Genomic DNA, 72089 nt, shown 5'->3' on the forward strand with positions numbered 1-72089 from the left:
CAATCCTCAAGATTGGGGTCGGGGACCTTCAATTAGAAGCACGACTCCAGCGCTGGGGAAAAAAAAAAAACACAACACTAACAGTACCACATTATCATACTGCATTAACCCATGCACCAACTCAAATTTACAACATTATATGTCCTGCAAAGATTGAATCGAAATCTGTCATCAGGTTTATGCTTCCCAATCTGAGGGCAGCATAGAATGAGGGGCAGAGGTCCGAGTTCCAGCAATGTGTCACCTACTGGGCTTCTTGTTGTGTTATAATAAAATCACTTAATCTGCTGCAGCTCTGCTAGTTCTCTCAGGGAAGAGTTCTGTCTAACCACACTCACCAGTGATAGGCAGTTTTTTCTTCCTATGCACAGTGTAGGCAGAAAACAGTCACTCAGTGGTGGGATGCGAGGATAGCCAGAGAACATGAATTTCAAAGATTACATAGTGAAAGGACTAGCAGGGATACAGCACATCAACCGTATTTTATCAAAACTACAGCAAGAAGCTCAGTGTTACACTGCAGTCACAAACCCATGTCACGGTCTATGATTCAAGGACTGGCTGAGAATGACCCTAACCAAAAATCAACAGTCTCCGGCATACAAGAATCAAAAAGCACAAAATATGAACAGCACTAGGTGTTATCGCAGCAGGCGGTGTAGCCGCAGCCTGAGGATTCCACTGCAAGACTCCTATAGCGCGTATATAATCTGCAATGTTCGGGTGGTGCTCAGCATGAAAAGCAGTGAACAAATATCCAAGGAGAAGAAGGAAAATGCGGCACTCACCCAGGTAGATTGCGAATCAAAGTCCTTTATTCATCGTAACGCAACAATGGACATAGTAAGGAGAGGCGGCTGGGAGAGATCAGCAGTGCGGGGAGAAGGAACAGGACTACGGCCGTTTCGCGCTTGTGCGCTTCCACGGGTCCAGGTGCACAATTAAAATCGTCATATCCTTTATAGGGAACTAGACAGCTTGATGTGAACAGGTGTGAGATTAAAAAACCACATTGGTTTGTGTGCGAGAAACAAGATTAACAAGAACAAATACAAATCGGCATTATAAGTCACATAATACGAGGGAGCCCGCACAATTATTATTACAACAATATTACTACAAAAATATATAACAAAAATGTTACAAAAATATTGTCATGTCCAGTTTATCATTGAGACCAATGGGCCCTTGCGCATTGGTCTCCATGATCCAACGTGCCTCGCGTTGTAATAGAATTTTATATCAATGATAAACTGGACATGACAATATTTTTGTAATATTTTTGTAACATTTTTGTAGTAATATTGTTGTAATAATAATTGTGCGGGCTCCCTCGTAGTATGTGACTTATAATGCCGATTTGTATTTGTGCTTGTTAATCTTGTTTCTCGCACACAAACCAATGTGGTTTTTTAATCTCACACCTGTTCACATCAAGCTGTCTAGTTCCCTATAAAGGATATGACGATTTTAATTGTGCACCTGGACCCGTGGAAGCGCACAAGCGCGGAACGGCCGTGGTCCTGTTCCCTCTCCCCGCACCGCTGATCTCTCCCAGCCGCCTCTCCTTACTATGTCCATTGTTACCTTACGATGAATAAAGGACTTTGATTCGCAATCTACCTGGGTGAGTGCCGCATTTTCCTTCTTCTCCTTGGATATCCGGCATATAAGAGGCTGTCAAGATCGGGTCAGAAGGCCTGTGGCCAGTCAGTAAGTTGTGGCATAGCGGTACAGTGACACAGATGTGTGAATATGGCCTTAGAACAAGGGTCTTTGTCCCTAGGTAATGCTGCTCTTAGATAAGTTTTTACTGCCCAATGACAGCATTTCTGGTGTTAAAGAACATCTAAGTCTTTAGTGTGTAACAGAAAATCATAGGGGTGCACTATGCAGGACATTATGCAGAAAGGATTGTGGGGGGTTGTCATGTCTACAAAAAAAAATAATTATTTGGCTTCAGCATCTGCCTTTTGAAAAGGAAACACACAAAGAACACGAACATCTATAAATAAGACTAGCAGAGAAATGATATACATTAAAATATGGAAAAGAAAACAAAGTTTGGCACAAGTGTCCATTGTTTTAAGGCAGCTCGAAGTCGCACTGCACCACTGCTGACATCACTAAGTGCTGATGATTTCGTACAATTAGTATAAAATATACACGCAGGCTGCAGAAAAAGGAACATTAAATAAACCGAAATCCGGAAGTTAGTCTACAGCATGGGGACAATAGGACCTTGGTAACCTAATGTTATAGGTTCACTGCGAAGGAATTCTTATGTTCTAGCAAAGAAATGGCCAGCAGGATTAGAAATCCTAAAATGATTCCTGCGTTCTGTAACAGAAAATACCCCCAGCGACTGCAGCCGTGATCACTTGCATCATTGTGCAGCATCTCTGGTACCTGAAAAAAAAAATGGGAAACAGCCGATCAGTTTGTCTGGGTGACCGCACATGTGCGATTTGTATACTCGAGGTCACGTGAAAATAGTTTCACCTTTACTACTCAACAGGAGAGAAGCCGGATGAGACAATCCACAACGAGATCCTGTTTGTACATAGCGCACAAGTGATGTCACTGCTAAACTCAGTATACTTTATGCCATGGCAGGAATCATTCATTTTTAAAATAACGATCTCATTTAGAGCCCATGTAAGCATGGTGTTGTCAGATGACACCAGGCTCAGACTGGCCAACAGGGAAACAGGAGAATCCTCTGGTAGGCCGCTGTGAAAAGTGCCAATGAGTAATGTTATTACCCTTTTTCAGCAAACTGTGAATCAAGTGTGTCATTTAATCATTCATTGAACAAGCTAAAATAAACATTACATACAAGCATAAAAGTTAATTTGTGCACTAGGTTCAGGTTAATCAATGCTATTGGCGGGCCTTTTCCAAACATTAACGCAGACACAGATACAGTCTACTTCATTCTCCTTGCTACTTACCATGTCAACAAAAGCGACATACATGAATAAACCCGCTGTCAGAGCAAAGATCCACACGGAAACATTTCCGGCATAGTGGCATATAAGAACACCAGCGATCATGCCCAGGTACGCCATGATGGCAGACAGCACGTTGTACATCACTGCCTGCCTCACAGTCATACCAGCATTCAGCAGGATTGCAAAATCACCTAGGAGAAGGGGGAAAAAAAAAAAAAAAAAAAAGATATTTGAGCCAAAAAAAAGTCAACTCATAACATAAATCTTAAATCTGAATTCCAGACATTTTCCCAACACCAGAAAAACCAGTCGTGAAATTGAAACAATTATACATCACAGAGGTCAACAGTGGGAGTCTTAATGGGAAGGGTTGCATTGGCATTCCTGTCCTGCAAATCTACAGAAGATTAGCCAGGCTGGAGATCATGTAACAGTAACTATCTAACCCCATTGTAAGAAGAAAAATTCTGCTTAAAATACACTGCCCTTTAAAGAGAAGCTCTCTCACCGAAAAAGCAGTCTGATCTGGAGGAGGCAGACATGCTGTGGAGCAGGAGCTGCAGGGGGATCACAGATACTGGGGTGGGAAAAGATTCAGGAGAACTTGTATTTTCAGCACTTGAAGCAATGGCTTGTTTTGGGCTTAGGAGTCCAGAAGGAAGGACAGCCCTCCGCCATACAGAGAGAATGACCAATGACGGAGCTGGATCCCTAAACCCAGACAGTGCAAGGATTTAAGCAAAATAAAATCTAGGAATAGCTTTATCTGCTCAGAAAACATCTGCTCCCCCTCCTGCTGCTCTCTGACCAGACTACATGTTCAACGTGACAGGTTGTGTTTAACCAGGTTCAAGACTGAGCCATTTACCCACCGTTCCTGACCAGGCACTTGTGATATAAAGAATAGAAAGAAGAAAAAAAAAAACTTTTCTCATTCAGATACTCAAATCATTTTTTTGTTTTTGTGTATTTTTTCATAATACATATTCTCTCTGTTTTTTTGTTGACATCGGTGGGAAAATAATAGGAGACAAGTGTCTTGTTTTTCCCAACTTTTTAATTTTTATGACTGCAAAAGGACTACTAAAGTACAATTAAAAATAGGTTTCCCGTTCTGTAACAATTATTTTTATACTTTGTTTTTTCAAATTTTTTATTCATTTAAACAGCACAGGGCTAGTAACCGCAATTTGGATTGACAGTGCCATTTTTATTTACTAATTATTGTTTTTCATTTATTTTCAACATTGTGCCCCTTGAGGTCATAAAAAAAACCTCTGGGGAAGAGAGGGGGGATTTCAATATTTAAAGTACGTTTATCTGATTTTCCTTGTAACTGGGGCTGGTATACTAGCCACAGTTACAGAGGAAATGCAGCCTTCTGTCTAGGTGGTCTGTATCCCAGCAGCCCCTGCTCTCTCCCTATACACAGTGATCACATGACCACTGATGCGGAGGGAGGAGGGGCCGTCAGCACTTCCTGTTACTAAATAAACAGGGCTTGTTTAGCGCTATGTATACAGCCCTAGAGAAGGCAAAGACGGGAGACAGTCAATTTCACTGACCGCCGAACCCCCTCTTCTATACAGGTCCTTCTCAAAAAATTAGCATATAGTGTTAAATTTCATTATTTACCATAATGTAATGATTACAATTAAACTTTCATATATTATAGATTCATTATCCACCAACTGAAATTTGTCAGGTCTTTTATTGTTTCAATACTGATGATTTTGGCATACAACTCCTGATAACCCAAAAAACCTGTCTCAATAAATTAGCATATTTCACCCATCCAATCAAATAAAAGTGTTTTTTAACAACAAACAAAAAAACCAACAAATAATAATGTTCAGTTATGCACTCAATACTTGGTCGGGAATCCTTTGGCAGAAATGACTGCTTCAATGCGGCGTGGCATGGAGGCAATCAGCCTGTGACACTGCTGAGATGTTATGGAGGCCCAGGATGCTTCAATAGCGGCCTTAAGGTACCTTCACACATAACGATATTGTTAACGATATCGTTGCTATTTGTGACGTAGCAACGATATCGTTAATGAAATCGTTATGTGTGACAGTGACCAACGATCAGGCCCCTGCTGGGAGATCGTTGGTCGCTGAACAAAGTCCAGAACTTTATTTCGTCGCTGGACTCCTGCTGACATCGCTGGATCGGCGTGTGTGACACCGATCCAGCGATGTCTTCACTGGTAACCAGGGTAAACATCGGGTAACTAAGCGCAGGGCCGCGCTTAGTAACCCGATGTTTACCCTGGTTACCATGCTAAAAGTAAAAAAAAAAACAAACAGTACATACTTACCTACAGCTGTCTGTCCTCCAGCGCTGCGCTCTGCTCTCCTCCTGTACTGGCTGTGAGCCGGAAAGCAGAGCGGTGACGTCACCGCTCTGCTTTCCGGCTCCCAGACAGTACAGGAGGAGAGCAGAGAAGCAGAGCGCCGCGCTGGAGGACAGACGGCTGTAGGTAAGTATCTAGTGTTTGTTTTTTTTTACTTTTAGCATGGTAACCAGGGTAAACATCGGGTTACTAAGCGCGGCCCTGCGCTTAGTTACCCGATGTTTACCCTGGTTACCGGCATCGTTGGTCGCTGGAGAGCGGTCTGTGTGACAGCTCTCCAGCGACCAAACAGCGACGCTGCAGCGATCCGGATCGTTGTCGGTATCGCTGCAGCGTCGCTAAATGTGAAGGGGCCTTTAAGCTCATACAGAGTGTTGGGTCTTGCGTCTCTCAACTTTCTCTTCACAATATCCCACAGATTCTCTATGGAGTTCAGGTCAGGAGAGTTGGCAGGCCAATTGAGCACAGTAATACCATGGTCAGTAAACCATTTACCAGTGGTTTTGGCACTGTGAGCAGGTGCCAGGTCGTGCTGAAAAATGAAATCTTCATCTCCATAAAGCATTTCAGCCGATGGAAGCATGAAGTGCTCCAAAATCTCCTGATAGCTAGCTGCATTGACCCTGCCCTTGATGAAACACAGTGGACCAACACCAGCAGCTGACATGGCACCCCACACCATCACTGACTGTGGGTACTTGACACTGGACTTCAGGCATTTTGGCATTTCCTTCTCCCCAGTCTTCCTCCAGACTCTGGCACCTTGATTTCCGAATGACATGCAAAATTTGCTTTCATCAGAAAAAAGTACTTGGGACCACTTAGCAACAGTCCAGTGCTGCTTCTCTGTAGCTCAAAAGTGGCTTTACCTGGGGAATGCGGCACCTGTAGCCCATTTCCTGCACACGCCAGTGCACGGTGGCTCTGGATGTTTCCACACCAGACTCAGTCCACTGCTTCCTCAGGTTCCCCAAGGTCTGGAATCGGTCCTTCTCCACAATCTTCCTCAGGGTCCGGTCTCCTCTTCTCGTTGTACAGCGTTTTCTGCCACATTGTTTCCTTCCAACAGACTTACCATTGAGGTGCCTTGATACAGCACTCTGGGAACAGCCTATTTGTTGAGAAATTTCTTTCTGGGTCTTACCCTCTTGCTTGAGAGTGTCAATGATGGCCTTCTTGACATCTGTCAGGTCGCTAGTCTTACCCATGATGGGGGTTTTGAGTAATGAACCAGGCAGGGAGTTTATAAAAGCCTCAGGTATCTTTTGCATGTGTTTAGAGTTAATTAGTTGATTCAGAAGATTAGGGTAATAGGTCGTTTAGAGAACCTTTTCTTGATATGCTAATTTATTGAGACAGGTTTTTTGGGTTATCAGGAGTTGTATGCCAAAATCATCAGTATTAAAACAATAAAAGACCTGACAAATTTCAGTTGGTGGATAATGAATCTATAATATATGAAAGTTTAATTGTAATCATTACATTATGGTAAATAATGAAATTTAACACTATATGCTAATTTTTTGAGAAGGACCTGTAGATACACGATCTGAATGATGCTGGAGAGAAGATTAGGATTAGTGATGAGCGAACGTTCTCAGGTAAGGCGTTCTCAGAGCACGCTCGGGTGCTATCCGACTGTCGAGCACACAGGTGGTGAGGTGCGATTTGGAGAGGAGACAATTAAGCCCCCCTTCAGTGTTGTTGTATAGGGAGGTTATGGGGTTTGGGCATATATCAATTAATAATTAATCACTGAATACGTCCTTCATCAATTTTGAACGGATTCTTCTAAGAATATATACAACGTATAACCACAATAATTTGAAGGAAAAAAACAAAACTCTGCATCCTAGCTGAGGACGTACCGACACACGCGTTGTATTTGACTATGCATTAGTACAAATCTTAAAACAACAATGGACACTGGCGCTCACCCTACTACACAACTCCTACGCTGCAGGTATCAAGTCGGGTAGTGCCCACCAGCATATATATATATATAATTAAATCCAAATAAAATAGACACCGCGCTGTAGGAGACTAGAAAACAACGTAAAACACAGCGATACCGGGACAGTCCAACAATACAGTGCTTCAAGCAGAACAACAACGTATGGTAGTGTTTTACGTTACTTCAGTACTCTGTCCACACCCTACCCTGCAATAGTGTCACCAAAGGAATAGCTGAAATTAATCAGCTTACCTGTGTGAAAGATGCTGAAGTATGCTGGTAGTGGGCTGTAAGTATCGGAGATGCCGGCCGTGTCAGCGGTATGCGATGGAGTGATGCACAAACTGTGCCGGATGGAGGAGCGTACTGTGGAACCAGGACCGCCCCGGCCGGTAGCGCTTTCCTGAAACCACGAGGAGTACTAAAAAAGAAGATGGCTGGTAGGCCCCTCCTATTAGTGACATCACTGACAGTACAGATCGCCGTAGCGTCCGAGAAAGGGGAAAGAGGGCGGTACAACCAACGCATTTCAAAGAGACTAAGCTCTTCTTCATCAAGGTCACCGCAATCCCTTATCCCACTATGATATATACAGCCACCTCCATGTCCCACCCATCCAATTAACCCCGGATTACACAACCGGTATTCAGCATTATCTTCTAATGGTTATTCCTGATCAAATATATATACATGAACCGAACTGAATTTGAAAACGGATCAAGGACAGAAGAGAAGAATGTGTGGGTACACATGGAGAAAAATATATAAAGACACAAACATGAAAATACTCGCCCAAAACGGGAATCATGTGTCTTTTATTGCCACTTCGCGAGCCACAAAATTGTGTTAAACTTCTCAACATACAACACTACATACGTCATACCAACTACAAAATTATAAAACTTTAAACAATCTTCATTAACTACATACTACAAAAAATGCACCATTAGAAACTGTGCACTTAAAAACCAACCTAAAACTAGCCTAAAAGGGAATACTCGCCTTCCCCAATTGGCGATCCCAAGAAATACATAAAAAATACATATATATAAGACAATATAAATATAGACAATTTTTTCCCCAGCCAAATTACCAAAACCATCAGCTAGGGACTGTTCCCTTAGGAATATTAAAAACTATAAAAAATGCATCGCAACTGTGCATATTTAAAAAAACTCATAAAAAATTATTAGCAAGGTGTGCCACCGCTGTACTATTACTGTCGCCGCTGGAGACACATTTCTGTTGCACCACCCTAGCAACATGGGAAATACAGCAGAGGTCCCAATAAGGGCCTCAAGCCTAATGTATTAAACAATAATTATCTACACTATGGTGTACCTGTGTGTGTGGTTATATAGCCCGTAAAAAATGCTATTACTGGAAAGCAAATCGTTCCAATTCCTGGTTCAAACCACCTGGGGCCAAGCTATCCAGGGTGAAAATCCACTGTGTTTCCACCCTAGACATCTTGCTGATAAAATCCCCTCCTCTTGGGTTTTGATGTACCTTCGCAATACCAGTAAAGAATACCCCTTTGATTGATCCATTATGCTTATCTACAAAATGCCTAGATAGGGGGTGTCCTTTGTGGCCTTTCTGAATATTTTTCAGATGTTCCTTAATTCGGGTCATCAGGCAGCGTTTAGTTCGCCCCACATACAATTTATTACAGGGGCACCGATTTGTATAAATTACCCCTGTTGAAAAACAAGTGATGTTCTCCTTGATGGTAAATTCCTTGCTGCCCCATGTATCCATAAATGTAGACTGCTGTTCTTTTTTAAAACTCGTATTTATGCAGCAAAAACACGTACCACATGGTACAAAGCCTATATTCGATTGTGAAGGTGTTATTGGCCGTTTCGCTCCCTTGCCTAAGGCCAACTTGGTGGTGGGAGTCAACATGAGACCCAAAGATTGGGCTTTTCTATATACAAACCGTGGGCAGGCAGGGCCCAGTGGACTATCCCTACGGCCAGTCAGTACATCTAACAGGTTTTCTCCACTCAGTGCATATCGAGAATAACGAAGATGGGGTTCCATCTAGTCAGTGATCCCGGTGAGGGGGTTTATCAGGGGCGGGACGTTAATAATAAGAAAACGGGTAAGAACTATTATGGCGGTCCCCGCCTTCCACTAATAAAAGGCAGTAACATTAATAACAACAAGAAGGCGGGATCAGCTAAGAATCCCTCTCACGTCGGACCACCTGGGGGCAACTTTAGAGGATCGAAGATACCCCCATCCCGTCCTTCCATCAATCGGGATTTTTTCAGGGTAAGGTCTACAAAACCAAAAGAGATAGGAGGGGGGGGAAACGCCCCCAAAATAACATAGATAGCCAGGAGGGGGAAAACGAACAAAAGATATACAATTTGAGTGATCATCAGTTACCAAGCAGTGAGATATCTTTACTGCAAAAGGGGCTCAAGTTCTCCCCCACGGTTACAGTAAACCCGTTTAACTTGTATATCTCTGTGAAAAAATATCTACGGAATTTGGCGCTGAAAAAATATTTTTAAAAAAAGGAAAACATGAATACTGTAAACGGGAGTTCAACGGGGTCTGTATATCTTCATACATCACTGTCCAATCCTTCCAAATTTACCCCTGTGCAGGAGTTTTCCAATGCCTTCCGCACATTTGATGCTCTGGTCACGGCGGATATCAGGAAAATGGGGGGGAGAAAACGTCAGAATAATATATCCCATAATCTAACTGTACGTGAAAGAGCCGCTATAAGAGCCCTGAAGGATAATAATGACATCATAATACGGCCAGCAGACAAGGGTGGGGGTATAGTGGTATTGAAAAGATCCATGTATCGGGAGGAGTCTATTAGACTTCTTAGCGATGAGGTCACCTACAAAAAATTGAGCACTGACCCAACTACATCCTTTGTCAAAAAATTGGATATTCTATGCGCTAAAGGGAAATCCATGGGTATCCTAAGTAAGGAGTTTGATTTTGTGATGAATCGCACTCCAAGCATAGCGGTTTTTTATCACATCCCTAAACTACATAAGAACCCAACATGTCCCCCCGGGAGACCAATTGTCTCTGGGATCAATAGCCTTACCTCTAATCTTTCCAGATATGTTGACATCCATCTGCAGAAATGTATGCCTCTAATACCGGCGTACTTGAAGGACACAGGCCATGTACTACAGGTCCTAGAAACAGTGAGGTGGAAATCCAACTATATTCTAGGAACTTTAGATATTACCATAAGTCCCTATACACGGTGATCAATCAGGAAAAGGGATGCGAGGTGGCCGGGTTATTACCTTGAACAACTGGGCATTTACACACGAACCCAAACCTTGTTTATTCAGGACTGTATCCGATTCATTTTACACCATAACTATTTTCGATATGAAGATCAATTCTTTCTTCAGAAGTGGGGTACAGCTATGGGGATGCGTTTTGCCCCAAGCTACGCGAACTTATATGTAGCTAAATGGGAGGAGTCAAAAATATACCCAATGGGTCAACTCTGGGAGGGTCTGATTTTTTTTTGGCGTAGATTTATTGACGACATCCTGTTCGTCTGGGAGGGCACTCAAGATGGTCTGAACATGTTTATATCTAACCTAAATGAGAATGAGTACGGCCTGGAATTTACTCCCACAACTAGTAATACGGATGTCAACTTCTTGGAACTCAACGTCTTTGTGGAGGGTAACCAATTATTTACTAAATGTTACCGCAAAGAGGTGGATGTAAATAACTTCATCCATATCACAAGCTGCCACCTCCCGGTGTGGCTTACTAATATCCCTAAGAGCCAGTTTACCCGTAGAAAACGTAATTGTACAAAAGAGGTTGATTTCCATAAAGAGTCGGAGATTCTGACTCAACAGTTCCTTGAGAAGGGCTATCCACCAACCGTATTGGAAAAAGCAAAATGTGAAATGGCACTCATACCAAGGAGTGAGCTAATACATCCCTGTTGTGAATTCTGTGGCTGAATTCACTCCTGTGGTCACAAGTGGTATTGCAGCCTCTGGGCTTCCTCCCTCAGGTGTTTTGGTGAGCTCGTTGGCTGCCTTGCTATTTAACTCCACCTGAGTCTGTCTTCCTTGCTCCTTGTCAATGTTCCAGTGTTGGATCTGAGCTACTGCATCTTTCCTGTGGCCTGCTGCTCTGCTAGATAAGTGTTACTTTGTTTTTGTTTCCGTTTTTTCTGTCCAGCTGTGCTATTCTCTTTTGCTGGAAGCTCTGAGACGCAAAGGGTGCACCGCCGTGCCGTTAGTTCGGCACGGTGGGTCTTTTTGCCCCCCTTTGCGTGGTTCTGCTTTAGGGTTTTTTGTAGACTGCATAGTTCTCTTTGCTATCCTCGCTCTGTCTAGAATATCGGGCCTCACTTTGCTGAATCTATTTCATTCCTACGTTTTGTCTTTTCATCTTGCTAACAGTCATTATATGTGGGGGGCTGCCTATTCCTTTGGGGTATTTCTCTGAGGCAAGTCAGGCTTGTATTTCTATCTTCAGGCTAGTCAGCTCCTCAGGCAGTGCCGAGTTGCATAGGTAGTGTTAGGCGCAATCCACTGCTGCTTTTAGTTGTGTGAGGATAGGTTTAGGTATTGCAGTCTGCAGAGATTCCACGTCTCAGAGCTTGTTCTATTGTTTTTGGGTTATTGCCATATCACTGTATGTGCGCTGATTACTGCACACTGTGTTGCCTGATAGCACAGCATAACACATCCCATTGAGTCAACTACTTTGGAGCTAGTCAACATTAGAGACCAAATAGGTCGAATACAGTTTTATATCACAGTGCCACATGGGGCATTCTCGTTTCAAAAGAATTATTGAGAAACATTGGGCAGTCTACGGAATGACAAACTGGTGGGGGAATTTTTGCCTGCCCGCCCACGGTTTGTATATAGAAAAGCCCAATCTTTGGGTCTCATGTTGGCTCCCACCACCAAGTTGGCATTAGGCAAGGGAGCGAAACGGCCAATAACACCTTCACAATCGAATATAGGCTTTGTACCATGTGGTACGTGTTTTTGCTGCATAAATACGAGTTTTAAAAAAGAACAGCAGTCTACATTTATGGATACATGGGGCAGCAAGGAATTTACCATCAAGGAGAACATCACTTGTTTTTCAACAGGGGTAATTTATACAAATTGGTGCCCCTGTAATAAATTGTATGTGGGGCGAACTAAACGCTGCCTGATGACCCGAATTAAGGAACATCTGAAAAATATTCAGAAAGGCCACAAAGGACACCCCCTATCTAGGCATTTTGTAGATAAGCATAATGGATCAAAGGGGTATTCTTTACTGGTATTGCGAAGGTACATCAAAACCCAAGAGGAGGGGATTTTATCAGCAAGATGTCTAGGGTGGAAACACAGTGGATTTTCACCCTGGATAGCTTGGCCCCAGGTGGTTTGAACCAGGAATTGGAACGATTTGCTTTCCAGTAATAGCATTTTTTACGGGCTATATAACCACACACACAGATACACCATGTGGGGGATCCGTAGTGTAGATAATTATTGTTTAATACATTAGGCTTGAGGCCCTTATTGGGACCTCTGCTGTATTTCCCATGTTGCTAGGGTGGTGCAACAGAAATGTGTCTCCAGCGGCGACAGTAATAGTACCGCGGTGGCACACCTTGCTAATAATTTTTTATGAGTTTTTAAAATATGCACAGTTGCGACGCATTTTTTATAGTTTTTAATATTCCTAATGGAACAGTCCCTAGCTGATGGTTTTGGTAATTTGGCTGGGGAAAAAATTGTCTATATTTATATTGTCATATATATGTATTTTTTATGTATTTCTTGGGATCGTCAATTGGGGAAGGCGAGTATTATTCCCTTTTAGGCTAGTTTTAGGTTGGTTTTTAAGTGCACAGAGTTTCTAATGGTGCATTTTTTGTAGTATGTAGTTAATGAAGATTGTTTAAAGTTTTATAATTTTGTAGTAGGTATGACGTATGTAGTGTTGTATGTTGAGAAGTTTAACACAATTTTGTGGCTTGCGAAGTGGCAATAAAAGACACATGATTCCCGTTTTGGGCGAGTATTTTCATGTTTGTGTCTTTATATATTTTTCTCCATGTGTACCCACACATTCTTCTCTTCTGTCCTTGATCCGTTTTCAAATTCAGTTCGGTTCATGTATATATATTTGATCAGGAATAACCATTAGAAGATAATGCTGAATACCAGTTGTGTAACCCGGGTTAATTGGATGGGTGAGACATGGAGGTGGCTGTATATATCATAGTGGGATAAGGGATTGCGGTAACCCTGATGAAGAAGAGCTTAGTCTCTTCGAAATGCGTTGGTTGTACCGCCCTCTTTCCCCTTTCTCGGACGCTACGGCGATCTGTACTGTCAGTGATGTCACTAATAGGAGGGGCCTACCAGCCATCTTCTTTTTTCGTACTCCTCGTGGTTTCAGGAAAGCGCTACCACAGTACGCTCCTCCATCCGGCACAGTTTGTGCATCACTCCATCGCATACCGCGAACACGGCCGGCATCTCCGATACTTACAGCCCACTACCAGCATACTTCAGCATCTTTCACACAGGTAAGCTGATTAATTTCAGCTATTCCTTTGGTGACACTATTGCAGGGTAGGGTGTGAACAGAGTATTGAAGTAACGTAAAACACTACCATACGTTGTTGTTCTGCTTGAAGCACTGTATTGTTGGACTGTCCTGGTATCGCTGTGTTTTACGTTGTTTTCTAGTCTACTACAGCGCGGTGTCTATTTTATATGGATATTAGTACAAATCTGATCAATTGCATACTGACACATAGGGCTTTGCACGCCATCTTACCTATCGCATTGCTCATTTCATAGTGCTGCACACTTGTTTCATATGTTAATTATTCTTCTTGCCAACAAACAGCACTATCACACCATTCATTATCAAATCTCTGGTTGGGACTTATGCAATGTTAATTAGCTTTAGGGGCATACATGCATCCCCCATACTTCCTTTATGGGTAATAAGCATGTTATCTACTAATAATTACATATGGGTACATTATACGTACAATTGTTTTCATAATTTCCATTTCATGTAGATCTGTTTGTCACTTGGCTGCATTACTATATATATCTGGATCTTATGTTTTTTAATTGTTTTTGCTTGACAATACAGATATTGATATTAAACTACTTGGAATGTTATTTTTTTCCCTCAAATTATTGTGATTATACTTATATCAATTAATGTTATTTCCTTCTAAACTTTTGTGAAGGACATTGTGGACACAAGAAGGTAGATAAGGGGAACCCTTCTCGATGTACATGCAGTCTGATCTGTGGAGACCATGGTACAAAAAAAAGGGAAACTGGGAACAAGGATATACAGAAATGTAGGAAAAGTTTCAATATAACTTGTATTTTGTCTGTTAAAATCCATGGTGTTCGTAAACTTGAGACTCTGGTGGGTGGTCCTACTCAGTGATTGGATTTAGAGTCTTCCCTGTATGACTGTGCATGTATAGATAAATGTCAATCACCGCATACGACCACCTACCGGATGCTTACCAGGGATTTCAGTTAATAAAATTGATGGTCCAGGCTCACAGTACCTGATCAAGCAGCAATGTTAATCTTTGGCTCTCAGATTGGAGCACAGCAAACCACCACCTGCCAGCATCCGTGGCTCTTCCCTTGATTAGCAGTACTGGCACGATGTGACATGTGCGTCAAGCCGCCCCAATGACATTGCACTAGGCCAGCTAATCAAAAGAGGAGCTGGATAGAAGGCGATTCGCTAGGCTTCTGTACGGCACAGCTATTCGAAGGACCTGTATATCAACACAATTTCCACCACCCAAATTATTATGCATTATCTAGGGTTTCAACAGTACAATAATCAGAGTAATATGTTGTCAATCATACATTCCCTTTATAAATAATGATGACGAGAGACATCGATAGCTAAACTTCAAGGTTGGAAAACAGAGCTGTGGAGCCAGTCGTGGAGTTTGTATCCATTTTGGTGGGCTCGGAGTCCATATAAAACGGACCTACTCAGACGCCTAAAATATATAATAAATTGGGTTCAGTAGTACAATGCAGCATGTGCTGAATATTTTTATCATAACAATTTGGGAAAGTAATTACAGTAAGTGTCCTATAAATGTCTGTTCAATTCCTGATCTAAGGATCTGGGCTTTTAGATGAATCTGTTCTGCACTTTATGTACACGCTGAGTAGTAAAGCTCCTCTTCTACAGATCAGATGAAAAAGGCACAGGTAAGGAATGTCTGCACTCATCTCAATAACTGCTAGCATGAACAAGAAACCAGGATTAAGGCAAGTACTTCTCTAGCCTTAAAATATTTAGACCAAATTTGAGGTTATCTATGAAGTAATGGATGTTATTCAGTACATTTTTGTTGAATACAGTTTCCCGCCCACTTACTGCATAGTCTATTGCAATATTTCCAATTTATTTTTTGTGTTCTAAAGTTGCATTCCAATAAATAAATTTTATCATCTAAGTAGCTTGATTATTGTATCTTAATAGTAATCAAAAGCCTGATGTTACCTTTTTACTACAGTAAATGTATCACTTAAACTTGAGCCATGTGTGAGGGAGTGCGTCGGGAGTCTGAGTCAGGGAAATTGAGGAGTCGGAGATGGAGGTTTGGCTTACTGACTCCACAGCCCTGCTTGAAAGTGTAAAATTATATATAGACATTTTATTTTAGTTTTACCTAACTCATGAGGTAATTCATGGCAAAAAACTGCAACAGACGTGCTCAATCCGCTGGACAGCCCTACAGTGAATGCTGCACCTGTGGTATGAAGACCCTTGTTACAATTGTGCAGTAACGGAACATAAAATGCAAACTTCATCATATGACTTTACGTCTTTAGGTTTTAAAGTGCATTTACTAAGTCATAACACGGAAATATTAAACACCACTAATATTGGTCAGAAGCAAAAACAAATTAAAATCCCTTTTACTTCCAAAAAGGCGTATTTTCACAGCTTGGTTGCTGAAGATATTGAACTATTCAGTTAATCTCAGCTTAATTGTAACCAAGGATTAGGAAAATGAAAAATGTTAAAATTGCCAGTTATTACATTTGTCACGTGTTCTCAGTGTGAACCTACGCTCCTCCATGAAGAGCACAGGGTGCCAGTGTACAATCTGCCAATCTGGGTGTTCTCTGGCAAATGTCAATCACCCTGCACAGTGCTGGACTGTAAGCATAAAACCCACTTGTGAATGCTGGGCCCTCATATCACCTTCATAGAGTCTGCTTCTGATAGTTTGAGTAGAGACATGAAGTTAGTGGCCTATTGGAGATAATTTTGCAGGGCTCTGACACTGCTCCTCCTTGCCCAGAGGAGGTAGCAGTACTGCTGCTTGGTTGTTGTCCTCCTACGGCCTCCTCCACGTCTCCTGGTATCTACTCCATGCTCTGGACAATGTGCTGGCAGATGCTGCTAACTTTCTTGCCACAGCTCGCATTGATGTGCCATCCTGGATGAGCTGCTCTACTTGAGCAGCTTCTGTGGGTTTTAGACAATGCCTCATGCTACTATACAGTATCTCTAGGGGTGAGAGCAATGACAAAATGCAAACATGACCAAAACAGCCAAAAAGGATGAGAACATAGAAATGGGCTGTGGTCACCACCTGCAGAACCACTCCTTTTAAGGGTTTGTCTTGCTAATTGCCTATCATTTCTACCTGTCCTCTGTGCCATTTGTACAACATCAGGAGAAATGGATTCACAATCTGTGTTGCTTCATAACTGGGCAGGTTGATTTCACAGAAGTGTGATGGACTAGTTACATTGTGTAAGTGTTCCCTTTATTTTTTTTGAGCAGTGTATAATATAGAGGAAAATTAGGCAGTTTTTTAAAGTAAGGCACCTTAGCGCCCAAAATAACCTGAGGAGAAAAAAAAAAAAAAGCACTAAAGATTTTCTTCTGAACTTACCAATTGCTAGGCCATCACTGAAGTTGTGCAGTCCATCACCCATGATCACCATCCAAGCCAAAGTGGCAATTCCAGCATCCTTCAGCTCCTCGCGAGAGTACCGCTGTGAATGGCTGTGTGGGTGGTGGTTTTGATGGTGGTGGTGATGTAAGATATGGTGGTAGTCATGGTGGTGATGAATCAAGTCGTCAGACTGGCCTAGTGTGTCATGAAAGTGGGAATGACATTTGTTTTCACATCCCCTGGACACATATTCTTGGTAACTAGTTTCATCATGGGAATGAGCAATCATTACTTCTTCCTCCTCTTCTTCATGTGCATCAGGGTGTCCTGACTGGAAGTGATTCCCATCTTGTGCTTCACCCTCTGCATAGGTTTCATGATCTAGGTTTATGGTCGAAAGGAGAAAAAAAAACATTAGATATATGTAATTAAAAAAGTATTTCCATTTTAAATCAGCATCCCCACATCAGTAAGTAATATCCCCATATAATAAGGATGCCCTCACTTAATGATCAGTAGAGGTCCGAACTCTAGAACCTACATGGATCCAGATTAGAAAAGGCCGCTGATTAGTCCTTTCAAACTTTCCCTGCCACCAATTTCAGCGTGGCTCGATTGCAAAGCATAGGACCAGCGAATGGTGCAACCCACCTGGCATAAACAGTGATGAGGATACATCAGAATGGTTAGGGGGTCTCAGCTTGAAACCCACCCGATCATTACGTGCTGGCATATGACTACGATATGCTATCACTTACTGACATGGGAATACCTCCAAATCCAGGATACACTTGTCCTAGACTAAAATCAATTTTTTTCATAGTGACAGGAAACCTAGATACATATTTCAAATGTTACCTCATCAAACCACACCTTTTTAATCAAACTAGAATATGTTGTATGAACAGGTTCTTAAAAAGGTTCTCCCAGAATATATTACAGGACAAGTGATGCATGTCTGATTATTGTAGGCCCCCACCAATCCTGAGAGTAGAGGCCAAAACCCTTTGTTCCTCCTCACTGCAGTCAGAATGGAAAGGGGCTGCACAGCGCTCAGGTATCTGATGATCAGGTGTCTATGGACACTAAATCAAAAGCGAGTGGTCAAGTGCATTCAATATAGACCACAGTGAGGTGAAACAGGGATCGGACCCCCATTCTTGTGATTGGTAAAGTTCTAGGGCTGCAGTCACCAGCAATTAGGCATTCCATCACCCTGTGGAATAATATCAAAGAATAATGTCAAAGAAATACCTAGTTTTCTTTCACAGTGTAACACATGGACACTATAGGAAAATGCATTATGTATGCACACCTACACAAATAAATATACAGATATATGTTCGTGAACTAATACCTTTGAGTCAACACCCTTTTATACACTCAACACTAATTGCAAAACCAAGGAAGTTAAAAAATTATGGAAATCACAGGACAGACATAATGATATGCAAATTATTTAAAAAAAATGGAAACTAAATTTTCAAATCGTATATTCAGCATATAATAAGATCCACACACAAATACGCACACTTACATGCCTTGGAAAGCTATCAATGAGGTTATCTGTGGTTGTCTGAGGAAAGAGACTAACCTTTAACGCACTTGGGCAGGCAAATCATCAAAATCCACTCCTGGCAGCTCTCTCTAATTGCTGACTAATGATGCTGCATAACTGCTTGATGGAATACAAGACTGAAGACACTGCAGACTATGGTGGCACATTTAGGCCACACAGGCTACTTTAAGCCATTGTTGTAATGAAAAACAGCTCCTGTGACACTTGAGAAGTAGCCGTACAACTTGTTCCACCGCCAAATCAATCTAACACTGAGCTGTTGGGGATACCTGGAAAGATGACGAGAGGGGTCTGTCTAGTGTACACTATGCCATCACACAACAGCAAGAATAGGACTGGTATGACGTTCCTTGTGAAGGCCTCATCAAGGAGTAACCCATGATGAGTTCTCAGATTAAAAAAAAAAAAAAAAAAAAAAAGAGAAAAAAAATGGTGTGTTGTGATCTATTTTTTACTACAAGGGAAATTAGAGGTAACACACCAGGTAACACCAAGCTTAAGAAGTCAAAACAAACCATCTTTAGGTGTCTACGTACCAGATGTCCAGATACAGGTGGTTCCACTGACCTCACACCACCGCATTTCAAGGATATCATGACGCAGAGCAAAAGGACAATGAAGATTGGAATGGAGGGCTATCATCTTCAGCGACGAGTCCCGCTTTTATCTGGGACTCAGATTGGTCTAGAGACCATGTGGTAACACCATTAAAGAGAACTTCACGAGGGACCGTGAAATTGAGTTATTCAACAACTCAAGGCCACATGTTGCTTGTGCTACTGTGAGCAGTGTGTGTGTGTGGCCTAAATGTGCTTGACTGGCCTGCAATGTCCAGACTGGACTTCCATAGAGAACATATGGGACGTCATTGGTTGGCACTTGCAAAGGGAGCTGCCAGCGGAGGATTTTTATGAAGTGTGAGCCCAAATGAATTCAGCATACATGAATTTCTGCATGTGGTACTCGTACTTTATACTGAATAATGAGAACAGCATATCATTTACATATCTCTCGATTCTGTCATTTTCATACCTCCATGATTTTGCCTTCTTGGTGTTGCAATTTCAATGTTGATTAGAGTATGAAAAAACAACAGAGTATGTGTTTTGGGAGAAAGTCCATTTAAAGGAAACTAGAAAACTGCTTATTCCAGGAATTTCAATAACAAAAAAAAGCAAACGTACAGTACAGTGGACATGCTGATACAGATCATGGTCAAATCAGGACACTAAACTAAGGTTCCGCTTTTTGATAATGTCTATAGCAAACACCTAAATGACGACATGAAAATCAGCCATGAAGCTTTACTGATCTTTCTCTGGGGCAGTTTCTCTGTCCACAAACAATTGGCCCCTTTAGATTAAATGGTCCTGTATACCAAACCTCATTTTCTACATTTATTTGCAAAAAGCTTAATAACCCCTTAGTGACCAGGCCAATTTTTTTTTTTTTTTAAATCTGACCACTGTCACTTTATGTGGTAATAACTCTGGAACGCTTCAACGGATCCCATTGATTTGGAGTGTGTTTTTTGTGGCACATTATAAATTTATGTCAGTGGTAAGTTCAGGTTGATATGTTTTGAGTTTATAAAAAAATATCAGAAAATTTGACAAAAATTAAAAAAATAATAATAAAAAAAAAAAAAAATCAGCAATTTTCAAACTTTGAATGATTATTCCGTTAATCCTGATGGTCATACCATAGTAAAACATTAATAAATAACATTTCCCTCATATCCGCTTTACATCAGCACCATTTGTAAAACATTATGTTTTGTTAGCATTTAGGAGATTTAAAAAAAATGTAGCAGTCATTTTTCCTTTTTCCAGTGAAACTTACAAAATTATCTTTTTAGGGACCTATTCAGTTTTGAAGTAACTTTAGGGGCCCTATGTTTTGGAAACCACCAAAAGTGATATTTTAAAAACAGGGCCCCCTGACATACTGAAAATGGCTACCAGTTAGTTTATTAACCTTTGAAGTGCTTTTCAGGAATTAATGCAAAGTGACATGATAGGACTGAACAAGTATTTTTACCACATAAATGTCGTTAACTTCTGAACAGGTCGCTATATTTGTCAGACTCTAAGGCCGCTATTAGGCCGTGAATTGCCATGGCAAACATTAGGACCACATAATCATGTCTTCAGGGTGCCGATGGAGATAAAGAGGGAGAAGCCACACTGTTAACCATTTATATGATGAAGTCATTATTGACATTATTGTGGCTGATACAGCAAGTTGTTACAGCCGACAGCTGCTGGATTGTCTCCTGTATGGGGATGCTAGTCACTTATCTCATGTCAGTAAAAAGACAATGTATTGGTGGTCATTAAGGGGTTAAAGCAGAAGCCCTTTGAAATTACTGTATTTTCTGGCGTATAAGACTACTTTCTAACCCCTGAAAATCTTCTCAAAAGTCAGGTATTGTCTTATACGCCAGGTGTCGTCTTATAGGGCAGGTGCGGAGTAATCTGCGGTCGCCACATATTGTGGGGGGAGCAACCCCAATGACGAGGTGAGGGGGCACCTCACCGGGAAGGGGTAAGTGAAGCAGAGGCAGAGAAGGAGATAATAGGATACAAGGGCGAGCCAGATGAGTGAAAGAGGAGTGTTTTTCTAGGCACAGCACCACTCTCTCTTTTTTGCATAACCCAGGCATCCAAGACGCTGACAGTTTGCTTCACTTATACCTTCCTGGTCAGGAGCCCCCTCACCTAGTCATCGGGACCACTCCCCCCCCCCCCCCCCCCACTATATACGTCGACCGCAAATTGCTCCGCACCCACCCTATAAGACGACACCCGGCATATAAGACAACCCCCAACTTTTGAGAAGATTTTATATTTTAACTGGAAAAGTTGGGGGTCGTCTTATACGCCGGAAAATACGGTACTTTGTGTGTTTGCAGTTTCTCCATGGTATCTCATGTGCAGGCTACACATACAGTAACTAAGACCAGCTACACTTACGGGAACCCGATTCAGATGCCTCTTTTTCTTCGATATGTGAATGGTTTGACAGCTGCTTCTTAATTTCTATTTCCTCCTCATTTTCATTTTTCTTCTGATTCTTGAAGGACAAGAAATACATTTAAAGGTAAATTATGACAAGATAAAGAAAGCAAATTAATGATTGCTTTGTCTCCCCGCCACGGTCCGCCATGATTTATACTAGCAGTGCTGTATTCAGAGACCACTAGATAACTTCAGTGATCAGCCTTCGTCAGCGTAGATCTATATAAATGAAAACATTAGTGGTATTGGCTCCTTGGATTAAGTCTTACCTTAATCTATATACAGTTGTGTGACAACGGTGTTGGGCCCCTTCCCGATTTCCTATTCTTTTCCACGTTTGTCACACTTAAATATCTTTGTCTAATATTTACGTTTTGTTTGGTGATCTGAAACATTTAAGACAAAAGTGACTGACTGCCCCCCCCGACCTTAAAACATAAACCACATCTAATGTATATCTACTTCTTAAAATTAAACCTGGACAGCTTGTCATCTATCCACCCCTGAAATACCTGTTACCCCTCCACTAACCCTCTCTATACTAGTGGATGTAGACTTGGATAGCACTTGGCAAGTGAGATTGTGGATAATAGTCAATTGTGGCCCTAAATTTAGGAACACTTCCCATGTCTTCTCTCCCCCTTTCTCACATAGGGGACTATCAATAATGGAAGTTTGAGTTTACAGATTGCAAGTATTTTACCAAAAAACAATGCGGCAAATTTGGCAGCAGAGCACAAAACCAAAACATATTAACCCATCCTAAATACCCACTTGTACCTCTAGATAGCAGCCTAACTGCTACACAACCCTTCCCTTTCCCATATGCTTCATATGCCCACCTCTCTCGGTCAGCCCCTCACAAGTTCTCCATCTAGTTGTAACATCCATTTTGCCAATGACTTCAACCTCTTGTAAATCTCATTCCACGTGACATTCTCTAACCCTACATACCCTCACCGAGGACAGAACATACCCAAGTCTACAAACTAGCCACGGCCCCATGCTACCTTTTGCAAATTTTACCCCAAGTTATTACACAGATTGAAGGATCTATATAAATAAATCATACATAATTTGTCCAAGATACCAAACACACTTTGTTGGATTTCACACACGGCAGATTGGCTGCAAAAATGTCTGCAATTATAAGTTCCATACACATGAACGTGGTTGTTTCCACATCAAGTGCGTCAATCTCTGCAAGTCCGAATCAAATGAATGAGACAAACAAAACATTTCTACGAAGTGATATACAGTATATACTCGAGTATAAGCCGAGATTTTCAGCCCAAATTTTTGGGCTGAAAGTGCCCCTCACGGCTTATACTCGAGTCACGGTGGGCGGCAGGGGCGGCTGGTGAGGGGGAGAGGGTGCTGAGGCACACTCACCTAGTCCCGGCGCTCCCCCTGCCTGTCACACTGTCTTCGGGTGCCGCAGCTCTTCCCCTGTTCAGCGGTCACGTGGGACCGCTCATTAGAGAAATGAATATGGACTCCACCTCCCATAGGGGTGGAGCCACATTCATTCCTCTGAGCGGTGCCAGTGACCGCTGACAGAGAAAGAGCTGCGGCACCCGAAGACAGTGTGACAGGCAGGGGGAGCGTCAGGAGCGCCGGGACTAGGTGAGTATTTTATATTCACCTATCCCCGTTCCACACGCCGGGCCCCTCTCCATTTTCCCGGCGTCGCTCCGCTCTGACTGTGCAGGTCAGAGGGCGTGATGACGCATATAGTGTGTGCGGCGCCCTCTGCCTGATCAGTCAGTGCAGAGAGACGCCGGGATGGGACGCTGAGGAGCTGCAAGCAAGAGAGAGGAGTATGGCATTTTTTTTTTTTTATTATTGCAGCAGCAATGGCACAGCTTTATACGGAGCATCTATGGGGCAAAAATTAACGGTGCAGAGCACTATATGGCACACCTTTCTATGGTACATCTATGGGGCAATAATGAACGGTGAAGAGCACTATATGGCACAGCTATGGGGCCATAATGAACGGTTTGGAACATCTATTTTTATTTTTGAAATTCACCGGTAGCTGCTGCATTTTCCACCCTAGGCTTATACTCGAGTCAATAAGTTTTCCCAGTTTTTTGTGGCAAAATTAGGGGGGAGGGGTCGGCTTATACTCGGGTCGGCTTAAACTCGAGTATATACGGTATTTGCAGACTAGAAGTTGCACCGGACCATAAGATGCAACTAAGTTTTAGTTGAAAAAATATGGGATCATCTTCTTGAAAGATCAGTCACTGGCTGACACAAGCAGGGCTAGGAGCATGAGTCTGGTTCGGCTTATGAGAAAGACTAATGTAATTGAGCAGAGTGGACAGGCACACTGACCTGGCACATCCGCAATTCACAGACGTTACCGGTCTTTGTTTTAGTACAGCCCTCTGATACATATCTAGCCCTTAAAACACGTCAAACTCTGGCTCGGAGCGAGTATATTTGGCCCAGCAGGCGGGTCCCCTGAATATATTAAGCACACGACATCGGCTTGATACTGATATAGTTGAAAGCAATGATGGAGGAAGGAGCGCCCACATCATTCCCCCTCTGCGTCTGTGGTCTCAGCACAGCGGGCGCGATAATGTCATTACAACGCATCTGCTGTACCAAGATGTGTAGAGGTTTTGAAAACATTGTGAAGAGACCAGGGCAGAGCAAGAACAGGCAGTGGTATTTATTTTTTTTAATGTCGGACCTATTATACTATATTGAGCACCATGTGGGGTCCAACATACTGAATGGAGCACCTTGTGTGGTCCAACATACTGAATGGAGCACCATATGGGGTCAACATACTGAATGGAGCACCATGTGGGGACAACATACTGAATGGAGCACAAGGTGGGGTCAACATACTGAATGGAGCACAATGTGGGGTCAACATACTGAATGGAGCACAATGTGGGGTCAACATACTGAATGGAGCACCATGTGGGGTCAACATACTGAATGGAACATCATGTATGGTCAATATACTAAATGGAGCACTATGTGGGGATTACAGCTGGAGAATCATTCTGTCCTGGGATCACAAGTCTTTGTTGGGAGGATTGAGGAAGGGGGGGGGGGGGTACAGTAGGGTCATACCATATGTGTGGAGGGTACTGTGGAGGTATTATACTGTGTTTGGGGCAGCTGTGTTTGCATCATTCTTTATCTGTATTACTCAAGGTTTTTTTATCCTTTATTATTACATATATAAACTAGGCCAGTGGGCCATATGCTTTCTACTGACCTTACATAGAATACAATATTGGAATAATATCTTAAGATCTATTAATTAAAATGTACTTTGTGGGACAACACCTTCAAGTTTGTTTCCATATGAAAAAAGTTAATTGTTCTAGTTGATGAGAAAAAAAACTTCCCAATTGTAGACTTTTCTTTTACTAAATACTAAGGTTGGCCCGTGACTATTTTGGCCCTCTGTGTATTTGAGTTTGACATCCCTGTCCTGAAAACTCACTATCCTGAAGCAGACAGGGGAAAGATTGAACTTGCCCCCAGATTCTGAAGGTGAGAGCAGCATGCAGACCTTCTCAGCCCCTGCTAGATGACCTTCATCCACATTCCTTTCCCTGCAATCACACTACTTGCAGCAATGGAGGGCAGAGAGCAGAATAGTCACAGGTACCTCCTAGTCACTGCAGAGCAATGAGCCATCCTTGCTGGCTCCCCTCCCCCAGTCACCGCACACTCGGGGAAATGCAGAAGCATGGCAGCTGACCCCAGCAAGACTTTCATAAGAGGAAATCAACCAGTGCACAGCACTATTTTTTTTTTTTTTTTTAAAGATAACTTTACACTATAAAGGCACTAGAATGTTAGCCTCCATTTTCTGGGCTAAAAAGTGCATTTTCTAACCAGAAAAACAATTGTTTTGTGTGATTTCACACCAACTCAAAACTGTATTTATAAAGTCCAGCGACCATTGCTGTGGCAGAGATTTGTACCTTCTGTTTCTTGTCTTTATATTGTTTGATCAATGTGATCAAATGCTCCACAAGGAACATAAAATAGAGACCTCCCAGGGCGGTGAGACCCTTCAGCTTTGCATCCAAGTGAGAATTGGCTTGGGCTTCATCTTCATGAGTTTTATTCACTAATCCACCATTAGTATGGTAATGTCCTGACTGGGACTGGGGGAAGGAATAAAAAAAAGAAAGTTAATATTCCACATATAACATCTGTGGTAGCAGCTTTCTTGGACCATCACAGCTTTACAGCATCGCTTATGTCTTGGAGCCATTACTGGAGCTTTCCCAGAGTTACTGAGAAGAAGTCCTGGCCCAATGGAGAATGTAGAAGTGTAGCCATACAGATGCCACACAAACAAAAATCAGGAATCCAAAAACATACATTTTCCACGTTCAGGATTTTATTTCATTTTGTCCACAAATATAAAGCAAAAAAAATAATCATGGAGACAGGTCCTTTTATATCAATGTCATGGATGACAATCACCCACACAAGTCTATGGGTCCATGAAAACATCACAAATGGCACACAGACGATTGAGTACGGTCCTAGAATAACACTGCAATGGATAGGAGAAACATTGGAATTTATTCATTTTTACATATGTGAAAATCACTGATAAAACTAATCGTAAAAACTAGTGATGAGCGAATATACTCGTTACTCGAGATTTCCCGAGCATGCTCGGGTGTCCTCTGAGTATTTTTTAGTGCTCGAAGATTTAGTTTTCCTTGCAGCAGCTGAATGATTTACATCTTTTAGCCTGCTTGATTACATGTGGGGATTCCCTAGCAACTAGGCAACCCCCACATGTACTTATGCTGGCTAACAGATGTAAATCATTCAGCTACGGCGATGAAAACTAAATCTCCGGGTACTAAAAAATAGTCGGAGGACACCCAAGCATGCACGAAAAATCTCGAGTGCCGAGTATACTCACTCATCACCAGTAAAAACGTATACATTGACCGAATATTGAAAAACTCAAAACCAAAGAACACTGATGAGACAAGGACTATTTTTTTTTTTAAAGTGTTAAAAATCACAGACGACTGAATGAGGCTTAAACCATCATTAAATCGAGGTAATGTGAGAAGTATTTATTTTTTGTGTGTAAGTAAAGAGCAGCAAAATGGGGTACATTGTTACAATAAGAGGACCAGGACAAGGGTGGGGGGCCTTACTAGAGGACGGGGGTCATAACAGGATTGGAGCCAAAATGACTGCGAGGCCAATTCTAAAACTATATTACTGTATGGGGAAGACTGGGGGCAAAAAAATAAATAAATAAAAGAATGAAAAAATATTGTAATAATATTTGGCCACTAAAAATTGAAGTAAAAGAGTAGACCTGCACCATGACCGATATGATAAACACAATTAAAAAATAATTCAAAAAAAGTCAGTCCTATAGAAAAATAATTGTATTATTGAAAATGCAGTCTTCTCCAGCAACGATCACGGCCCTTCATATCTAATTTTTTTCTATGTGGGGTCCATTTACCTGGCTGAGTTTAAGACCCCTAATTTAGGCAGAAGTGACCAAAACTGTTGTGTAAACACAAACAGTCGCAAAGTTTTTGTGCAACAGGTCGTGTATTTTTCTTCACCCGCTTCTGATTTTTTCCATTCTGCTTCCCAAAGATCGCAATAAGGCTTGGCGCACGTTTATCCTGCGCTCTGCACTGAGAGCTTGCACCAGAATTTTCGTGTAAATCTCTGAAATACATGATTCAGACGGAACCTCTGGCGGACGATTCCATATAATGAGGCAGATGGAGGCACTGTGAATGCCGTCTGACCTGTGACTCGGCGGTGTCTGTCTTGTTAGGATTGCATATAAAAGTGTCGTCAGCCACAGTTTTGTTTCCTTCTGAAAAGAACACCGTTTTACAGAGGCCAGAGTAACTCTCCTGCCTCATTATAGTGAATGGATCTCTCAGGGGTTTCATCTGAATTACGTCACTCAGATTTAGATGGAAACCAAAAAGTAAGTGGTCATGGCACCTGCAAACCATAACAGTAAAATCTGGGGCTCCTTGCCTTCTGAGCTTTGCACTTTGCCTGAGAAATATTTGCCGATTACATGTAGGGTATTGGCACACACAGAGAAAAAATGGACGTCAGTTTGTTGTAAAAGAAATACCTATTAGCCCCTAGAAAAGTTAAAAATTTGTGGCTAAAAACATTTTAGTGGTAAAAATGTAATTTATTCTTTCTTCACCACTCAGTGGTATAAAATTTTGTGAGGCCCATGTGGTGTCAATATGATCACTGCACCACTAGATGGATTCATTGGGGAGCATAGTTTGCAAAATGATATAAATATATAGGGGATTTCTGTTCTGGCACAGTGACACGGAACCTTCAAACCATTCCAGCAAAATATGAACTCTGATATTGCGCCTCTTCCAGTCAGAGCTTTATACTGTGCCTCAAAAGTAGTATTCCCCCCATATGGGGTATTGGCGTACTCAAGAGAAATTGCACAAAAAAGTGTATGGTAAAATTTTTCCTGCTACCCTTTTGAAAATGCAAAATTTAGGGCCAAAATAACGTTTGTCAGGAAAGTGTGATTTTATTTATTTTCGCGGCTCAACGTTACAAACCTTGTGACGCACCGGGGGTTCAAGGTGCTCACCACATATCTAAATACATTCCTTGAGGGGTCTAGTTTCCAAAACTGTCACTTGTGGGGGATTTTCCACTGTTTAGGCACATCAGAGGCTATCCAAATGCGACATGGCATCTGCCAATTGTTCCAGCAAACTTTGCATTCAAAAAGTCAAATAGCGCTCCTTCCTTTCCGAGCTCTGCCATGTGCCCAAACAGTGGTTTTCTCCCTCATTTGGGGTATCGGCATGCTCCAGAGAAATTACAACAAATTTTTGAGTCCATTTTTTTTCCTGTTACACTTATCAAAATAAAAACAATTGTATCTGAAGTAAATTTTTTGTGATTAACCCCTTTCTACCATTGGACGTACGGTACTATTCCGTCCATGTGGGGTGGGCCCTACTTCCCAAGGACGGGACAGTACGTCCAGAGCGATCAGCCGCGCTCATGGGGGGAGCGCGGCCGAGTGTCAGCTGACTATCGCAGGTGACATCCGGCACTATGTGCCAGGAGCGGTCACGGACCCAAACATGATCGCAGTGTTCTGGCGGTATAGGGAAGCATCGCGCAGGGAGGGGGCTCCCTGCGTGCTTCCCTGAGACCCTCGGAGCAACGCGATGTGATCGTGTTGCTGTGAGGGTCTCTTACCTCCTCCCTGCAGGCCCGGATCCAAAGTAGCCTAAATTAAAAAAAAATATTGTTCCAATAAATACATTCCTTTATCTAAATAAAAAACAAACAAAAAAAAAACAATAAAAGTACACATATTTAGTATCGCCGCATCCGTAACAACCCGACCTATAAAACTGTCCCACTAGTTAACCCCTTCAGTGAACACCATAAAAAAAATCAAACCGCTTTATCATACCGCCAAAAAGTGGAATAACGTGATCAAAAAGACGGATATTTAAAAAAAAAAAAAAAAAAAACACATGGCACCGCTGAAAACGTCATCTTGTCCCGCAATAAAACGAGCCGCCATACAGCATCATCAGCGAAAAAATAAAAAAGTTATAGTCCACAGAATAAAGCGATGCAAAAACCGGTTTTTACGTACCGGTAATAGGATTTTACAGAGTCCACGACAGCAACCACAACGAGAGAGGGGATCCGCCCACCTTCCGGACAGGAACCTACAGGTTAAAAAGGGGCGGTCCCCCTCGCCCTCCAGTTTGTGTTCCAGAGTACAAGGGTTACCGCCAATGAATCAGTACATGACAATATCATATTAACAATACTAAATACCACCACCTCTATAGAGTGAACTCTACGGCACACCCTCCAACAGAGTGCAGGAATAAGTAACTAAATACGGGGGGGGGAATGTATGGGTGCTGTCGTGGACTCTGTAAAATCCTATTACCGGTACGTAAAAACGGGTTTTCCTATCGCCACGACAGCACCCACAACAAGAGACTTTCAAAGACTATTTAACTGGGAGGGACCACAGCACTAAGTACTGAACGGCCAAACTGTAAGCTGGAATTAGCAGATAGATCAAGGCGATAGTGCTTATAAAAGGTGGAAGGTGATGACCAAGTTGCCGCCTTACATATCATTTCAATGGGGACATCTGCCTTCTCCGCCCAGGATGATGCCATGGCCCGAGTGGAGTGCGCCCTGATGCCTTCTGGTGGTGTTACTCCCTTGGCAGAATAGGCAAGACATATCGCTTCTCTAATCCATCTAGCGATAGAGTTCTTCGTGACACCAGAACCCTTTTTCCGATTCTGGAAAGAAACAAACAGAGCCCTACTCTGTCTCCAGCTTTGTGTCCTATCCAGGTATTCTAATATCGCCCTCTTTACATCTAGAGTATGATATTTTTTCTCCTCTTCTGAACCTGGATCTTCATAGAAGGATGGTAAATAAATCTCCTGACTTCTATGAAATTTAGATGCTACTTTTGGTAAATATGCAGGATCAGGCTTTAAGACAATATTATCCTGGAGAATTATTAGATAGGGAGGATCTACTGATAACGCATGTATATCACTGACCCTCCTGGCAGATGTTAATGCTAAGAGTAGAGCTGTTTTTAAGGTTAAATTTTTTATTGAAATAGAGTCTAATGGCTCGAACGGAGGTTCAGTCAACGCCTCAAGTACCAAATTTAAATCCCAAGGGGGTATTCTTACAATATGGATTGGGTTAGAACGCTGACATGCCTTAATAAATCTAGCAACCCATCTATTACCAGCTACATCACTGTTATATAGAGCTCCCAAGGCTGAAACATGAACTCTTAGAGTGTTGACCGCTAAGCCCAATTCCCAGCCTTTCTGAAGGAATTCTAAAATAGCTGAAATCGGAGCCTTATCTCCTAATGGTTGCTGATGAAACAAAAGGAATTTTTTCCAAATTTTTGAGTAAATCTTTGTAGTGACCTCCTTTCTACTTTTCAATAAAGTAGCTATTAAAAGCGTTAGAGAACCCCCTCTCCCTCAGAAGCTCCCTCTCAAATTCCAGGCCGTTAAGTGAAGAGTCTCCAAATTTGGATGATGAAATGGACCCTGAGAGAGGAGTTCCGGAACCACTGGCAACACCCAGGGATCGGTCACAGACATTGTCATGAGGAGAGAGAACCAAGGCCTCCTGGGCCAGAAGGGGGCGATTAAGATCACTCTGGCTCTTTCCTCCCGGATCTTCCTGAGAACTATCGGAATCAGACACATTGGGGGAAAGGCATATGCCAGCTGGAAGTCCCAACGGACACGAAGGGAATCCACTATAAATGGTTGGTCTGTTATATGTAAGGATGCGAACTTCCTGACCTTCCTGTTCCTCCTCGTAGCAAACAGATCTATTGTCGGCAACCCCCACAGATTGACTATCTGATCGAATATCTGTTGGTTTAGGGACCACTCTCCCTGACGAAGGGAATGGCAACTGAGGTAGTCCGCCTCTATATTGAGTTCCCCTCTTATATGTACTGCCGACAGGGATTGTAAGTGTTTCTCGGCCAGGGACAATATCTGTGCTGTAGTTGTCATCAGGGATCGAGACCTTGTCCCCCCCTGATGATTGATGTAGGCTACCACAGTCATATTGTCTGTTTGTATCTGTACATGCGTATTCCTCAGGGATGGTAGTAAGGAAAGAAGAGCCTGATAGACTGCAGTAAGCTCTCTTAGATTCGAGGAATTCTGGGACTCCTGACTCGACCATCGCCCTTGGGTTAGAATGTCTCCCATATGGGCTCCCCAACCGAACGGGCTGGCATCTGTTGTAACTGTATTGTTCGGAGTGATGGTCCAGAGAACTCCTTTTGACAAATGTGCTGGATTGAGCCACCATCTCAGATCGTGAAGAGTGGCGGGTGATAATTTGAACTTTCTGCTCAGAGCACCGTGAAGATCTTTTTCTGCTCGAAGAACTTCGTACTGAAGTATTCGGGTATGAGCCTGAGCCCATCTTACCGCCGATATACACGCAGTCAAAGATCCTAGTAGAGACATTGCGTCTCTTAAACTTAAGTTTGGAGCTTTTCTTACGGCCGTGATCCTTTGAACGATCTTCCGCTTCTTGTCTTCTGGTAGAAAGGATGACTGATCTTCTGAGTCTAGAAGAACTCCTAGGAACATTTGACGTCTTGTGGGTTCCAGTTTTGACTTTTCCCAGTTGATTATCCATCCGAGTTCCTGTAGGGATGATATTATGGCATTTACCCTAGACGTACACTGGTCAATTGAATTTCCTACTATCAAAAAATCGTCTAGATAGGGCACCACAAGGGTTTCTCTTTCCCTAATATGGGCCATTACTTCAGAAACAACCTTAGTAAAAACTCTAGGTGCCATGGACAGGCCAAAGGGCATTGCCAAAAATTGAAAATGTTTAATCTGATGGTTTACCCATACTGCCATCCTGAGGAATTGCTGGTGATTTCTGTGAACTGGAAGATGGTAGTACGCATCTTTTAGATCCAAGACCGACATGTAGCACCTAGGAAACAAAAGCTTAGTTGTTGACTTAATGGATTCCATCTTAAAAGCGTGGTACTGAAGATATCTATTCAATTTACGTAAATTTATGATAGTCCTAAAGGACCCATCAGGTTTAGAGATTAAGAATAGCGGAGAATAAAAGCCTGTCTTCTCCTGACGTTTTGGGACTTCTTCGATAACTCGCTTTGTAAGCAATTGTTGAATCTCTAATTCTAAGGCCTGTTGTTGGGCCGGAGTGTCCAGTGATGTTATCACAAAATGATCTGGGGGAGTTCTCAAAAATTCTAATTTTAATCCGGACTCAACCACCCCCATTATCCAGGCACTAGAAGTAATCTTTTTCCATCTATCTGAGAAGAACTTTAGTCTTCCCCCTACTGGTAGAACTGTTCTATCTGTAGTTACGTCTACGTCTTGAGAAAGATGAAGGGTTCTTATAGTATCCACCTTTCTTCTTATGATCTGATGTTTCCGAATCGCGATTATACCCCTGCTGGTCTGGCTGGAATCTCCTGAAGGGCATGCGTCTTCGGAAGGCGTTCCTAAAAGTGGGATTAAACGTTTTAGGAAATCCCTTCTTCCTATCTTCTGCCTTTGCAAGGATGTCATCCAGCACCGGGCCGAATAGGTACTCACCCCTACATGGAATGGAGCAAAGTTTGGCCTTAGCCTGGGCATCCCCCTTCCATGTCTTTAGCCATAGAGCCCGTCTGGCTGCATTCGAAAGACCTGCCGATCTTGCAGCAAATTTCAGAGAATCAATTGAGGCGTCTGCTAGATAAGCTGCTCCTTCTCTGACCTGAGACAGGGAATTCAGCAACTTATCCCTGGGTACCTTCGCTTTAAGCTGCTCCTCCAGCTGAGTCACCCAGACCATGATTGATCTGGCCATACAGGTGCCTGCAATAGCCGGCTTAAAGGCTCCAGATGATGACTCCCATAGTTTTTTAAGGAGCATGTCAGCCTTTCTGTCTGAAGGATCCTTGAGGAGCCCTACATCTTCTAACGGAAGTGAGGCTGTTTTTGAAGTAGAGGCTACTGCCGCATCTATTTTAGGAACCTTCATCCACTGTGACAAAGTGTCATCTTCAAAGGGGTACCTTCTTTTTGCCGCTGAAGGTAAGAACCCTTTATCCAGCTTGTCCCACTCCCGTTTGACCAGATCTTTAACAGAATCCACCACTGGGAAGGCTTTCCGACTTCTCTGGCTCAGCCCTGCGAACATGATCTCCTGGGTTGTTTTTGGTTCTTTACTCTCTGCAACCCCCATAGTTGCACGGACTGCCTTAATTAAGGTTTCCATACCCTCCATGGAAAAGCAAGGTCTTCCCTCCTCATCTGAAGAGGATGCCGAAGAACTTTCCGAGCACTCGCCTTCTTGTACTGAAGGGCTGGAATCGGACACCAACTCCACACTGCTTTTTTCATGCCGTCTGGTTTTAAGGGATGATTTTATTTCTTCCCTAATTACTTCCCTCAGATCCGATACCCGGAGAGGGGCCTCTTCTTCCAACATACGACATATGCATAATTGGCATAACTTTTTAACATAGGTGTCAGGTAGAGGCTCTGTGCATACAGCACACTGCTTATGCTTGGATTTGGAGACCTTTTTCCCCTATAATAAAGCATAGTGTAGAAAAACGGCTGTATCAGGCAATGGTTTACATATTACACTCACCACTGCTGAAAAAATGTAGAGTACCGGTTTTTGAGGGGGTGAGGCGCGACGTGACGCTGGTTTGCCAGGATCCTGCTGCCCACGTTCGCCGCTATGAGACCTGTGCTCTCCTGCCTGTCGGTGTTCAGCGTCTCCTGCTGAAGACATATTGCCGCACACACATCTCACCTGAGCGCTGCTCCTTTTCAAAAGTCCCGCGCTCCTCCTCCCGGTCTCCTCCGGAAGTCGATCGATCACTTCCGGGTCATAAGCGCCGACCTGCTCCCGCAGCGTCGCGCGCGTGTGGACGACCCAGGGCGGCGTGCCTTCCCCTGGGAACGCCACTTCGGCATTCAGCCGCTCCTTGCCAGACGAGGGGGGAAGCTGGACACAGGACTTCCCCCGACGCTGCTTCCGGGCCCCCGACTCTGCCGTTCTCACCCGGACACCGCACAGAGGCTTGGCGGACCCGGGTAGGTGAAACGACCTGTAGGCTCCCGCCGTCCGGACAGGAACCCAAACTGGAGGGCGAGGGGGACCGCCCCTTTTTAACCTGTAGGTTCCTGTCCGGAAGGTGGGCGGATCCCCTCTCTCGTTGTGGGTGCTGTCGTGGCGATAGGAAAATAATTATTTTTTCTATAAAATAGTTTTTATCGTATAAAAGCGCCAAAACATAAAAAAAGATATAAATGGAGGTATCACTGTAAATCGTACTGACCCGAAGAATAAAACTGCTTTAACCATTTTACCAAAATGAATAGAATAGCTGGTTTTTGGTCATTCTGCCTAAAAAAAAAAAAAAAAATCGGAATAAATATATAAATTATAGCTCTCAAAATATGGTAACGCAAAAAATATTTTTTGCAATAAAAAGCGTTTTTTTTAGTGTGTGACGGCTGCCAATCATAAAATTCCGCTAAAAAACTTGCTATAAATAGTAAATCAAACCCCCCCTCATCACCACTGGGCAGCACAGTGGCTCAGTGGATAACACTGCAGCCTTGCAGCGCTGGGGTCCTGGGTTCTAATCCCACCTTGGACACCATCTGCAAGGAGTTTGTAAGTTCTCCCCGTGTTTGCGTGGGTTTCCTCCGGGCACTCCGGTTTCCTCCCACATTCCAAAGACATACTGTTTAGGGAATTTAGATTGTGAGCCCCATCGGGTACAGTGATGATGTGTGCAAAACTGTAAAGCGCTGCGGAATATGTTTGCGCTATATAAAAATAAAGATTATTATTATTATCATCACCCCCTTAGGGAAAAATAAAAAAAAAATGTATTTCCATTTTCCCATTAGAGCTAGGGTTAGTGTTGGGGCTGGGGCTAGGGTTACATTTACAGTTGGGATTAGGGTTAGGGGTGTGTCAGGGTTACCATTGAGATTAAGGTTAGGGGTGTGTTTGGATTAGGGTTTCAGTTAGAATTGGGGGGTTTCCACTGTTCAGGCACATCAGGGGATCTCCAAACGCAACATGGCGTCCAATCTCAATTCCAGCCAATTCTGCGTTGAAAAAGTAAAACAGTGCTCCTTCCCTTCCAAGCTCACCCGTGCACCCAAACAGGAGTTTACCCCAACATAAGGGGTATCAGCGTACTCAGGACACATTGGGCAACAGCTTTTGGGGTCCAATTTCTCCTGTTACCCTTGGGAAAATACAAAACTGTGGGCTAAAAAATAATTTTTGTGGGAATTTTTTTTTTTTTTTTTCACGGCTCTGCGTTATAAACTTTAGTGAAACACTTGGGGGTTCAAAGCTCTCAACACATCTAGATGACTTCCTTAGGGGGTCTACTTTCCAAAATGGTGTCACTTGTGGGGGGTTTCAATGTTTAGGTACATCAGTGTCTCTCCAAACGCAACATGGCATCCCATCTCAATTCCTGTCAATTTTGCATTGAAAAGTCAAACGGCGCTCCTTCCCTTCCGAGCTCTGCCATGCACCCAAACAGTGGTTTACCCCCACATATGGGGTACTGGAATACTCAGGACAAATTGTACAACAACTTTTGGGATCCATTTTCTCATGTTACCCTTGGTAAAATAAAACAAATTGGAGCTGAAGTAAATTTGTGAAAAAAAGTTAAATGTTCATTTTTATTTAAACATTCCAAAAATTCCTGTGAATCACCTGAAGGGTTAATAACCTTCTTGAATGTGGTTTTCAGCACCTTGAGGAGTGCAGTTTTTAGAATGGTGTCACACGTGGGTATTTTCTATCATATAGACCCCTCAAAATGACTTCAAATGAGATGTGGTCCCTAAAATGAAATGTTATAAAAATGAGAAATTGCTGGTCAACTTTTAACCCTTATAACTCCCTAACAAAAAAAAAAAAAAAAAATGGTGGTTCCAAAATTGTGCTGATGTAAAGTAGACATGTGGGAAATGCTACTTAAGTATTTTGTGTGACATATCTCTGTGATTTAATTGCATAAAAATTCAAAGTTGGAAAACTGCAACATTTTCAAAACTGTCGCCAAATTTCAGTTTTTTTCACAAATAAACGCAGGTAATCTCAAAGAAATTTTACCACTATCATGAAGTACAATATGTCACGCGAAAACATTGTCAGAATCACCGGGATCCATTGAAGCGTTCCAGAGTTATAACCTCATAAAGGGACAGTAGTCAGAATTGTAAAAATTGGCCTGGTCATTAACGTGCAAACCACACTTGGGGTAAAAGGGGTTAAAGCAAAAATGGTTAATTTTATTTGCACATTCCAAAAATTCCTGGGAAGCACCTAAAGGGTTAATAAACTTCTTGAATGTGATTTTGAGCATCTTGAGGGGTGCAGTTTTTAAAATGGTGTCACTTGTGGGTGTCTTATATCATATAGACCCCTTCAAAAGTGATTTGGTCCCTAAAATAAAAAATAAAAAAATGGTTTTGTAAATTTTGCTGGAAAAATGAAAAATTGCTGGGCAACTTTTAACCTTTATAACTTCCTAAGAAAAATAATAATTTGGTTCCAAAATTGTGCTGATGTAAAGTAGACATGTAGGAAATGTTACCTATTAAGTATAAACATATCTCTGTGATTTAAGGGCATGAAAATTCAAAGTTGGAAAATTGCGAAATTTTCAAAATTTGTCAAATTTATTTTTTCACAAATAAACACGTATTATCAAAGAAATGTTACCACTATCATGAAGTACAATATGTCACGAAAAAAAAAAAAAAAGTCTCAGAATCAGTGGGATCCGTTGAAGCGTTAAGAGAGTGTTATAACCTCAAAATGACAGTGGTCAGTATTGTAAAAATTGGCCTGTCATTAACGTTCAAACCACCTTTGGGGGCAAAGGGGTTAAATAATTGACATGCTGAAGATTTAAAGGGAACCTGTCACCCCGTTTTTTCAGTACGAGATAAAAATACTTTTAAATAGGGCCTGAGCTGTGCGTTACTATAGTGTATTTTGTGTACCCCGATTCCCCACCTATGCTGAGAAATAACTTACCAAAGTCGCCGTTTTCGTCTGTCAATCAGGCTGGTCAGGTCATATGGGCGTGGCGACATCGCTGTTTCTTCTCCCAGATCTTGCATATATTTCCGTTGGTGGCGTAGTGGTTTGCGCATGCCCATCTTCTGAATCCACTGGGCAGGAGAAGAAAAAACGCGCGATTGGCGCTATTTCCCTGGTGATCTGTGGGGGCGGCCATCTTCCTGAGGCAGCGCGTGCGCATATGGAGTCCTCTGCTGCCCGGGGCTTCAGGAAAATGGCCGCCGCGATCTCCATCTGTGCACGCGCGGCATCCCACGGCCATTTTCCTGAAGCCCCGGGAAGCAGAGGACTCTATATGCGCACACGCGGCCTCAGGAAGATGGCCGCCCCCACAGATCACCAGGGAAATAGCGCCAATCGCGCGTTTTTTCTTCTCCTGCCCAGTGGATTCAGAAGATGGGCATGCGCAAACCACTACGCCACCAACGGAAATATATGCAAGATCTGGGGAAGAAACAGCGATGTCGCCACGCCCATATGACTTGACCAGCCTGATTGACAGGCGAAAACGGCGACTTTGGTAAGTTATTTCGGCAGCATAGGTGGGGAATCAGGGTACACAAAATACACTACAGTAACGCACAGCTCAGGCCCTATTTAACAGTATTTTTTATCTCGTACTGAAAAAACGGGGTGACAGGTTCCCTTTAAAGATCACTACAGTTCTCAAATTCTGCAAGAAAGAAAAAATAGTGTGAATAGGATTTTTGAAATGTCTTTTGCTGGTACTGTAACACGCAGCAAAGCAAAAACTGCTGTAAAACACTGCATATGAACATAGCCCAAGTATTCCAGTAACAAATGATTATTTAACACCATACTTGTCAACTTTTTAACTTAATTTTAGAGTAGAAATGGAAATGCTACATAGTGTAACTAGTTAGTGGAAATAATCCTGATTTTGACCACATAAATTGAATTTGACACAGGATAATTATCATATAACACTGAAAATCCATGTAAGGGGAGGAAAAATAAAGGAGGAAAAAAAAAACCTGTGCCACCATATAAAATCAGAGGCTTCACATATGACTTAAAGAATCACTTACATGTGGAAGAAGGTGCAAGAACGCATCTCCGCTCAATGTGCCAACTGCCAGTGCCACCAGAAAACTTAACAGAAACTTGAAGAAAACCTTGTTCATAAGAGGAATCAAGATGATCCCCAGTAAAGACAGCACACTAATAATAGTGATAGCTATAAAGCCGCCAAGCCAAGCTGGAGAAAAAAAAAAAAAAAGTAGTGTTATACATTCATAAACCTTAGTAGCAACTAAAATCTCAAAGCAGTTGTCAGTCTGTGTAATACTCAAGTGTCAGATGGTGACCATTATGGCCACCATCTATATTGATGTGGAGATGAGATTTGGCAGTATTTAGGTTATGTGCACACAAGCAGTATTTTCTAGCAGAAATTTCCTGACAAAAAACGGACATTTCTGCCAGAAATCCGCATGCGTTTTTTTTTTTTGCATTTTCTTATGCGTTTTTTGCATTTTTTTCCAATGCATTATATAGCAGGAAAAATGTGACAAATCCACAAAAATAATGAACATGCTGCTTTTTTTACCGCGATGCGTTTTTTTCCGCGAAACAAACGCATCATGTGCACAAACATTGCAGAATGCATTCTAAAATGATAGGATGCATATGTCTGCGTTTTTATCGCGAAAAAAAACCTGAAAGTGTGCACATACTCTTAAGGTTTGAGATTTAAAAAAAAAACAAATTAAAAAAAAAACAAAACACACGGCTGCAGTATTCTTAACACCTGTTCCAATATGCTGTTCTCAAAGCCATAACGCCAAATCTACGTTTCCAACTTTTTGGGAAGGCCCTATTCGGTGCCAAAATGACTTTAGGCTGAATAGTCATATTTTTGTTATTATTATAGAGCCATTTATTCCATGGCGCTTTACATGTAAGGAGGGGTATACATAATAAAAACAAGTACAATAATCTTAAACAATACAAGTCTTGACTGGTACAGGAGGAGAGAGGACCCTGCCCGCGAGGGCTCACAGACTACAAGGGATGGGTGAGGACACGGTAGGTGAGGGTAGAGCTGGTTATGCAGTGGTTTGGCCGATCGGTGGTTACTGCAAGTGGTAGGCTTCTCGGAAGAGGTGAGACTTCAGGTTCTTTTTGAAGGTTTTGATGGCAGGTGAGAGTCTGATATGTTGGGGTCAGGGTGGATTTGATTTAAATCTAACTGATTTAAATCACGATTTAAATCACGATTTAAATCACTAGTCAGTAAGGCTTGATTTAAATCAGTGATTTAAATCAAAGTTTCTACCTAACTGAATTTGACTCCGCAGAGGTCCCAGCCTCTTCTTCACGGCAAAAATGTTACAACATGAACAGAGTTGAGAAAAAGACCTTAATCCTATTGTTCTACAAACCTATGAATACAGAATCAACCCCTTCAGTGCCAAGTCCAAGAAGTTAGACAATATGTTTCTGATTGTTTGGAGTGGAATAGATCTGCACAACACAAGAATAATGTGAATCTAAGTGTGAGGAGGAGGAAGGGCAAGCAGACAAGAAAATGAAAGTGAAACTTTGAGCACAATACTGCAGCATAGCCACAGACAGACAAGTCTGGATCTGTTTGTGTGTACGATCTGAGGTTTATTACATTCTTTCCTTATAATGGCAGCAGGCCGTAAAAGAGACCCAGTTTGGGAATATTTTAATGAAGCTCCTTCGCCTATCGGTAAGGCAGGCATGCGTGCAAAATGCAAACGATGCAACAAAGAGATGCAAGGCCTGGTGGCGCGAATGAGGCAACATCATGAGAAGTGCGGTGATGAAGATGAGTCATCTTCATCACCGCACTTCTCATGATCCATGCCATTCATCTTCATCACCGCACTTCATTAAAATATTCCCAAACTGGGTCTCTTTTACGGCCTGCTGCCATTATGAGGAAAGAATGTAATAAACCTCAGATCGTACACACAATCAGATCCAGACTTGTCTGTGGCTATGCTGCAGTATTGTGCTCAAAGTTTCACTTTCATTTTCTTGTCTGCTTGCCCTTCCTCCTCCTCACACTTAGATTCACATTCTTCTTGTGTTGTGCAGATCTATTCCACTCCAAACAATCAGAAACATATTGTCTAACTTCTTGGACTTGGCACTGAAGGGGTTGATTCTGCATTCATAGGTTTGTAGAACAATAGGATTAAGGTCTTTTTCTCAACTCTGTTCATGTTGTAACATTTTTGCCGTGAAGATGCTGGGACCTCTGCGGAGTCAAATTCAGTTTTGAGAACTGCGTAAGTAAAGCGAGCGTCTGTGATAATATAGGAGAGAAACTGCCCACTAATCCTACAGAAACCTCTGGAAGAGCATGGCATTGTGAATGTTACACATATACAGCCTTTATTCTACTGAGTTTAACAACTCAGCTTTATCTCATGATGGAAGAACCTTTGGATGGTAAAATATTTTCCTCAAAAAGCAGTTTATTGAAAAAAAATTCTATTTAAATAAAAAAAATCCGATTTTTTTGATTTTTTTAAAAAAAAAAAAAACACATTGATTTTTATCCACCCTGGTTGGGGTAGAGGGTTCCAGAGTAGGGGTGATGCGCGAGATAAATCTTGTATGCGATTGTGGGAAGAGGAGATAAGAGGGGAGTAGAGAAGGAGATCTTGTGAGGAACGGTGGCTGCATGCACGTAAGTACCAGGAGACAAGGTGACAGATGTATGGAGGAGACAGGTTGTGGATGGCTTTGTATGTCATGGTTAGGGTTTTGTACTGGAGTCTCTGGGCAATGGGGAGCCAGTGAAGGGATTGACAGATGGGAGAGGCTGGGGAATAGCGGGGGGACAGGTGGATTAGTTGGGCAGTAGAGTTCAGAATAGATTGGAGGGTTGCAAGAGTGTTTGAGGGGAGGCCACAGAGCAGGATGTTGCAGTAGTCAAGGCGGGAGATGATGAGGGCATCAACTAGGGTTTTTGCAGATTTTTGGTTTAGGAATGTACGGATCCGTGAAATATTTTTGATTTGAAGGAGGCAGGAAGTGGAAAGGGTTTGGATATGTGGTTTGAAGGAGAGATCAGTGTCAAGGAATACCTCAAGGCAGCGAGCTTGTGGGACTGGGGAGAGTGGGCAGCAGTTTACTGTAATGGATAGGTTCGTTGAGGGGGGTTGTGTGAGATGGGAGAAAGATGATGAATTCTGTTTTGCCCATATTAAGTTTTAGAAATCTAGCAGAGAAGAAGGATGAAATAGTGGACAGACATTGAGGGATTCTGGTTAGTAGGCTGGTGATATGTGGTCCAGAGATGTAGATCTATGTGTCATCAGCATAGAGGTGATACTGAAAGCCATGAGATTATATGAGCTGTCCCAGGCCAAAGGTGTAAATGGAGAAGAGCAGTGGCCCTAGGACTGAACCTTGCGGGACTCTGACAGATAGGGGGGCGAGGTGAGGAGGTGGTGTATGAGTGGGAGACGCTGAGTGTCCGGTCTGTTAGGTATGACGAGATCCAGGATGGGGCCAAGTCTGTGATGCCAAGGGATGAGAGGGTCTGTAATAAAAGGGAATGGTCAAATGTGTCAAAGGCAGCCGACAGGTCGAGGAGGAGGACAGAGTAGTGTCGCTTGCTCTTGGCGGCTAAAAGGTCATTGGTGACCTTAGTTAGGGCAGTTTCAGTGGAGTGGTGTGACCGGAAGCCAGAATGTAAGGGGTCGAATAGGGAGCAGGAAGAGAGATGGGAGGACAGTTCTGCAAGGGTGTGCAAGTTTGTGGGTTGGGGGTTGTAGACAAGGAGTGAAGAAGGAAGAGAATGTGAGTAGGTTGTGGTCAAAAAGAGGAAGAGGCAAGTCATTTCCACAGACACTTCAAAATGTTGAGAAAAGTCTTCCCAGAAAAATGCATGTAGTTACAGAGGTGAAAGTAACCAGGTGTGGAAAAGAGGTTGCACAATAAGACCACGTTCACACCTTCAGTACTTGGTCAGTATTTGTAAGCCAAAACCAGGAGGGGAACAATCAGAGGAAAAGTATAATAGAAACACGTCATCACTTCTGTATTTATTTTTTTCAAAAAACTGACCTGCACATCCAAACATAGACTGAGTGTGAACAGGTGCTGAACCCAGAGTCGCCAACTCGTATATAGTTAAATAAATAGGGCAGCACACTGCAGCGCCAAAACATGCAAACTTGAAAAAACGAAATTTGAACTGCATTACTGCACTAGAAATATGAAAAATGAGAGCTTTTAGCGCACAAAAATGGCCAATTTTATGTGTACCTCGTAGCCACGTTAAGGCATCTCTCTTATACGAGGTCCTACGTTTGACCTACCTCACTGAGAATAAACGTCTCCATCTGAATGGGTACCCATTCAGATGGAGACGTTTATTCTCAGTGAGGTAGGTCAAACGTAGGACCTCGTATAAGAGAGATGCCTTAACGTGGCTACGAGGTACACATAAAATTGGCCATTTTTGTGCGCTAAAAGCTCTCATTTTTCATATTTCTAGTGCAGTAATGCAGTTCAAATTTCGTTTTTTCAAGTTTGCATGTTTTGGCGCTGCAGTGTGCTGCCCTATTTATTTAATTATTTCACTTCTGTATTTATCACCCACTCCTGGTTTTGGCTTACAAATACTGAGGTAAAAAAATGACCAAATACTGAACTTGTCAACAGGTCATAAGAATGCGTTAAAAATAGAAGAGCTAATAATTTAGTTTTTATCAATTAACAAAATGCAAACTGAATGAACAAAAGGGAACTCTAAATTGCATCAATATTTGGTGTGACCACCATTTGTCTCCAAAACTGCATCAATTCTTCTAGGTACACATGCACCATCAGGGATCAGGTGTGAGTAACTAAATATACCAAATAGGTGATAATGATCATCAGTTACATAGATAGGATGGAAACGATCATTAACTGAAAGGGAAACAGCTGTGTAGGAGGGTTAAAACTGGGTAAGAAGCAACCAAACTCAGCTACACGGAGAGGTTGCGGAAGACAGTTTCATGTTACTGAGCATACACAAGACTCAGCACAGCAACAAGACACTAAGGTCATTCCCATGAAAAGGTTTCCAAGCAGACAAGAGTTTTAAAGTTGTGCTGTTCAAGATTTTGTGAAGAAGCACCAAGAAATAGGCAACTGTGAGGACTGTAGTGGGCACCCAAGGAAACATAGGATCTGATTGAAGCAATTATGCCAGTACTATGGTGTAAACAGTCATAAAAGTCGCTAAATGTTCACAAATCGGAGTAGCATGAATGCGTTGCGACTTCGAGTTTTGACAACAGTTTCTACCATCTCCGCCAAAATAGGTGGAGCTGGGGAGGGATGGGGGCATGACGTCACAGCTCGTCCAATTCATGATGATGTGGTATCCTTACTCCAAGCATCCTACACCAGTCCCTAAAACAAGAGTAAGATTTCTGGCACGGTGTACATCACTATTCAGATACTACTGGTTCATTAAAGTCGCGCACCTAGTAATAAATTAGGAGTGTGACTGTTGATTACACCGATCTTGATGAATTGGTGCCTTAGTAGTGCAGCAGATGAAATACACATCATGCTTATTTCCCTTAGAAATCAGAAGATGTCCAGCAGTGCCATCAGTGAAAAATGGCAGCAATCAGTGGGAGCCAGCTAAACTCATCTACTGCTCAGAGAAGTGGTCTTCATGGAAGAATTCCGGCCAAAACTCATATGGAAACAAGGTCAAGCGTCTTGGCTGTTCATGAAAACCTAGGAACCGAGGTGTAGAAACATGGCAGCAGGTGCTCTAGAGTGACATCCAAATATTTAACACCTTGACCAATAACAGAAGGCAGTTTATTCTCCAAAGACTGAGACATTGAGTCTCTGGAGAAAACTATGAATCATGGTGGATTCTTTGCAAGTCTGAGGCTCCATTTCAGCAAATGGATTTGGAGATTTCATCAAGACTAATGGCGTCAATTGTGATAAATACAGGCAGACACTAATCCATCATGCAATACTATCAGGGAGGGGTCCGATTGGCTTCATATTTACACTGTAGCAGAAAAAGTACAGCAAGTGTAATTCAGAACTATCCTCAGCATAAAAAGGACAAAAAGTCCTGGAAATTATGAAGAGCCCTGGTCTCAACATCGAGTGTGTGTAATTACACGAAAACACAGATTTGTGCAAACCCACATCCACAGATCTGTGGTTAGATCTCCAAGATGTTTGGAACAACCTGTGTGCAGAGTTCCGTCAAAGACTGAGTGCAAATGTACCTAGAAGAATGTATGTGGTTTTGGGCAAAGGGAGGTGGTCACACCAAATATTGATTTGATTTACGGTAGGTTTCTCTTTTGTTCACTGATTAAAATGGTGCGAGTGTGTGGGATAATGCAACGCTTTTAGGCCATGTTCACACAGTGCGTTTTTTACCGCGGAACCGCGGCGGTTTTGCCGCTGCGGTTCCGCAGCTGTTTTCCATGCAGGGTACAGTACACTGTACCCTATGGAAAACAGGACACACTGTGCACATGGTCCGGAAATTGTAAAAAAAAAGCCGCGCTGAATAGCTCCCGGAAAAAAGAAGGAGCATGTCAATTCTTCTTCCTGAACCGCAGCGGTTCTGCACCCATAGACCTCCATTGTGAGGTCAAAATCGCAGTAAAACCCGCAGATCAAAAATATATCTGCGGGTTTTACTGCGATTTGATGTGCAGAACCGCTGCAGCAGGAAGTGCGGGGGAGCGGGCGGAAGTGCGTGGGCGGAGTGTGGCTGCCCCCCCGTGCTCCGATCCCGCCCCCCCGTGCTCCGATGCCCCCCCCCCGTGCTCCGATGCCCCCCCCAGTGCTCCGATGCCCCCCCCCAGTGCCCTAATCTCCCCCCCTTATACTTACCCGGCGTCCGTCCGGCAGTCTTCTCCCTGGGCGCCGCCATCTTGCAAAATGGCGGGCGCATGCGCAGTGCGCCCGCCGAATCTGCCGGCCGGCAGATTCGCTCCAAAGTGCATTTTGATCACTGAGATATAACCTATCTCAGTGATCAAAATAAAAAAATAGTAAATGACACCCCCCCCACTTTGTCACCCCCATTGGTAGGGACAATAAAAAAATTAAGAATTTTTTTTTTTTTTCACTAAGGTTAGGGTTAGGGGTAGGGTTAGGGGTAGGGTTAGGGGTAGGGTTAGGGGTAGGGTTAGGGGTAGGGTTAGGGGTAGGGTTAGGGGTAGGGTTAGGGGTAGGGGTAGGGTTAGGGGTAGGGTTAGGGGTAGGGTTAGGGGTAGGGTTAGGGGTAGGGTTAGGGGTAGGGTTAGGGGTAGGGTTAGGGTATTTTCAGCCATTTTAGCCCTAAAAAGCTTCCTAGGAAACACACAGTAAAAAAAGGATAAAAAAACGCATCAAAAAACGCATCAAAAAACGCATCAAAAAACGCATCAAAAAACGCATCAAAAAACGCATCAAAAAAGGACAAAAAAAGGACCTGCGTTTTCTGCCAAGAGCTGCAGTTTTTTAAAAAAACTGTCCTGAAAAAAAAAGGATGGAAATCCTGAACGTGTGAACATACCCTTATGCATCAAGACATAAATATCTGGTCCATTAGAAGGTCTTACCACTAGGTAAAAACATCCTCAGAAAAAGCAAAAACAGGAAATATTACAAAGTATTATTTAAAGGAAACTTCTCACTTTTAGATTCATAAGGACCGGATCATGGCAACAGGAATCAGAGCTTGGCTACACAACTGCAGTCAGGTTTGTTTTTTTAAACTCTGGGTTGCTCCAGACTAGCAAACTGCAAAAAATATCTGCCTTTATAGGGGTGGTTGCAATTATTGATGGGCATTTGATTAGCAGCACTTAGCTGGTACCCTCTTAATTCCTTAAAGAAGCAGTAAGTAATGCTTCATTCGGACATGTTCTAGCCATGTTTTTCAACAATAGAACACGAAGCCATTAGCGATGAGCGAACGTGCTCGGATGACGTTCTCCCTGAGCATGATCGGGGGGTTATCAGTATCTTGGGCGTCTAACAGCTGCAAATCATGCGGCCGCAGGGACTGCAACATAATATTTGCGCACTCCAGAGATACTCTGATAACACACGAGCATGCTCTCATAACGCGTTATCCATGCACATTCACTCATTGCTAATATTTTGGATCAGCTTTGCTAAAATGGGCAGAGCTGGGGAGAGAGCAGGAGCGAAACTATGCCCTCCATCAAATGTGAGTTTTCTATGCCAGAAATGCCTTGTGCCCATTTTTAGAAAGGTTTCTAAGTAGTGGACGACCTCTTTATATAAAGTACAGAGTTTTGGAATTGGATGGCCGACAAGTTCCTCTGGGTGTGACCAGTTGTCCTCGTACCACTGACCATACATTGTACTCTCACTACAGACACTGTGCACTCTGTAGAAAACTTTTTTTTTTTTTCATAATTTGGTAGATAGCTGCAAAATGTTATACCTTCCCAACAGCATTGTAATCACATACTACAGCCATAGAAAACCACAGTAAAAATGTGTCTCAGTAATGAGGACACCTAGATGCGGACACCTAGATGCGGACACCTAGATGCGGACACCTAGATGCGGACACCTAGATGCGGACACCTAGATGCGGACACCTAGATGCGGACACCTAGATGCGGACACCTAGATGCGGACACCTAGATGCGGACACCTAGATGCGGACACCTAGATGCGGACACCTAGATGCGGACACCTAGATGCGGACACCTAGATGCGGACACCTAGATGCGGACACCTAGATGCGGACACCTAGATGCGGACACCTAGATGCGGACACCTAGATGCGGACCCTGCTTTCTTCTTACTTGTGATGGGAGGAACTCAGTTATGAAATATTTGGATTTTGTAGAGAAATTCCCTTATATGTTATTGAAGGGGTTATTCCCATCTTCATAGACGAACACTGTCAAATTAGGAAAGTAAACAAGGCGTTTAAAAACATAGGTGTCCCTCAGATACTGACATTTCTTTTGTTTACAGCTCATTGCCTAGGAGACCGGCCACTGCTGCTGTCTAGCTTGCAAGCACTGTGCTGAAGCTGAGATTAAGAAGGTAACAGCGCACTTCAACCATCCCAGCTAGTTTCTAAACAGCACTTACAAGGTGACTAGAAAAGAACTTGTAAGCACAGCTTGTTCCGCTGTCTAGCTTTGGTGGTCGGTCTCCAAGACAACGAGCTGTAAACAAGTGAAAGTTTAAATAAGCTGTAAATTAGAAAAGAAGATTGTATTTGCAAGCACTATCCGACAAAACCAATCTGGGAATCACTTTAAAAATGGCAGTGACCTTCAGATGAAGTTTACCCACTTACCTTTTTTCTTGGAGTATACACCGTGGCTACTTTCTGCAGCGTGGCTACTTTCTGCAGCGGACAGGCAGGACACCCTGTCAATCTGATTGATAATAGCTGGGCATATGAAGCGGAACTCATGTGCACCAAGGAGGGTATGCGTGTCCATACCGTGCACGGTCAGCAGTCTGGAGGCATTCAGGCACTGGAATCAAAGGAGACAGGTCACATCTACAGCAAAACCAACAGGGTCCCCTCCCCTACTGCACACATGAGAGTTACCCACACTCCACCATTACCCCCAGGGCAGGAGAGAGGGCATCAATATGTGTGCCCGAAATACAAGATGGCACTCTAGCACGCAGCAGCGCACCCTTTACTGCCTTCACGTCCACAATCGCATAAGATGGGAATAAACCCCAGTTATATACCATAGTAAGAGGGAGTCTGGTTATTGCAGATCTGGTGACTGCCCCATTACCAGCCAGTGAGGTGGTGACATCTGGGGACAAAAGACACTGAGTGAGACAAGTCAGGGTGACATCGCCTCTGTAGGGTGGTCTCACTTCTAACCTTATTGCAAGGCCCGATGGTCCAGGGACGCCGGCAGAGCTCTGATGAATACCCCATTACCAGCCAGTGTGGCGGTGACCTATGGGGGCATGGACAGTGACAGTGCTTTGTCCCTGCCATGTACAGACACCCCGGCACCCTCCTGTAGGGTGGTCTCACCTCCGCCCCTCCAGCAGTGCCAGGGACGCCAGCCAGATTTCTGATGACTGCCCCATTACCAGCCAGTGTGGCGGTGACATCTGGGGGCACACGGTGACACTGCTTTGTGTCTGCCATGTACAGACACCCCTGCACCCTCCTGTAGGGTGGTCTCACCTCCGCCCCTCCAGCAGTGCCAGGGACGCCAGGCAGATTTCTGATGACTGCCCCATTACCAGCAAGTGTGGCGGTGACCTATGGGGGCATGGACAGTGACATTACTTTGTCTCCCCGGGCACCCTCCTGTAGGGTGGTCTCACCTCTGCCCCTCCAGCAGTGCCAGGGACGCCGGCAGAGCTCTGTGGAGGGGTGACATGCCGCCTCTTCCTGGTCTCCTCACAGGCCGTGTGTCCGTGCTCCACTGGGGCGGCAACAGAGTGATGATCGTGATGATGATGCGGATGGTGATGATGATGGTGGTGGTGATGATGATGATGGCCCGGATGCTGGTGGTCGTGCTGGCGCTGGTGATTGCCCTTCAGTATGTCGCCGAGGCTGTGGACCAGTTTCCGGAAGCCGTCCAGTGTCATGCTCTGGTTACTCTCTCCATAGCGATCGAATAGAAGAAACAGGTTGTGGCGCTGAGTGTTGAGCGCCTGCGCCGAGTCCAGTCCAGACGGGGCCGTGCTGCTGGCCTGAGGCGGGAGAGTAACGGTGATGGTGGCCTCGCTCCCGGCGCTGGGCCGGTGCAGAATGGCGGCCACAAGTAACGCGTAGAGCGGCCCCATCTCCTCCCGCGTGCAGCCCTTTCTCTGCCGCACTAGACGGGGAGCCCTTGCCCCTCCCACACGTAGTGTCACGTCACATGATAGGGGCGTGGCTTCCTCTGATCATGGTCACACCCCTCCGTGCGGCTCATACAGCAGCTGTTTTGTGACTAGTCAGTGCCTGAGGCGGTGCTGAGGGGGCGTGTGTCTGTGGCTCACCGTCACCGGTGTGTGGGGGTGACAAGATGTGACCCTTACATGTCCTTACATCTGCCGTGGCATTATGTGTGTCCCCTATGTGGCTAAACTGCAACATGTCACAGTGCAGCTACTCATCACCGTGGGGGGGGGGCGCACCGCAGACCAAAGGCTACTTTCACACTGGCGTTTTTTGCCAGACGTCGCAATGCGTCGTTTATGGCAAAAAACGCATCCTGCAAAGTTGTTTGCAGGATGCGTTTTTGCCCCATAGATTAACATTAGCGACGCTTTGCCACACGTCGCAACCGTCGTGCGACGGTTGCGCCGTGTTGTGGCGGACCGCCGGGAGCAAAAAACGTTAAATGTAACGTTTTTTTGCTCCTGACGGACCGCCCGCACCTCACAATGGGGCAGCGGATGCGCCGGAGAATGCATCCGCTGCACCCGTTCTGCGACGCTAACAACGCTAACGTCGGACTCTCGGCCCGACGCAATGCGACAGGCCGAATTCCGACGCTGGTGTGAAAGTAGCCTAAGGCTACGTTCACATTAGGCGACACAACGCACACAAAAACGCATGCAAAATGCAGCAAAACGCTGCGTTTTGTGACGCATGCGTTCATTTTTATAGCGCAAAAAAAATGCAACAAGCATGCGTCACAAAACGCAACAAAACGCATGTCCATGCGCCCATGTTAAATATAGGGGCACATGGCGCATGCGTCGCCACGGTTGCGCCCGACGCACCGCAAATGTGAACGTAGCCTAACACTATGATCGTGATATTCCCTCACATTCGTAAGATGCCCGCTCTGTTTAATTTTTAGTTGCACGCTGTGTGACATAATTGCTAGTTTGATGCAACGCACCAACATTACAAACATACAGCACCAGAACCACCATTAGCACATGAACACAGCACCAAGCTTAGTGCAGCAATCAATTACAATGGGAGGTCACGCTCATATTCAATTGTATTTCATCGCCCTACAACTCCCATCGTGTCCTCAGAGGGATTCTCTGAGAAATGTAATCAAATAAATAATACTCATTTAAATATTACATAGTGGATGCTTTCCTGAAACGGAAAGCATCCACTATGTATTTCCTTTAAGTAGAGGGCTTTTCGGTCTCTTTCGTCCCGCTACATTTAGCCCAACTTGGGTCTCTCCCTAAGGTGGCTAGCATATATGTATCGCTTGCTCACCGAGCCCCACTCCATACAGCCAACCAATTCCGGCACTGTGCTGATGAGGGCCTAAAGCCCGAAACACGTGTCCACAGGTAGGAATTGGTTGGCTGTGTAAATTTAGAAACTAATCCGCAGCATTGCACGCTTGGTGGTTCCAAGCGCTGTGGATTAGACTGGGGTGGAAAGAGATGATTTGCATAGCTCCGCCTACTGCAAAGGATTCTGGGTAAACCTGCTATTCTTTGTATTATGCTGCTTGCAAGTACCGTATTTTTCGGACTAAAAGACACACTTTTTCCCCCCCAAAAAAGGGGGGAAAATGGGGGGTGCGTCTAATAGTCGCAATGCAGGCTTACCTAGGTGGCAGAGGTGCGGTGGCAGAGGTCCGGTGGCAGAGGTGCGGTTGCGGGGGTGTGGCGGCAGAGGAGGCGCAGTAAGCGGGGTCCCTTTCCCCGGTATGGTGATGCAGCAGGCCCGGTATGCGAATCCTCTTGTTATCGGTGGTGGCGGCCATTTTCCGGAGGCCGCGCGTGCGCAGATGGAGCGCTCTGCTTCCTGGGGCTTCAGGAAAATGGCTGCCGCGATCTCCATCTGCGCACACGCGGCCTCCCGCGGCCATTTTCCTGAAGCCCCGGAAGCAGAGCGCTTCATCTGCACACGCGCGGCCTCAGGAAGATGGCCGCGCCCACCGATAACAAGAGGATTCACCCGGCTCTGCTGCATACCGGGCCTGCTGCATCACCATACCGGGGAAAGGGACCCCGCTTACTGCGCCTCCTCTGCCGCCACACCCCCGCCACCGCACCTCTGCCACCGGACCTCTGCCACCGCACCTCTGCCACCTAGGTAAGCCTGCATGGTACGCCAGGGACCCCTCTCACGCCATACCTCTCACTGCACCTCCTGATCCCAGCACCTCCTGATCCCAGCACCTCCTGATCCCAGCACCTTCTCATCCCAGCACCTTCTCATCCCAGCACCTCCTCATCCCAGCATCACCCCACCTCTGCCGACACCTTGCCTCCTGTGACCCTGCTCTGCCACCGCCATAAGATACTGTAAATTCGGACAATAAGACGGACCCCCATGTTATAAAAAATCTTTTTTTCTGCAATTTTCACCCCAAATTTGGGGTGCGTCTTATGGTCCGGTGCGTCTTATAGTCCGAAAAATACGGTACTTTCCGTTTCAGGAAAGCATCCACTATGTATTTCCTTTAAGTAGAGGGCTTTTCGGTCTCTTTCGTCCCGCTACATTTAGCCCAACTTGGGTCTCTCCCTAAGGTGGCTAGCATATATGTATCATTTAAATATTAATCATTTTTCTACTTTACTTTAGCAAAAAGGCAAGCTTTATCTATTGCACTCTGTCAGGATTTCAAAGATGGCACCTGCCATACAGCACTGTGCAGCCCATTCTAGATTTCAGAAGACCCCGCAGTAGGACGGGCTGCATGACCACGAGACAGATGCAGTAAAACTATCAGGCAGACTGAAGTGGATTCATCCTTAGCTAAAAAATAGTGCTGAGCGAGTATACTCGTTACTTGACATTTCCCGAGCACGCTCGGATGGTCTCCAAGCATTTCAGCGTGCTCGGAGATTTAGTTTGTGTTGCTGCAGCTACATAATTTGCGGCTGCTAGACAGCCTGAATACATGTGGGGGTTGCCTGTTTGTTAGGGAATCCCCACGTGTACTCAGGCTGGCTAGCAGCCACAAATCATGCAGCTGCAGCTACACAAACTAAATCTCCGAGCACGCCAAAATACTCGGAGGACACCCCAGCGTGCTCGGGAAATCTCGAGTAATGAGTATACTCATCACTAGTAAAGAACCGTGTTTATCTTCTCCATTAGTCCGGCTCCACTCAGTGTCCTGTCAGGTTGAATGAAGAGAAATGTGCAATCACAAATGTGCAATCATGATGCCTGACAGGATGCTGCTCCAATCTGACCTTTGTTTTAAAGGGAACCTGTCACCCCGAAAATCGCGGGTGAGGTAATCCCACCGGCATCAGGGGCTTATCTACAGCATTCTGTAATACTGTAGATAAGCCCCCGATGTTACCTGAAAGAGGAGAAAAAGACGTTATATTATACTCACCCAGGGGCGGTCCCGCTGCTGGTCAGGTCGGATGGGCGTCTCCGGTCCGCTGCGGCGCCTCCTATCTTCTTTCCATGACGTCCTCTTCTGATCTTCAGCCACAGCTCCGGCGCAGGCGTACTTTGCTCTGCCCTTTTGAGGGCAGACAAAGTACTGCAGTGCGCAGGCGCCGGGCCTCTGACCTTTCCGGCGCCTGCGCACTGCAGTACTATCCTCTGCCCTCAAGAGGGCAGAGCAAAGTACGCCTGCGCCGGAGCTGTGGCTGAAGATCAGAAGAGGACGTCATGGAAAGAAGATAGGAGGCGCCGCAGCGGACCGGAGACGCCCATCCGACCTGACCAGCAGCGGGACCGCCCGTGGGTGAGTATTATATAACGTCTTTTTCTCCTCTTTCAGGTAACATCGGGGGCTTATCTACAGCATTACAGAATGCTGTAGATAAGCCCCTGATGCCGGTGGGATTACCTCACCCGCGATTTTCGGGGTGACAGGTTCCCTTTAAGCATATGGTCAAGCAGCCCGTCTTACTGCATGTCTTCTGACATAGTGCAGTAGATAAAGCATACCTTTTTACTAAATAAAGGTATTTTGAAAATATTTAATATTTTAAATGTGCACTATTTATTACATTTCTCAGAGAACCCCTTTAACAATGGAAAGGAGATACTGGGAGTTGTTACCAGCCATCATCAGACTGCGGACCATCTAGGAACCACAGCACTAATGAGACGTAGTCAGAATCACAAAAGAACATGGAGCGCCCCCCTGGGCCTTGGGGTACTCGGTACCGGGTCCGGTCTTAAAGGGGATGTGACGGTGGCTGCGACCCGGTTTGTGGCACTTGGCGTCCAATTAAAGGTAAAGGTTATTAACCCCTTTACCCCCAAGGGTGGTTTGCACGTTAATGACCAGGCCAATTTTTACAATTCTGACCACTGTCCCTTTATGAGGTTATAACTCTGGAACGCTTCAATGGATCCTGGTGATTCTGACAGAGTTTTCTCGTGATATATTGTACTTCATGATAGTGGTAAAATCTGCTTGACATTTCTTGGGTTTATTTGTGAAAAAAACGGAAATTTGGCAAAATGTTTGAAAATTTCGCAATTTTCCAACTTTGAACTTTCATGCCCTTAAATCACAGAGATATGTCACACAAAATACTTAATAAGTAACATTTCCCACATGTCTACTTTACATCAGCACAATTTTGGACCACATCACATTTGAAGCACTCAAGGTGCTCAAAACCACATTCAAGAAGTTTATTAACCCTTCAGGTGTTTCACAGGGATTTTTGGAATGTTTTTAAAAAAAATGAACATTTAACTTTTTTTCACAAAAAATTTACTTCTGATCCAACTTGTTTTATTTTACCAAGGGTAACAGGAGAAATTTGACCCTAAAAGTTGTTGTACAATTTGTCCTGAGTATGCCAATACCCCATATGTGGGGGTAAACCACTGTTTGGGTGCATGGCAGAGCTCGGAAGGGAAGGAGCCCCATTTGACTTTTAAATGCAAAATTAGCTGGAATTGAGATCAGGCACCATGACACGCTTGGAGAGCCCCTGATGTGCCTAAACAGTGGAAACCCCCCAAAAGTGACCCCATTTTGGAAAGTAGACCCCCTAAGGAACTTATCTAGATGTGTGGTGAGCACTTTGAACCCCCAAGTGCTTCACAGAAGTTTATAATGTAGAGCAGTGAAAATTAAAAAATCCTTTGTTTTCCCATAAAAATTATCTTTTAGCCCCCAATTTTGTATTTTCCGAAGGTATCTGGAGAAATTGGACCCCGAAAGTTGTTGTGCAATTTGTCCTGAGTACACTGATACCCCATATATGGGAGAAAACTACTGTTTGGGTGCATGGCAGAGCTCGGAAGGGAAGAAGTGGCGTTTTGGAATGCAGACTGGTCAAGTCTGCGGGTGTCACGTTGCGTTTGCAGACCAGTCTGATGTACCTAAACAGGAGAAACCCCCCACAAGTGACCCCATTTTGGAAACTAGACCCCCCAAGGAACTTATCTAGATGTGTGGTGAGCACTTTGAACCCCAAGTGTTTCACTAAAGTTTATAACGCAGAGCCATGGAAATAAAAAATCCTTTTTTTCCACAAAAATGATTTTTTAGCCCCCGTTTTGTATTTTCCCATAAGTAACAGGAGAAATTGGACCCCAAAAATTATTGTCCAATTTGTCCTGAGTATGCTGATATCCTATATGTGGGGGGTAAACCACTGTTTGGGCGCACAGCAGAGCTCGGAAGGGAAGGAGCACCATTTTACTTTTTCAATGCAGAATTGTATGGACTGAGATCGGATGTCATGTTGCGTTTGCAGAGCCCCTGGTGTGCCTAAACAGTGGAAACCTCCAAATTCTAACTCCAAACCTAACCCCAACACACCCCTAACCCTAATCCCAACCCTAACCACACGCCTAACCCGAACACACCCCTATTTCTAATCCCAACCCCAACACACCCCTAACACCAACACACCCCTAACCCTAATCCCAACCCTAACCATACCCCTAACCCTGACACACCCCTAACCCAACCGTAAATACAATCCAAACCCTAATCCCAATTCTAGTCCCAACCCTAACTTTAGCCCCAACCCTAACTTTAGCCCCAACTCTAACCCTAACTTTAGCCCCAACCCTAACCCTAACTTTAGCCCCAACCTTAACTTTAGCTTCAATCCTAACCCTAATGGGAAAATGGAAATAAATACATTTTTTTATTTTATTATTTTTCCCTAACTAAGGCGGTGATAATGCGGGGTTTGATTTACTATTTATAGCGGGTTTTTATATTTGGCAGCTGTCACACACTAAAAGACGCTTTTTATTGCAAAAAAAAATTTTTGCGTTACCACATTCTGAGAGCTATAATTTTTCCATATTTTGGTCTACAGAGTCATGTGAGGTCTTGTTTTTCGCGGGACAAGTTGAAGTTTTTATTGGTATCTTTTTCGGGCACATGACATTTTTTGATCGCTTTTAATTCTGATTTTTGTTAGGCAAAATGAACAAAAACCAGCAATTCGTGAATTTCTTTTGGGGGGGAAGGTTTATACCGTTCCACGTTTGGTAAAATTGATAAAGCAGTTTTATTCTTCGGGTCAGTACGATTACAGCGATACCTCATTTATATCTTCTTTTATGTTTTTGGCGCTTTTATACAATAAAAACTATTTTATAGAAAAAATAATTATTTTTGCATCGCTTTATTCTGAGGGCTATAACGTTTTTATTTTTTCGCTGATGACGCTGTATGGCAGCTCGTTTTTTGCGGGACATGATGACTTTTTCGGTGGTACAATGTTTATTTATATCCGTCTTTTTGATCGCGTGTTATTCCACTTTTTGTTTGGTGGTATGATGATAAAGCATTGTTTTTTGCCTATTTTTTTTTTTTACAGTGTTCAGTGAAAGGGTTAACTAGTGGGACAGTTTTATAGGTCAGGTCGTTACGGACGCGGCAATACTAAATATGTGTACTTTTATTGTTTTTTTTTATTTACACAAAGAATGTGTATTTATCAGAACAATATATATGTGTCATAAAAGAGAAAGAAAAGCAAAAGTAAAGCAGCACAGCCTGCAATAGAGACCCAATCTGTACTCAGTCCTGGAAACTGGAAACCTGACGGTGTCGGGAGGTGCTCGCGTGTGAAGCAAGAAAAAACCATGTAGCAGTCATAGAACAAAATGCGGCAACACTCACCAATCCTGTGGTAAGGGCTTGTCTTTATTGAAACATGTGGTAAAACATCTTCACGGCACGGGGGAGTGAAACAAAGGAAGAGGTAAGCAGGGAAGCACGACGTCCGTTTCACGCTACAACCAGCCCTTCTATGGGTCCATGTTGAGAGGAAGTGACACCACTTAACTCCCCCGTGCCGCGAAGATGTTTTACCGCATGTTTCAATAAAGACAAGCCCTTACCACAGGATCGGTGAGTGTTGCCGCGTTTTGTTCTATGACTGCTACAGAACAATATATATATATTTATTTTTTTTTAAATTTATTTAGGATTCATTTTTTTTTATTTACACATGTAAATATTTTTTTTTTTTACTTTTTTACTTTGTTTCAGTGTGGGACATCATGGTAAAGTGTCAGATTGCTGATCTGACATTGCAATGCACTGTGTCAGATCAGCGATCTGACAGGCACTGCAGGAGGCAAGCCACCTCCCTGCAGGACCCAGAAGTAGCCCCGCGGCCATCTTGGATCCGGGACCTGCAGGGAGGAGGATGGAGGAGACACGTGATCACATCGCATTGCTCCGAGGGTCTCAGGGAAGCACGCAGGGAGCACCCTCCCTGTGCGATGCTTCCCAATGCCGCCAGAACGCTGCGATCATGTTTGATCGCAGTGTTCCGGGGGTTAATGTGCCAGGAGCGGTCCGTGACCACTCCTGGCACATAGTGCCAGATGTCAGCTGTGATAGTCAGCTGACACCTGGCCACGATCGGCCGCGCTCCCCCCGTGAGCGCGGCTGATCGCGTTAGACGTACTATCCCGTCGGCGGTCATACGGGCCCATACCACCTCGACGGGATAGTACGTCTAATGTTAGAAAGGGGTTAAGGTGATTTGTAATGTCTGTGTTCATGACGCCACCTGTGGTGTTCGGTCAGTAGGGACCGACGCTGTTTAAAAGGGTCCTCTGGGGTGATGTTGCAGCAAGATGGTAACACTTGCCACAGGTGAAGCGGGGTCCCCAGGGCTTCCCAGGTGTATGGCAAGATGGTGTAAGCCGATAAATGCACAAAGAATGAGGACACAGGTTTGCAAGTCTTTACCTAGTTTACTGATGGTAGTAGTAGTCCTCAGTCCAGGGTACCAAGTGCAGGGTAGCTGTGGTTCGGCAGGCTTGGCTGCAATAAGAGATCCCTTTAGCAGGTGAGGTCCGTAAGCCTTTCCTGCTAGTACCGTTTAGTCAATTAGGTCCCTGCTGCTTGAAGCGCAATGTCTCCTCTCTCCTGTTCTAAGACAGATGTCTGTACGATCGATAGGCAGTTTGAGCCTGTTTATAGGATCTCTTAGATGACCAGGCTCTCATGGTCAGTGCTTCACCTCAGACTTGTTACAGCAATTGACATATAGTGCTTTGCCCTCCGGTTCTGTCACGTGTCCTAGAGAAAAACATGACCTCAGGCTCCCGGTACCCAGCTTCTGTGCTCTGACTCTGAGAGTGTCCTTCCGCTGTTCCCCTGCTGAGCCCTTTCCTCCTCTATGCTTCTTTCCTCTAAGCTCCTCCACAATTCAACTCTCCTTCTGTTTCTCTTTCCAGGGGTAGCAGCTCTCTCGTGGCTGCTCAGCCCCCACGTCTGCTCCACACGTCCTTCAGCTACTGGAGACCAACTGTCACCCTCCACTCTCTCTCTCAGACTCCCTGAGTCTGACTGTCTCCTCCTCTAGACCAGGAAACTTATAGCTAAGGGAAGCCACCTGAATATGTGCCTGAGCTCCCCCTCCTGGCCTAGATTCAGATGTGTTGAATGTGAGTGCCTCACCTCATAGAAAGAATCTCCCTTGCCTCCAAGCGTGATATCACCCTCCCAGAAAGGAAGGTAACATCACGGCAGCAGCCGATTACCTGGGGTGCTGTAAACATCCATGTACTTAATGGTGGCATCTTCTTGGATAGGAGTCATTCTCACGGGTGCTGTAAACATCCATGTACTTAATGGTGGCATCTTCTTGGATAGGAGTCATTCTCTTTCTTTTCTTCTCCATCTTCTCCAGATGCCATGATGACTTTTCACCTCCACAGCTTGTCTATGCAGTCTTCTATCTTCTCCAGTCTTCTGCAGCACATCGCAACTTGGTGTCCTTAAAAATAACTGTCACTATAATGCTCCTGAATTAAAATATCTGCCTATGCTACACTTACTCACTGTGCTTCCTGCACAAAATATGACTCCTACATTGTACCTACTTTGGTGCATGTCCTCCATACTGTCATCTCCTAAAAAATATTTCCTCCTCCATGTCACCATTATGACTATAGCCACCACCAGGACCGCCATCAGTGCATTACTGCTCTTATTGTAGTATAGGGCGTGGTGAGCAAAAGTAAAGAGGGGGGCTCGGACCCAGTTCGGGCCCCCCTCTCTTGTGCCTCTGCTCAGCGCGTGCCAGGGTATAATAAAGTAGTCTGTGCCGCCGTCGGCGGCGCAGGGAGCCTTCCTGGAGTTGCACAGAACACCTGTGCAGCTCCAAGGGAGTTCCTCCGTCTCTTCAGTGGTGCGTTGATGACGGTGCGCACGCGGTTACATCACCAGGACACCAGAAGTGGAGTTGCGCCTGCAGATGAATTGTGGGTGTGTGACAAGGGACAGTGAATGATGATGTATTGAGGTGGCGGAGTGCAAATAATGATGATATGGGGGTGGGAGACAAGAGATGATGAACTGAGGATGTGGTACGGGGGACAGCAAATAATGACTTGAGGGTGGGGATTGGGGAGACCAAAGAAATGATGAATTTGATGTGGGAGAGAGAGGACATAACATAATTAGGGTGTAGGAGGCATGTAAGTATAATGAATCAGACGAGCGGGAGGTACAGAGTGGGGAGTATTAACGATGCAGGAGTGTAACAATGAATTGGGGGAAAGAGTACAGGTGCTAATTAATTTATATATTTATTGGGTAGGGAAAGTGGCTATTTATAATTAGTGAGGGCACATTGGTGGATTACAATTTGTATTTGTAATGGTGGGTTGCATAGTAACTAATTATACTGTATTGATAGTGGGATATAGTCTCTATTCAGCTGCGTAGTGTGGAAGTTGGAGATAAAGTGGGGAATGTGCTCTGGAAGCGGGGCTCTAGATAACTGTGTGCTATTTTCTGCAGAGACAAGTCCTGGCTGGAAGAAGTGATGGTTGTTGTGAGTTCTGTTTTTGGGCTCCCTCTGGTGGTTACTGATGGTACTGGGTGACTTGTGTTCTCTGCGGTCTCTGGTGTCCACCTGTTCCATCAGGTTATGGGAGTTTCCTATTTAACCTGGCTTTTTTGTCATTTCCTCGCCGGCTATCAATGTAATCAGCGTGTCTTTTTACCTTTGCTCCCTGCGTCTGTTATCTTCAGGACTAGCTAAGTTTTGATTTTCCTGTTCCACGTTTTGCTTTATTTTTGTCTTAGTCCAGCTTGCAGATATGTGATTCTTTGCTGCTGGTTGCTCTAGTGGGCTGAAATTACTCCTCATGTTCCATGAGTTGGCACATGAGTTCAAGTAATTTCAGGATGGTTTTTTGAAGGGTTTTTCGCTGACCGCGCAGTTCACTTTTGTATCCTCTGCTATCTAGCTTTAGCGGGCCTCATTTTTGCTGATTCTATTTTCATAACTATGTATGTGCTTTCCTCTCATTTCACCGTTATTACATGTGGGGGGCTGCTATTTCTGTGGGGTGTTTCTCTGGAGGCAAGTGAGGTCTGTGTTTCTTCTAATAGGGGAAGTTAATCCTTCGGCTGGCGCGAGACGTCTAGGAATCATCGTAGGCACGTTCCCCGGCTACTGCTAGTTGTTTGTTTAGGTTCAGGATCGCGATCAGCTCAGGTACCATCACCCTAGAGCTTGTTTTGTTTTTGTGCTTGTCCTTTTGTGATCCCCTGCCATTGGGATCATGACAGTATAGCCGGCCCGAAAAAATTGGTCATCGTTTTGGCTGAAGTAGGAGGAAAAGTAGTCTGAGGATGTTTTTTTTTTTTTTTTTCCCCCTCCTCAGTGTTTGCTGCCTAGCCTTAATTGCAGCTTGGCTGCTTCTTTCCTCCTCTTAATCCTTGAATGGCTCTGACCTCAGCTGTTTATCATGGACGTCCAGAGTTTGGCTTCCAGCCTGAATAATCTTGCTGCTAAGGTTCAAAATATACAAGATTTTGTTGTACATACGCCTATGTCTGAACCTAGAATTCCTATCCCAGAGTTTTTTTCTGGAGATAGATCTAGTTTTCTGAATTTTAGGAACAATTGCAAGTTGTTTCTTTCCTTGAAATCTCGCTCCTCTGGAGACCCTGCTCAGCAGGTCAAGATTGTTATATCTTTCCTGCGGGGTGACCCTCAGAATTGGGCATTTGCATTGGCACCAGGGGATCCTGCGTTGCTCAATGTGGATGCGTTTTTTCTGGCATTGGGTTTGCTCTATGAGGAACCTAACCTAGAGATTCAGGCTGAAAAAGCTTTATTGGCTCTCTCTCAGGGGCAAGATGAAGCAGAAATATATTGTCAGAAATTTCGGAAATGGTCGGTGCTTACTCAGTGGAATGAGTGCGCTCTGGCTGCAAAATTCAGAGATGGCCTTTCTGAGGCCATTAAAGATGTTATGGTGGGGTTCCCGGCGCCTACAGGTCTGAATGAGTCCATGACTATGGCTATTCAGATTGATCGGCGTTTACGGGAGCGCAAACCTGTGCACCATTTGGCGGTGTCTTCTGAACAGGCACCTGAGATAATGCAATGTGATAGAATTCAGTCCAGAAGTGAACGGCAAAATTATAGGCGGAAAAATGGATTGTGTTTTTATTGTGGTGATTCAGCTCATGTTATATCAACATGCTCTAAACGCACAAAAAAGGTTGATAAGTCTGTTGCCATTGGTACTTTACAGTCTAAGTTCATTCTGTCTGTGACTCTGATTTGTTCATTATCATCCATTTCCGTCGATGCCTATGTGGATTCAGGCGTTGCCCTGAGTCTTATGGATTGGTCATTTGCCAATCGCTGTGGGTTTAGTCTGGAATCTCTGGAAGTTCCTATTCCTTTGAAAGGAATTGACTCTACACTAGTGTTGAGCATTCCGATACCACAAGTATCGGGTATCGGCCGATATTTGCGGTATCGGAATTCCGATACCGAATTCCGATACTTCCCGCGTATCGGATACCGGAATCGGAAGTTCCCAGAATTCAAACTGAACGCAGCAGCCAATGAGGAATGATTGGAAGTGTGGGCACATCCTGTTTAGCATGGTGGGCATGTAAGTACTGGCAAGGCTGTGATTGGCTGCTGAAATGATGTCACTCTGCACTATAAAAAACGCTGCCGCCATTTTGCGCTCACTCTGCTGTGATTTCAGTTAGGGACAGGACGCTGTGTTCTAACTGAGGGCCAGTTGAGCTAGCTAATTGCTTTATTTTCCTTTCCAAAGGCTAATTTAGCAAAACGCTGTGTGTTCTTCACTGTTCACCTTGCTCTTGCCTTGCAGCGCTGTTTTAACAGCGTTCTGCAAGGTCTCTGTGTGTGTGTGTGTGTGCAGCTCACTCTGTAGTCTGTGTGCAGCCATATACCCGGTTGTATTCAGCTCAGGGGGGGTTCACACTGCCTCACACAGTTGTCCTTTTTTGCTCATAGTGCAGCCTGCTGCACATTTTTTCTCAAATTTCCTATTAGTGTTTTTCCACCCCTCTCCAGCTAAATTGTGGAAAAACACTACATAGGATAACCTAGAGGGGTTTTTGGGCCTTGCAGCGCCGTTTACGGCTGTCTGCACGGTCTCCGTGTGAGCCCAGCTCGCCCTGTAGTCTGTGTGCAGCCATAGCCGGTTGGATTCAGCTCAGGGTTCGTTACTGGCTCATACCTTGAGAAAAATTTTCCTTTTTTTTCAAATAGTGCAGCCTGTTTAAAAATTTAAAAAAAAATTCCCTATTAGTGTTTTTCCACCCGTCTCCAGCTAAATTGTGGAAAAACACTACATAGGATAACCTAGAGGGGGTTTTTTGGGCCTTGCAGCGCCGTTTACGGCTGTCTGCACGGTCTCCGTGTGAGCCCAGCTCGCCCTGTAGTCTGTGTGCAGCCATAGCCGGTTGGATTCAGCTCAGGGTTCGTTACTGGCTCATACCTTGAGAAAAATGTTCCTTTTTTTCAAATAGTGCAGCCTGTTTAAAAATTTTAAAAAAAATTCCCTATTAGTGTTTTTCCACCCGTCTCCAGCTAAATTGTGGAAAAACACTACATAGGATAACCTAGAGGGGGGTTTTTGGGCCTTGCAGCGCCGTTTACGGCTGTCTGCACGGTCTCCGTGTGAGCCCAGCTCGCCCTGTAGTCTGTGTGCAGCCATAGCCGGTTGGATTCAGCTCAGGGTTCGTTACTGGCTCATGCCTTGAGAAAAATTTTCCTTTTTTTCAAATAGTGCAGCCTGTTTAAAATTAAAAAAAAAAAATTCCTATTAGTGTTTTTCCACCCGTCTCCAGCTAAATAGTGGAAAAACACTACATAGGATAACCTAGAGGGGGTTTATTGGGCCTTGCAGCGCCGTTTACGGCTGTCTGCACGGTCTCTGTGTGAGCGCAGCTCGCCCTGTAGTCTGTGTGCAGCTATAGCCGGTTGGATTCAGCTCAGGGTGCGTTACTGCCTCATACCTTGAAAAACAATTTCCTTTTTTTCAAATAGTGCAGCCTGTTTAAAATTTAAAAAAAAAAATTCCTATTAGTGTCTTTCCACCCGTCTCCAGCTAAATAGTGGAAAAACACTACATAGGATAACCTAGAGGAGGGTTTTTTGGCCTTGCAGCGCCGTTTACGGCTGTCTGCACGGTCTCCGTGTGATTTAAACTAGCTCTGTAGCCCGATCTGCACAAAAAAAAGTAAAGTTCACCAAACACAACTTAACACTTGTGTAGGCCACATTTGAAAAATAATAAAGTTTAGTCCACACTTTACAACATTAGTGTTTCTTACACCTGTTAGGAGGAGCATTTCAGGAATAAGCACACTAAGGCCTTAGTACTTTTCTGCTTATCTTTATCTGTCAACCAAGATGAAGAGGGCAGGGAGTAAGGCACGTGGGCGTGGGCGCGGAGCAGGGAGAGGAGCAGGGAGAGGACGTGGTGATTCTGTGCCTGCTGCGGGCGCCGCTGACTCGTCGTCACTCAGTTTCAGCAGGGAACAGTCCTTCATGCGCAGCTTTGTCGGAGAGCGCCGTGCACCGCTGCTGCGTGAAGACCAAATTGAAGCCGTTGTCGGGTGGATGGCAGCTAACGCCTCGGCATCGACTTCAGTTAGTGCCACATCCTCTCAGGCACAGAGCACTGGAGAGCAGCCATCTGTCTCTTCACCACCTGCCAAATTGGCCAGGCAGTCAGAGAGCCCAGGACAGGAGCCGTCTCTACTTCTGTTCTCTGAATCTCTTGGCTTGGAAACAGGGGGCCAGCCAAGCAGCATTGGAGAAATGGAAGAAGAGGCAGTGTGCAGTGATGCCCAACAGCTATTTCTCTCTGACTCTGAAGAGGCAGGTGGGCCAGTGCCTCCGGTGACCACAGCGCAGTACGCATCTGATGATGAAACTCAGGTGCCGCTTTCTGATGCGTACTGTGCTGCCGAGACTACCCAGGAGGAGCAGTTGGTGGCAGAGGGTAGTGGAGATGATGAGGTCCTTGACCCATCGTGGCGTGAGGAACAGGAAGGTGGTGGGAGCAGCTCTGAGGAAGAGCTTTCCCTTACGGGCCAAAGAGGGAGAGGGAGGGGGAAGACTGCGGAGCCTGTAGCCTCCACTTTGGCACCCGTTAGGAGCCTGTCTCTTTCCAAAGCCAAAAAGGGCGCTCCCAAGACTTGCAGTGCCTGGTCCTTTTTTGACACAGTTGCAGATGACATTTGTTTTCTCAAATGCAAGCTGTGTCATCAGAAAGTAAAAAGAGGGAAAAATGTCAGCAACCTCAATACCACAAATATGTGGAAACATGTGCGGACCAGGCACGCGGTGGAGTTACAGAAACAGACTGAAGATGTAGGCCAACCAACAGCGGCAGCTACCACCTCTTCAGCTCGTGTTGCCTCTTCCTCCAGCTCACGCACAGCTGGTTTGGCTTCCTCCCAGGATCGCCATGGAAGAACCTCTGGCACTGTTGTCCAGAGACCTTGTGTAATTCCACCCACAGCACCACCTTCCCAGTCATCCTCACACTCCTAGTCTACTCTACAGCCATCGGTAGTACAGGCATGGGAGAAAAGGCGGGCATTCTCGGCCAACCACCCCCGAGCACAGGCTCTGAATGCAGGCATTGCCAAACTGTTGTCCCTGGAAATGCTCTCGTTCAGGCTGGTGGAGACTGACAGCTTCCGTGACTTGATGGCATTGGCAGTCCCACAGTACAAGGTGCCCAGCCGCTTTTACTTCAGCAGGCAGGCTGTCCCTGCCCTGCACAGGCATGTTGAGGCAAACATAAAACATGCGCTACTGAACGCCGTCAGTAGCAAGGTCCACCTCACCACCGATGCGTGGACCAGTCAGCATGGACAGGGGTGATATGTTTCCCTCACTGCCCATTGGGTTAATGTTGTTGAGCCAGGTACAGATCGTGCGAGTGGCGCAGGACGTGTCCTGCCCACTCCAAGGATTGCAGGAATCCAGTCTGTACGCATCGACTCCTCCTCTTACACCAGTTCCTCAGATTCCTCTCTGCAGGATCCGTCACAGTCCACCTCCACATGGACCCGTGAATGTTTACCTATGACCGACATGAGCACAGCCGTGGCCAAACGTCAGCAGGCCGTCTTGAAACTAGTTTCATTGGGGCATCGAAGCCACACAGCGCAGGAGCTCTGGAATGCCATCAAGCAGGAGAGCGATGTGTGGTTACTGCCAGCGAATCTCCAGCCAGGCATGGTAGTGTGTGACAATGGCCGAAATCTGGTGGCAGCTTTGGCCCTTGGCAACCTCACTCACATCCCATGTCTGGCACATGTGCTCAATTTGGTTGTGCAGAGTTTTCTGAGGGACTATCCGGATCTTGATGCCCTGCTGCACAAGGTCCGCCTAGAGTGTGCTCACTTGCGGCGTTCCAGCTTGGCCAGATCCCGCATTGCTGCTCTGCAGCGCCGATTCCGCCTTCCGGAACACCGCATCATATGTGACCTACCTACCCGGTGGAATTCCACGTTACATATGTTGGAGCGGTTGTGTGAGCAGCAGCAAGCAGTTATGGAGTACCAGCTGCATCAGGCGCAAAGAAGTCGCAGTCAGCGCCGATCAGACTTCACAACCACAGAGTGGGCCACTATGAAGGACGTCTGCCAGGTTTTGCATCCTTTTGATTATTCCACGCGGATGGCAAGTGCAGATGATGCACTAGTCAGCATGACTGTCCCCTTTATCTGCCTGCTTCAGCAAACTTTGCAAGGGTTAAGGGATGATGTTGTGGAAGAGGTGGAGGATGAGGAGTCACCTTTTCCATCAGCTTCTGGAGAGTCAGCGCCACGTGGTTCCTCACAAAGGGGTACGCAGGGGCCAATTTGTGAGGAGGATGAGGAGGAGTCAATGGAGGAGGAAGAGCTCCGTCCAGAGGAGGGAGCGACACAATTGTCCAGTGGTCAGTGTGTACAGCGAGGGTGGGGTGATGACAAGCGGGCAGAGATCATGTCTCAAGCAGGGGACAGCGTTTCTGGGCCAGTTGGCACTCTGCAGCACATGGTGGATTTCATGCTGCAGTGCCTGAGAAACGACCGCCGCATCGACCACATTCTCAACATGCCTGATTATTGGGTGTTCACCCTCCTCGATCCTCGCTACCGGGACAAAGTCCAAAACCTCATCCCTGCGTTGACCCGGGAGCGTAAATTGCGGGAGTACCACGACACACTGGTGAATTCCATCATCTTCTCCTGTCCAACTGAGAGGAGTGCTGCTAGTGCTTTACAAAGCAGCTCAGTGCGTCGAGGCAGTGGGGGAGGCTCTGCCCAAAGAGGGAGCAGAAGCAGTGCCTCTGCCCAAGGCAAGCCCAGTATGGCACAACTCTGGCACACTTTTGTGTGCCCGCCCCAAATGTCTACACCATCACCGGCGGCTCCAGTCAGCAGGAGGCAACGGTTCCGTCAGATGGTGACAGACTACATGGCTTGCCCTCTTACTGTACTCCCAGACGGCTCTTCCCCGTTCAAGTTTTGGGTCTCTAAGCTGGATACATGGCCAGAGCTAAGCCAGTATGCATTGGAGGTGCTGGCTTGCCCTGCGGCTAGTGTCTTATCGGAACGTGTCTTTAGTGCCGCAGGTGGTGTACTAACAGACCATCGCATGCGACTATCCTCCGATAACGTTGACCGGCTTACTTTCCTGAAAATGAACCAGGCCTGGATCTCGCAGAAATTTGCCACTCCTCTGCCTGATTAAGTAATTGGGTGTCATCCAGGTCTCCTGCTGTGTTCATCTTTCTACCACCTGAACTGCTATTCCTGGGCTCCAACACCGCCAGTTGCGGCTCAGAAGTGCAGGCTGCACAGTAAAAACATACGACCCAGTGTTATTGGGTTTCAGTAACGTCAGCTGATCCCCAGCTGTGTAGCCGGCAATGTGTCCTGCGACCGCCACGCTGGCACAACAACCTAAATTTAAGGGAACCTGTCCCTCCCCCCCCGTCGTTTGTTACTGAAAGAGCCATCTTGTGCAGCAGTAATGCTGCACAAGGAAAAGGTAGCTCTTTTTTTTAGCTCCTTGCACACGCAGAACTTAACACTTATAAAATGTGTTCACTGATACCGTTATACTGTCCCGGAGCTGGGACTTTCCTTGTAATGTGACGCAGCACAGCCGTCATTCCTACCCCCTTGGTGCCATGCGCTGCCTCCTCAGCGTTGTTTTAAGCTGTCACGGAGCCTGCGCTGTTCTGTTATCCCTTGAGCATGCCCTATTTGCGCTGCCTGTCTTCTGACATAATTTGGTGTCAGGCTGGCTGCGCCTGTGCGGCCGCGCTGCCCGAGATCCCGCCTCGCAGTGTCTTCTGATTGAGTCACACTGCGGGCCTGGGATCCATGGGCATGCGCAGTGCATATCTTCCCCTCGGGCTCTCGCTCATTTCCCTCCGCCTTCTTTAGACTGTGCGCCGTCAGCTGATCCCTAATAGCATGCCACGGCCGTGACACCGCACAGTCTGAAGAAGAGGGAAGGAGGGGAGTGAGAGTCGAGGATATGCACTGTGCATGCCCATGGTTCCAAGGCCCGCAGTGGGATTACGTTAGACGAGACTGTGAGGTGGGATCTGGAGCAGCGTGGACGCACAGGCACTGACAGCCTGACACCAAATTATGTCAGAAGACAGGCAGCGCTAATTGGGCATGGCCAAGGGCTAACAGAAAGGCGCAGGCTCCGTGACAGCTTAAAACAACGCTGAGGAGGCAGTACACGGCACCAAGGGGATAGGAATGACAGCTGTGCTGTGTCCCATTACGAAGGAAATTCGCACCTCCGGGACGGTTTAACGGTATAAGGGGACACATTTTTAGTGTTTACTTCGGTGTTTGCAAGGAGCATAATTAAAAGAACCACCTTTTCCTTTTGCATCCTTAGTGCTGCACAAGATGGCTCTTTCAGCTACAAACGTCTTGGGGGGGGGTTAAAGGTTCCCTTTCAACTTGCTCCAATCAGGCTTCGGCCTACACTCTGTTCCTCTGCTCCTCCTGCTGTCCCTGGGCTCTAACACCGCCAGTTGGTGCCTGGAAGTGCTGTGTGCACAGTCAACAGTCGCTCCTCTGTTATTGGGGTTCAGTAACGTCAGCTGATCCCCAGCTGTGTGTGCGGCAATACCTCCAATCTGCTCCTCCTGCTGTCCCTGGGCTCTAACACCGCCAGTTGGTGCCTGGAAGTGCTGTGTGCACAGTCAACAGTCGCTCCTCTGTTATTGGGGTTCAGTAACGTCAGCTGATCCCCAGCTGTGTGTGCGGCAATACCTCCAATCTGCTCCTCCTGCTGTCCCTGGGCTCTAACACCGCCAGTTGGTGCCTGGAAGTGCTGTCTGCACAGTCAACAGTCGCTCCTCTGTTATTGGGGTTCAGTAACGTCAGCTGATCCCCAGCTGTGTATCCGGCAACGTGTCATGCGACCGCCACGCTGGCACAACTAAAATGTAAGGGGACCTGTCCCCCCCCCCCCAGGCGTTTGTTACTGAAAGAGCCACCATGTGCAGCACTAATACTGCACAAGGGAAAGGTCGCTCTTGAAATTATGCTCCTTGCAAACGCTGAACTACACACTCATGTAATGTGTCCCCTCACACCGTCCAACCGTCCCGGAGGTGGGACTTTCCTTTGTAATGTGACGCAGCACAGCCGTCATTGTGTAATGACCAGAGGTCCGAATAAGATCCAGTGAGTCACAAACCAAGACCAAGGCAGAAATCTCCAACGGTATTTACTCAAAGGCAAATTAATCAAGGTAATATGGAGAATATTAAGGCAGATGCACTCCAAAGATACACTAATTCAGCAGCAGCTGAAATCACTGTGCCACTCAAAGGTCTCCTGAGAACTGTGTACTACAACAGACTAGTAAGAAATTTACCTAACAGGCAACTAAAAACAGGAACAAGTGTAAATTGAATGTAGTGTTATTAAGGGAGCCCCTGGAATGGCACATTGAGTATAACTTACACAACTCTAATATAAGATACACCTCTAAAGTAACAATTTAACACTCTGAGCAGAGATACCCGGGTATCTATAACTATGGTACCGTATCCTGAGATGGATTTCCTCTCAGGCAGGAATCCGCAGAGGCTGTAGCCAGTTCATATCTTCAGCGCCAATAAGTTACAGCAAGCTCCTTTTGTCTTGTCGGCCGATGCCGAGCCCAAACGCCGGGGACTTAGTTAGTGGTCTCACGATGTAGTCTCTGCTTCTGTAGCTCCTAGGAATGCTTCCACGACAATCCGTCCGTCTCTGTATCAGCAGTCTGTCCAGACTTGTTTCTCCACTCAATGCACAGGGAATCCACAGACTTCCAAATTCGTACTGGGTTCTTAGCAAAGTCTCCGTCTTTTCTTAGATAAAGGGTTAGCTCCTCTCCAGGAAACGTTAGCAACACAAGTCTCTCACAGAGTTAAACAAAAGGTTAGCTCTTCTCCAGGGGAACGTTAGCAACAAAAAGTCTCTCAAAAGCTTCTTTTCCTCCAAAAACACTTGCAGTAAATCCACACAGTCTCTTTTTAAGATCTCACAGCAGCTTCTCCTTTTCTTCCCGCCTTTTCTCTCTCAGCTCTCACTTCCTACTTTCACTTTACACTCGAGACACTAGACCCCACCCCGCAGCACACATTGTCTCTGGGAGGTCTGTCCTCTGCTGCAACAGGCAAAAACCACAGGGTCCTAGTGCCCTCTCAGTGGGACTACAGTTCACCCTCTTACATGCCACCCCACTAGAGGTTGGCGTCCTCGACATACCTTCCCACTCAAATTCATCTTGAGCATATCGCTGAGGCGGTATTCCTGCCGTAGATCGTGTAGTTCTCCTGAGTCCTACATCAACAGGTGCGACCTTAGAGGGAGCTAGAGTCTCTTCCGTGGTCGTGTTAGTGGGCGTAAGTGGAGTTGTCTCCTCCTGCGGCTCGATGTCCTGTGATACAGCGTCAGGACCAAGCAGTTGACCTGATGCACTCTCCTCAACAACATCCTCCATATCCCCAACATTCTCATCACCCGAGGCCAGATCGGTCACAGGGGGCAAATAAGCAGGCGCAGGAGTAAGCACACCATCAAACTCAAGATCATTCAGAGCTTCCGCCCCTTGGAACATGGCCTCTGGCTCTAGGGGGGTAGGCGCCGAATCTTCAAACCAGCACCGTTGTAACATGTTACGATGCAATTTACGGGTTGGCCCCCCTGTCCCCACCGGTTCGACCTCGTACACTGGAATCTCAGGGTTCACCTGTTTTTTTATCAGATACGGTATCGCCTCCCATCGGTCACTCAGCTTTCCTGACCGTCGTTTTGTCCTCACCAACACTCTGTCCCCCAGAGAGAACAGCTCTGTTTGTACAGGTCGCGTGTCCTTATGGACCACCTGTCGAAGGCGGTCGCCCACCACCTGATGCACCACCCTCAACCGCCGCCGATGCTCTCGTACCCACTCGGATGCAGTCCGAAGGGGGGCGGAGGAGGGATCTGGCATGTTCAAATCCTCAATGTCTCGGCCAGGTCTACCAAACATCAACATGTGTGGTGAGTAACCAGTAGTACTGTGCACCCTGTTATTGTAAGCCCACATCAATTCGGGGAGATACTCAGGCCAGCATGTCTGTTGCTGACTCTCTAAGGACCTCAACATTTGCAACAGGGTCCGATTAAAACGCTCACACGTCCCGTTACCCTGAGGGTGGTAAGGCGTTGTTCTCGACTGCTCGATACCATAGAGCTGGTGCAACTCTTTCATCAGCGTCCCCTGAAAGCAGGCCCCTTGATCTGAATGTATTCTCTGCGGACACCCGAACACTTGGAAGAAATGTCGGCACACTGCCTCAGCCGCCGACTTGGCCGTCTGATCTCTTGTCGGCACCGCTACAGCATACTTGGTAAAGTGATCTGTCATCACCAGGCAATAGGAGTACCCTGACGTAGAGTACCCTATCAACACGTAGTCAATCATGAGTAGCTCCAGTGGAGCTGAAGTCTTAATAGACTGTGTGGGAGCCCGCTGCTCAGGGCTTTTGTTGAGCCCACAAATTCGGCACTGCCGACACGCGTCGGCCACCATCCCTCCCAACTCAGGGCAGTAGAGGACTCGCTGCAACCACTGAAGTGTCTTTTCACTTCCAAAATGGGCCCCCTTCTCATGCGCCTCACGAGCGACCACTGGCCCCATCCCCACAGGAATTATCAGTTGGTACCGATGCTGCAGCTCCGATGGCAGGTACACCTTACGATACAAAAGACCTTGCTCCACACACAATTTATCCCATTGTGAAGGAGTTTCATTCCTTCCATGGACAACTGAGCACTGCACTGCTCTGCTCCTCTGCACTGGGCCAGGCCTTGTTTTGTACCCAACGGCGCACAAGTGCAATGTCCGGACACTCATCCTGGACTCTTGTCCAATCTGAGGGTGTTTTACCCAGGACACAGGGCATCCCGGTGGCCACCCCACTTGAGTGTACCACACTTTGGAAGATAGGTATCTGCCCCAAAGCTGGAGTTTCAGTATCCTCAAGTTGTTCGTCAACATCTTCCCCGGATGACCCAAGGGGCACCCTTGACAATGCATCTGCATAGCCGTTCTCTCGACCAGAGCGAAATTTAATGCGGTAATTGAACTTGGCCAGTCTGGCGACCCACCGCTGCTCCAACGCCCCCAGTTTTGCATTCTCTAAGTGAGCTAGCGGGTTGTTATCTGTCATGACTAGCACCTCAGCCCCTGTTAGATACTCGGCGAAGCTTTCTGTCATTGCCCACACCAGGGCCAGCAATTCCAGCCGGAATGAGCTGTAGTTAGCCGGATTTCGCTCGGAGTCTCTTAAAGATCTGCTGCCATAAGAAATCACTCGTTCTCGGCCGTCCTGCA

The 72089-nt window shown here is 45.0% G+C and overlaps 1 protein-coding gene across 1 annotated transcript; it reads right to left on the reverse strand.

Annotated features, from left to right (window-relative positions):
• Positions 1-1648: 1648 nt before the first annotated feature.
• Positions 1649-49397, reverse strand: SLC39A6 (solute carrier family 39 member 6). The gene is made up of 9 exons (XM_069730572.1): positions 48876-49397; positions 47866-48049; positions 38591-38760; positions 25787-25972; positions 21777-21876; positions 17220-17603; positions 15981-16061; positions 2955-3145; positions 1649-2409 (listed from the first exon to the last, which is right to left on the reverse strand). The coding sequence occupies exons 1-9, from the start codon at positions 49341-49343 to the stop codon at positions 2257-2259; spliced, it is 1917 nt and encodes a 638-aa protein (XP_069586673.1). The 5' UTR covers positions 49344-49397; the 3' UTR covers positions 1649-2256.
• Between the last annotated feature and the right edge of the window lie 22692 nt (positions 49398-72089).

The sequence above is a fragment of the Ranitomeya imitator genome, chromosome 6 (genome assembly GCF_032444005.1).
Source record: "Ranitomeya imitator isolate aRanImi1 chromosome 6, aRanImi1.pri, whole genome shotgun sequence".
Lineage (NCBI taxonomy): Eukaryota > Metazoa > Chordata > Amphibia > Anura > Dendrobatidae > Ranitomeya > Ranitomeya imitator.

Excerpts from the sequence above, each read along its gene's own strand:
- SLC39A6 (XM_069730572.1), bottom strand. The coding sequence starts at position 49,343 with ATGGGGCCGCTCTACGCGTTACTTGTGGCCGCCATTCTGCACCGGCCC. Across the intron at positions 25,973-38,590 it reads TCTTGCACCTTCTTCCACAT|TCCCAGTCAGGACATTACCA; the intron begins GTAAGTGATTCT and ends TCCTTCCCCCAG. Across the intron at positions 21,877-25,786 it reads ATAAAGACAAGAAACAGAAG|AATCAGAAGAAAAATGAAAA; the intron begins GTACAAATCTCT and ends TTGTCCTTCAAG.